This window comes from Mobula hypostoma, chromosome 6 (assembly GCF_963921235.1).
Source record: "Mobula hypostoma chromosome 6, sMobHyp1.1, whole genome shotgun sequence".
NCBI classification, from domain to species: Eukaryota; Metazoa; Chordata; class Chondrichthyes; order Myliobatiformes; family Myliobatidae; genus Mobula; species Mobula hypostoma.
In genome coordinates this window covers 110,580,717-110,652,805 of record NC_086102.1, presented here as the reverse complement: position 1 = coordinate 110,652,805, position 72,089 = coordinate 110,580,717, and the positions used below count along the sequence as shown (strand labels likewise).

Here is a 72,089-nt window from a genome sequence, read left to right as displayed (position 1 = left end):
GTTTTGGTTCTTGGTAGGGTCATCTCTGCCAAACAGTTCAAGGGATAGAAGCCAGACTAAGAGTGGTCCACCAGTCCTCCAGTTTCAGGGGTTCAGCTCAGGGCTAACAACCCTGACTGGCAAAAGGGAACAGCACTGAAAATTCCTTCTACATCTGAGTGCAACAGTATATATAAAAAGGACAAACAAAATTAAAGCATATGTATGGGAGAGGGAGGTGGTGGAGGGGATGTACCTCTGTAAATACCTCAATAACATCCAGGATATAGATAATTCCCACTTATACGTTCTTTGGCTCATCCTGAACAATGTGGATGTAGTTAAACCAGCCAGGGCTTATAGAAGAACACTCTTGTTTAAAGCTATGTAATTACAGCATGCCGGCTGGCGGCGCAGTGACATCAGCACCAGACTCCAGAGCGAAGATTCCTGAGTTCAAACCCAGTCGGGACGCTCCCGGGCACGCTTTCCATTCGTGTCGGGCTGAGTGTCGAGCTCGCAACTCGGCCTCGTAAAAAGCGCAACTGCGAGAAGGACGTGGGGGACCACTCACAGAATCTTTCCTCCAAGACAACCACTTGAAAAGGCAGAGTATGGCACACAGAAAAAAATTACTACATATGTCACCAAACACAACAATAAGTTTCTAGAGATGTACACTGGAGAGTATTCTAACCGGTTACATCACTTCCAGAAATGGAGAGGCTGCTCCACAGGATCAGAAAAAGCAGCAGAGAGTTGTCAACTCAGCCAGCCCCAACCCTCCTTTCTATTGAAGATGGCTTCCAAAGATGATGCCTCAAGAAGGTGGCATCCATCGTTAAGGATCCCCAACACCCAGGACATGACCGCTTCTCATTGCTACCATCAAGGAGGAGGTACGGGAACCTGAAGATGCACATTGAATGTTTTATGAACAGCTCCTTCTCCTCTTCTATCTGATTTCTAAACGGACAATGGACCCATAAGCACCACCTCACTATTGTGCCTTCTTTTTGCACAACTTATTTTTAAATGTATATTTCTTCTTATAACTTATAGTAACTTTTATGTCTTTGCACTGTCACAAAACAGTAAATTTCACAGCACGTGTCAGCGTTAATAAACCTGATACTGTTTCAAGATGTAATAAAAAGCACCACAGATAATATAACATAAAATAATACAAGAAAGCACACAAGAAATGCTAACTAAAATGCAACAATACTGTATACTTCAACTGTTACGGTGCAAAGTAACCAGAGGAAATAACTTCGCTCGACTTCACTTGCCCCATCACTGAATAGTTCCCACAAACTATGGACTCACTTTCAGGGCTCTTTATCTCACGTTCTGGATATTTATTGCTTATTTATTTATTATTACTTTTCTTCCTTTTTGTATTTGCACGGTTTGTTGTCTTTTGCACACTGGTTGTTCACCCTGTTGGTGTGATCTTTCATTGATTCTATTATGGTTATTGGATTTACTGAGTGTGCCCACAAGAAATGAATTTCAGGTTTGTATATGGTGACATTATGTACTTGGGTAATAAACTTACTTTGAACTTTGAACGTTGTTATAGCCGCTGCACTTCAATGGTCATCCTCAGCTTTAAATATGTTATTGATTACCACTGACGCTGATCAGAACTCACATTGGTGGCCGGCCAAAGAAACCACCCCCCCCCCCACCTGTACAGGTAATCAATTCTGCCCACAGTTGCTTTGCCCGTAAACACCACATAAAAATTGAGAAATTACTCACATACTGACACATTGATGCAAATGTTATCCTCTCAATCACACCATCTGTGCCCAAATAAACCCTTGCTTATCTGTTGATTTGCTGATTTCGTTCTTCACTGTCATCAGATTTCACAGATCTTTTGAGAAAGAAGATTTCTGAGATTATCTGAATTTAAAAGTTCTCAATGCTAGCGAACACTAATCCGTTGCTGTCGACATTCTGTACCCATTCCTTCCACAGAAATTCAGAGCAGAAAGCAAACAAGATAATTGTTCCATATTTTAAAAAAATGCCAGAAACACTCAGCAGGTCTGGTAGCAAATAGTTTGGGGTTGCAGGAGAGTCTCATTAAAGCCTACCAAATATTGAAAGGCCTAGATAAAGTGGATATGGAGAGATGTTTCTTATAGTGGGGGAGTCTACAACCAGAGGGCACAGCCTCAGAATAGAAAAATGTCCCTTTAGAACAGAGATGAAGAGGACTTCCTTTAGCTAGTGGGTGGCTCATCGGGTATATTTAAAGCCGGGGTTGATCAGTTCTTGATTTTAGTAAGAGTGTCACAAGTTACGGGGAGAAGGCTGAAGCATAGAACTGAGAGGGAAAATATTGGAGAGGATTCTTAGAGGCAGTATTTAGAAGTATTTGGGAAAACATAGCCTGATTAGGGATAGTCAGCATGGCTCTATGAGGGGCAGGTCATACCTCACAAGCATTGAATTTTTTTTTTGAGTATGTGACAAAGCACTTTGATGGAAGTAGAGCAGTGGATGTGGTGCATATGAATTTTAGTAAGGCAAGGTTCCCCATGGTAGGCTCATTCAGAAAGTCTGGGAAACTCACCTGCATTGATTCAAAATTAGCTTGTCCACAAGGGTGGTTGTAGATGGAGTGCATTCTGCCCGGAGGTTGGTGTCCAGTGGTGTTTCGCAGGGATGTGTTCTGAGACTCCTGCTGTTTGAGATTTTCATAAACAACTTGGGTGAGGAAGTGGAAGGGTGGAATTGAAGAGTGTAGAAGGCTGTAGGTTACAACAGGACATTGACAGGATGCAGAGCTGGGCTGAGATGTGGCAAATGGAGTTCAACCAGAAAAGTGTGAAGTGGTTCACTTTGGGAAGGTCAAACTGAAGGTAGAATACAGCATTAACAACATGATTCTTTCTCCCTGGAGGAACAAAGGGACGTTGGGATCTACATTTATCTATCCTTCAAAGGTTAAGAAGGCTTATGGCGCATTAGCCTTCATTAGTTGGGGGTGGGGGGGGGTGGTTGAGTACAAGAGCTGCGAGGTAATGTTGTTATAGACAATAGACAATAGACAATAGGTGCAGGAGTAGGCCATTCGGCCCTTCAAGCCAGCACCACCATTCACTGTGATCATGGCTGATCATCTACAATCAGTATCCAATTCCTGCCTTATCCCTATAACCATTGATTCCGCTATCTTTCAGAGCTCTATCCATTTCTTTTTTGAAAGCATCCAGAGACTTGGCCTCCACAGCCTTCTGGGGCAGAGCATTCCATATATCCACCACTCTCTGGGTGAAAAAGTTTTTCCTCAACTCCATTCTAAATGGCCTACCCCTAATTCTTAAACTGTGGCCTCTGGTTCTGGACTCACCCATCAGCGGGAACATGCTTCCTGCCTCCAGCGTGTCTAATCCCTTAATAATCTAAAATGTTTCAATAAGATCCCCTCTCAGCCTTCTAAATTCCAGAGTATACAAGCCCAGTCGCTCCAACCTTTCAACATATGACAGTCCCGCCATCCCGGGAATTAACCTTGTGAACCTACACTGCACTCCCTCAATAGCAAGAATGTCCTTCCTCAAATTTGGAGACTAAAACTGCACACAGTACTCCAGGTGTGGTCTCACCAGGACCCTGTACAGCTGCAGAAGGACCTCTTTGCTGTTATACTCAATTCCCCTTGTTATGAAGGCCAGCATGCCATTAGCTTTCTTCACTGCCTGTTGTACTTGCATGCTTACTTTCAGTGACTGATGTACAAGAACACCTAGATCTCGTTGTACTTCCCCTTTTCCTAACTTGACTCCATTTAGATAATAATCTGCCTTCCCATTCTTACCACCAAAGTAGATAACCTCACATTTATCCACATTACACTGCATCTGCCATGCATCTGCCCACTCACCCAGCCTGTCCAAGTCACCCTGCATTCTCATAACATCCTCTTCACATTTCACACTGCCACCCAGCTTTGTGTCATCGGCAAATTTGCTAATGTTACTTTTAATTCCTCATTTAAATCATTAATATATATTGTAAACAGCTGCGGTCCCAGCACTGAACCCTGCGGTACCCCACTGGTCACCGCCTGCCATTCCAAAAGGGACCCGTTAATCGTTACTCTTTGTTTTCTGTCAGCCAGCCAATTTTCAATCCATGTCAGTACTCTACCCCCAATACCATGTGCCCTAATTTTGCCCACTAATCTCCTATGTGGGACTTTATCAAAGACTTTCTGAAAGTCCAGGTACACTACATCCACTTGCTCTCCCTTGTCCATTTTCATAGTTACATCCTCAAAAAATTCCAGAAGATTAGTCAAGCACAATTTCCCCTTTGTAAATCTATGCTGACTCGGACCAATCCTGTTACTACTATCCAGATGTGTCGTAATTTCATCTTTTATACTTGACTTCAGCATCTTTCCCACCACCGATGTCAGGCTAATTCCCTGTTTTCTCTCTTCTTCCCTGCTTGAAGAGAGGGACAACATTACCCACCCTCCAATCCACAGGAACTGATCCTGAATCTATAGAATATTGGAAAATGATTACCAATGCGTCCACGATTTCTAAAGCCACCTCCTTAGGTACCATTAAGCTCTGATTAGACCACACTTGGAGTATCATGTTCTGTTCCTGTTGCCTCGTTATAGGAACGATGTGGAAGCTTTAGAGAGCAGAGTTACCAGAATGCTGCCTGGATTGGAGAACTTGTCTTACGAGGATAGGTTGAGCGAGCTGGGGATTTTCTAGTTTCAGTTCTGATTCTCCCACAAAACCTGGCTGGCTTTTCTGAATACTCAGTCATTACCGTAAGTTTTCTCATCTAATCCCACTTTCCATTCAACAACAGCCACAACCCCACCAAATTTTACAGCATAGTACCCACCCCCTCGCAACACCATGAGCCCTGGGTCAAATGAGGCATGTGACTGACCTCCCATGAGGAGATCCTACCAGTTTTTACCCTCAATGTCATGAGCATCAGTCACGGGATAGACCTTGCATCCTTGCAGATTATATTTAATTGCTGGCATGGACGTGATGGGCTGATAGGCCTGGTGTATGCCGTGCAGCTCTGTGGCTCTTTAAAACAATTGGAGTTGAACAGATGGAGAGCAAGAGATGTTCTGAACTGTTGGAACGACTTGGGTTCCCATCCACTTTCACCGTCCTGGATCAATACTGAAGATCAAGAAGTCGAGGCCTGAGTCTGCAAATCTCTGTGAGTCTGCTGGGGGAGTCAAAGGCCCAATGTCTGGGAATTACAAGACCACTGAAGGCTGGAGGCTGGAGAGGGCAGCCTATCCTGGGGTTAGAAGACAATGTATGTGCTTGAGTGGGTGGGAGCATAGGAGGGATGAATGGGGCTAGTTTTGCTATTGTTGTTTTGTTGTTTGTTGAGCATGCTATGTTGGCCCTTGCAGGCTGCCCCCAGCACATACTTAGATTGTGATGGTTGTTACCGCAAATGACACAGCTCATCATTAGTTTCAAAATAAATAAAGCTGAATCTGAATTTTAAATCCTGAATCTTGAATATTGAATCATAGACGCAGGAAAATATGTTGGTGTGTATTTCTGAGTGTTGATGAACATAAATGAGCTGTAATATACGCTAAATGGCCACTTTATTAGGTACACCTGTGCACCTGCTGATTAATACAAATATCAAATCAGCCAATCATGTGACAGCAACTAACTCAACGCATAACAACATGCCAAAAATGGTCAAAAGGTGCAGCTGTTGTTCAGACCAAGCATTGGAATGGGGAAAAAATATGTTTTAAGTGACTTTGACTGTGGAATGATTGTTGGTGCCAGACAGGGTGGATTGAGTAACTTAGAAACTGCAGATCTCCTAGGGTTTTCATGCACTACATTTTCCAGGAGTTTGCAGAGGATGGTGCGAGAAACAAAACGTACGTCCAGTGACTGACTGTTCTGTGGGCAAAAATGCCTTGTTTTTTTTAATATAATTTTTATCGAGTTTTCAAAGTAAATACAAGAGAAAATAATATCTACCCTCCCCCCTCCCCCTAACCCTTCCCCCCCCCGATATATACTCCTACCTAAAGAGAAAAGGGAAAAAAGAAAAAAAAGGAGAACCACCTGAATATTGGAAGGTTTGCACATGCTCCATGGGATTTAATATATATTTGTTACTTTCCCCAAGGAACCAAGATTTTTATCATCGGAGCTGTAAATTAGGGCTCCAAATATTCAAAAATGTTCCATATTTATTTCTTAAAATCTAAAACATTACTTAGCTTCTCAACTCTCATAGTTCCCTGGGGAATCTCTTTGAACTTCACCATGTTGCTATGTGTTTCCCTCCCAATGCCTTGTTAATGAGAGAGGTCAGAGTAGAATACCCAGACTAGTTCAAGTTGGCAGGAAGGTGGCAGTACACTCAAATAACCTTGTGTTACAACAGTGGTGTGCAGAGGAGCACCTGCGAATGCACAACAGGTTGGACATTGAAGTGGATGGGCTACAGCAGCAGATAGCCTCAAACATATTCTCGGTGGCCACGTTACTGGGGGTACTCATAAAGGCTCCACTGAGTGTAGAGTCACGGAGACAAACAGCACAGAAAAGACCCTTTGATCCAACTCATCCAAACTGACCACGGTGCCCACCAAACTAATCCCATTTGCCTGCTTCTGGCCCTTATCCTTCCAGAACCTCCTCATCCATGACTTATCCAAATATCTTTCAATATCCATGTACTTTTCCAAAGGAAGTTTTTAATGTAGTTTAATGTAATTGGGAACAAGAGATTCTAAATCTAGGAGAACACACACAAAATGACTGAGAAACTCAGCAGATGAGATAGAATCTATCAAGGGAAATAAACAGTTGGCATTTCTGGCCGAGACCCTTCATCAGGGCTCATGACTTCCTAATGAAGGGTCCCAGTCCAAAATGTCAACTGTTTGTTTCTCTCCACAGATTCCGCCTGACCTGCTGAGTTCCTCCAGTGTTTTGTGTGTGTGAGACTGTTGTTGCAGGATACCTCTGAGAGAATGGAAATCCTCTGGTGAACCAGAGCAGGAGGATATCTGCGCTGAAGGTAAAATAGGGCAGTGCTGAGAGTGGTATGAGTGAAGGACCACCTGCCACTTGCCCTCAGAATGTACATAGAACGTATAACGTAGAATGTAACAATAAAGTACAGGCCCTTCAGCCATCGATATTGTGCCAAACTTTTAACTTACTTTTTCTGGTGGCTGAGTCAAATCAGGAGAGAGAGAGAGAGAGAGAGAACTCACAAGTCCACGAGTGAGTTTTAACAAAGAAACTTTGGTGGGCTTTCAGCATTTTTCCAGCAGCGCAATCAAATAGCAATTCATTAGCAAGGGCAAATAAAAATAAGGAGGGACAGGTGGAGCACCCATTGTTGGAGTAGACCAGTGTTAGAGTGGGGAGACTTTGGTGAGATATGTATCTCGTAAGTTACTTCTTCTTCATTCTTCATCTGTTAGTGCATAGTTAGAGCAGTGAGAATACCTACAAAGGCTATGCTGTGATTTTTATTTGAGCTGTGGGAATTCTGGGAGACCTCCAGCCTCTCGGATAACCATATTTGCACCAGGTGCACCAAGCTGCACCCTCCTCAGAGAACATGTTAAGAAACTAGAGCTGCAGTTTGATGACCTTCAACTCATGCAGGAAACCGAGGAGGTGATAGATGGGAGCTACCAGGAGGTAGTCACCCCTCAGTTGCAGGTGACAGGTACTTTGATGACTGTCAGGAGAGGGAAAAGAAATAGGCAGCTAGTACAGAGTGCCCTTGTGGCCGTTCCCCTCAATAATAATTATACCATTTTGGGTACTGTTGGTGGGGGGAAACGATCTACTGGGGGAAGCTGCAGCAACCAGGTCACTGGCACTGAGTCTGGCACTGTGGCTCAGAAGGGAAAGGAGAGGGAGACGACTGCAGCAGTGATGGGAGACTCCATAGTTAGTGGAGTGGGTACGAAATTCTATGGCCACAATAGAGACAACCAGATGGCATGTTGGCTCCCAGCTGCTATGGTGAGAACCATTTCTGATTGGGTCTATAGCATTTCAAAGGGGCAGGGTGAGCAGCCAGAAGTCTTGGTACATATTGGCACCCAAGTCATAGGTAGGAAAAGGAGGAGGTTCTAAAGAAAGGAACTAGGTAGAAAGTTGAAAAGCAGGACCTCCAAGGTAGTAATCTCTGAATTGCTAGCACCAGTGAGGGTAAGAGTAGAATAATTTGGCAGATAAATGCATGGCTGAGAAACCAGTGCAGGGAGCAAGGCTTCAGATTTCTGGATCATTGGGATCTCTTCTGGGGAAGTTATGACCTGTACTAAAGGGATAGGTTACACCTGAACTCTAGGGGAACCAATATCCTTGCAGGCAGGTTAGCCTGAACTGTTGGGGAAGGTTTAAACTAATTTGGCAAGGGGATGGGAAACAGTGATGTGGCTGAGGATGGGGCAATTGGCATACAAACAAAGGCAATGTGTAGTGGGACTGTCAGGAAAGGCAGGTGGATGATAGGGCAAATTTGCAGTCAGAGGGATGAGTTGCACTATAACAAGGGGACAAAATCAAAAAAGGTAATGAATACACGACTGTAGATGTTATATTTGAACACACACAGTATACAAAATAAGGGAGATGATCTTGTAGCACAGTTAGAGATTGGCAGGTATGACATCATGGGCATCAATAAGTCATGGCTGAAAGATTATAGTTGGCAACTTAACTTCCAAGCAAATACATAGTATCAAAAGGATAAGCAGGTAAGCAGAAGAGGTGGAATAGCTCTGTTGGTAAAAAAGTAAATCAAATCCTTAGAAAGAAGTGACATAGAATTAGAAAATGTAGAATATTTGTGGGTAGGGATTAAAAGAGAGTTATATCCAGGCCTCTCAACAGTAGTCAGAATATGTGTTACAAATTACAATGGGAGATAGAAGAAAAAAATCTAAAGGGCAATGGTACAATAGTCATGAGAGATTTCAATAAGCAGATAGATTGGAAAAATCAGGTTGGTGCTAGATCCCAAAAAAGAGAGCTTGCAGAATGCCTATGAGATTTCTTTTTAGAGCAGCTTATGGCTGAGCCCATTAGGGTATTGACTATTCTGGATTGGGTGTTTTGTACTGAACCAAATTAAGATAAGGGAACTCTTAGGAAGCAATTACCCTAATATGATAGAATTCATCCTGCAGTTTGAAAGGGAGAAGCTAAAGGCATATGTTTCAGTAATACAGTGGAGGAAGGGAATTACAGAGATATAAGAGAGAAGCTGGCCAAGTTTGATTGAAAGGGGATACTAGCAGGGATGAGGACAGAGCAGCAATGGCTGGAATATCTGGAAGCAATTCAGAAGGCACAGGATAGATACATACAGAATAAGAAGTACTCCAAAGGGAGGTTGAGGCAACCATTCCTGACAAGGGAAGTCAAAGACAGCATAAAAGCAAAAGAGTAAAGCAAAATTAATGGGAAGTTATAAGGATTGGGAAGCTTTTAAAAACCAACAAAAGACAACTAAAAAGTCATAAGGAAGGAAAAGATTAAATATGAAGGTAAGCTAGCTAATAATATCAAAGAGGTTACCAAAAGGTTGTTCACATATATAAGGAGTAAGGGAGAGGCAAGCGTAGGTATTGGATCACTGGAAAATCACTCCCCACTTATCTCCCTCCTAGCACTTATCCTTGTAAGCCGAACTAGTGCCACATTGGTCCCTATATCTCCTCTCTCATTATCATTCAGGTCCTCAGATGATCCTTCCAGGTGAAGCAACACTTCACCTGTGAGTTTGTTGAGGTCATCATATCCGGTGTTCCCGGTGAAACCTCCTGTATATCGGTGAGACCGGACATAGATTAAGAGACCATTGCACCGAGTACCTACACTCCATCCATTAGAAAAAGCAGGATCTCCTAGTGGCCACCCATTTCCATTCAATTTCCCATTCCCTTTCAAACATGTCAGTCCATGGCCTCCTCTACTGTCGCGATGGGCCACACTGAGGTTGGAGGGGCAATGCCTTATATTCATTTTGGGTAGCCTCCAACCTGATGGCATGAATGCTGCTTTCTCAAACTTCTAGTAATTCTCCATTCCTGTTTCCTACGATCATGTTATCCCCTTACCTGCCCATCAGCACCCTCCAGTGTTCCTCCCCTTCCTTTTCTTCCATGGTCTTTGACCCTCTCCTATCAGACTCCCCCTTCTCTGGGGCTTTATCTCTTTCACGAATCAACTTCCCAGCTCTTTACTTCACCCAACCCCACTCCTGGTCTCACCTATCACCTACCACCTTGTACTTCTTCATCCCCTCCCCCTACCTTCTTACTCTGACCTCATCTTTTTCACCAGTCCTACTGAAGGGTCTTAGCCCGAGATGTCAGCTGTTTACTCTTTTCCATAGATACTGCCTGGCCTGCTGAGTGCCTCCAGCATTTTATGTGCATTGCTTGGAATTCCAACATCTGCAGATTATCTGGAGAGGTAGTAATGGGGGACAAGGAAATGGCAGATGAACTGAATAGGTATTTTGCATCAGACTTCACTGTGGAAGACACTAGTGGTATGACAGAATTTCAATAGTGTCAAGGACAGAAGTCAGTGCAATTGCTGTTACAAGGGAGAAGGTGCTTTGGAAGTTGAAAGCTCTGCAGGTATAGAAGCCACCTGGACCAGATGAACTACATCCCATGGTTCTGAAAGAGGTAGCTGAAGAGTTTGTGGGGTCATTAGTAATGATCATTCAAGAATCATTAGATTCTGACATGGTTCCGGACGTCTGGAAAATTGCAAATGTCACTCCATTCTTCAAGAAGAGAGAGAGGCAGAAGAAAGGAAATTATAGGTCAATTAGTCTGACCTCAGTAGTTGGGAAGATGTTGGAATCAATTGTTAAGGATGAGGCTTTCAGGCACATGGAGGCAAATGGCAAAATAGGCCAAAGTCAGCATGGTTTCCTTAAGGGAAAATCGTGCCTGACTTATCTATTGGAGTTCTTTAAGGAAATAACAAACAGGATAGACAAAGAAGAATTGATGGATGTTGTGTACTTGGATTTTCAGAAAGCCTTTGTCAAGGTGCCACACATAAGACTGCTTAGCAAGATAAGAGACCATGGTATTAAAGGAATAATGCTAGCATGGATGGAGCTTTGGCTGATTGGCAGGAGGCAAGGCGTGGGAATAAAGGGAGCCTTTTCTAATTAGCTGACAGTGATGGTGTTCCACAAGGATCAGTGTCGGGACCGTTTCTCTTCATGTTTTATGTCAATGTCCTGCATGGTAGAATTGATGCAGTTGTGGCCAGGTTTGCAGACAATACAAAGACAGGTGAAGGGGCAGGTAATGTTGACAAAACAGAGAGGCTGCAGAAAGACATAGACAGATTGGGAGAATGGGCAAAGAGTGGCAGATGGAATACAGTGTAGGGAATTGAATGGTCATACACTTTGGTGGAAAGAATAAAAGTGCAGGCTATTTTCTAAATGGGCAGAAAATTCAAAAATCAGAGGTGCAAAGGGACTTGGGAATTCCTTGCGAAGGATTTCCTAAAGGTTAACATGTAGGGTGAGTCAGTGGTGAGGAAGGCAAGTGTAATATTAGCATTCATTTCGAGAAGACTAAAGTCTAAAAACAAAGCTGTAATGCTGAGTCTTTATAAGGCATTGGTGAGGCTTCATTTGAGTATTGTGAGCAATTTTGGGTAGGCCCCACATCTAAGAAAGGACGTGCTGATATTGGAGAGGGTTCAAAGGAGGTTCACAAAAATTATTCCAAGAATGAAAGGCTTATCATATGAGAAGTGTTTTAAGACTCTATGTCTGTACTCGCTGGATTTTAGAAGAATGAGGGGGGATCTCATTGAGTTCGTGTGGCCAGTCTCCTCGATGCCGATAGGAGGACGTTTTCGAAATTCTATGATTTATATGATTATTAGTGTGCACTGCAGGTTATATTTGTCTCCTTCAGATTTCTGAGTTTTCTTTCCTGTTGCTGATAGGTGGGTGGGAGACATGTAACATTTTCTGCGAGGGTGTGGTTGGGGGTTTGGTGTTGTTGTTGGTGTTTTTCTGTGTGGGCAATCTGTTAGTTGTTGCGTGTGAGAGAGGTGCTGGGGGTTTGATGCCTTTGTTACAGTTCTTTTTTGTGAGGGAGGGGGTTAGGGGTTTGATGTTATTGTCACTATTTTTTTTGGTGAGGGAAGGGATTGGAAGAATGGTATTTTTGATATTCCAGATGGGCGAACTTTTAGTTTTTGTGTTGGGGAGAGGTTAGTGGGGTGGGGGGGTTAGGGGTGTGACATTCCAGCTACTGATTTCCATGTTTGCGATCTATTAGTATTTTTGTGTGAAGGATGGCCTGAGAGATTTGGTGTATGTGAGTTTTGTTTCTTTTTCTTTTTCGTTTTTGTGCAGGGGAGCAGGGTTGATGCTTTTTTTTTCAGTATTTCATGGCTATCTGGTAAAGACGACCATTAGAGTTGTATTATACATGCATACTTTGATAATAATATGAACCTTGCACCTTTTAAACCTTTAAAACCTATTGAATGTTGAAAAGCCTAGGTAGGGTAGATGTAGAGAAAATTTCCTATAGTGACCGTGTCTACGATCAGAGGGCACATCTTCACAATAGAGGTAGGTGTATTTTAGAATGGAGATGGAGAGGAATTTCTTTGGCCAGAGGGTGGTGAATCTGTGGAATTCTTTGACGCAGGTAGCTGTGGAGGCCATATCATTGGGTGTATTTAAGGCAGGGGTTGACAGATTCTTTATAAGATTCTTAAAATGTTTCAGGGAGCAGGCAGGAGAATGGGATTGAGAGGGAGATGGACCAGCCATAATCAAATGGCAGAGCAGACTCGATGGGCCAAATGGCCGAATTCTGTTCCTATGTCTCATGGTTTTATTCTAAGATCAAAATAACCTGTCCCTCTTACATAGCCCTCCACGTGCCTCTCTGAGAGTCTAAGAGTTTCTTGGATGGCCCTCATGTGTCTGCCTCTACCACAACTCCTGGCAGACTGTCCCATGCACCCACCACTCTCTATGTGGTAAAACTTACCTCTGACATTCCATTCACCCTAAAATTATGCCCTATCATATTAGCCATTTGCCCACTGGGAAAAAACCTCCGGCTATCCACTTGATCTATGTTGTATGTATGATGTGTGTTGCTCTTATTGACAATCGATGTGTTGTCCGTTCAGGAGTGTGGCTGCACAAATGTGCTGGAAATACTCAGCAGGGGAGGATACGTCTGTGGGAAGAGTAAAAGAGTTAATGTCTCAGGTGGCCTGATGTCCACAGGAAGCCTGAAGTCCTGGTCTGTGTGTGATAATGGGTGAGAAGGAGGAAAGGGGCTTAATAGATAGATGTTTATATAGAATAGTACAGCACAGTACAGGCCCTTCGGCCCACAATGTCATGCCGACCCTCAAATCCTGCCTCCCATATAACCCCCCACCTTAAATTCCTCCATATACCTGTTCTGCTATTTTTGTCTTGTTTGTTCTGAACTTGTTGCTGCTGCTGGTGTTCTTCTGACGAACATTGTAGGCATGCAGTGTTGGTGCCAAAATGTGAGCTGACACTTGTGGGCTGCCCCCAGCACATCTTTAGGTTGTGTTGGTTGTTGAGGCAAACGCTGCATTTCACCGTATGTTTCCAAGTACATCTAAATCTGAGATGGGAGATGTTAACTCTGTCACTATCCCCATACCCATTGCTTGAGCTGTTGAGTGTTTCCAGCATTTTCTCGTTTTATTTCAGATTTCCAACGTCTGCAGTTTTCTGATTTTCACTTCTGTGTAGCTGCCCTCCTTCGAACTGAATGATATGTAGCCCTGGATGTAACTGTGGGATCACCCTCTGCTCTGACCTGGATAATTTGATTTTGTGTTGTAAGGAAGACAGACGGAATAAGCAGGAGAGGTGAGGCCTGGCATGAATCAAAGCTGTTTTATTCCGCAGAAAGTCGGTGTATGTACAGAATAGTTGTCAAAGCAAATTCCATTACACACTCACACAAATTACACAATTCGCACAATTCTATTCACATCTCCAAACCAAAGCAGCTACACAGTCTTTGCTTTCTTGGTCAAATGTAATTACTTTTGGCATAAATTCACTTGCAGGAAATATCAGCGAGATATGTCACCATGTAGTTTTAGAATGAGATAATGGATGGGAGATGTTTAACTAGTTAGCCATTTAGAATGTGGATCAGTTCCTGGATCCAGATGGAATATACCCTTGGCTGTTAAAGCAGCAAGCCAGAAAATGTATTTATTTTTTTATTTGGAGAGACAGCACAATAACAGGTCCTTCCTGCCCAGTGACCTGGCAGCACCCACTTACACCCATGTGATCCATTACCGACGGACTAACTGAAGTCAGCCCACAGGTGAGAGTCCGTTTAGGAGAGTGGGCAAAGAAATGGCAGATGAGATACAATGTTGAGAAATGTACAGTTATACATTTTGGAAGAAATAATCAGGCAGATTATTATTTAGATGGGGAGAAAATTCAAAAATCAGAAGTGCAAAGGGACTTGGGGGTCCTCGTGCAGGACACCCTAAAGGTTAACCACCAGGTTGGATTGGCAGTAAGGAAAGCAAATGCTATGTTGGGGTTCATTTCAAGAGGAATAGTGTATAAGAGTAAGGAGGTGTTGATGAGGCTCTATGGGGCACTGGTGAGACCTCATTTGGAATACTGTCCAACTGTCCAGCTCTTGGCTCCATCCCTCCCCCTCCTGTCTTCTCCTATCATTTTGGATCTTGCCCTCCCCCTCCCACTTTCAAATCTCTTACTAGCTCTTCTTTCAGTTAGTCCTGACGAAGGGTCTCGGCCCGAAACGTCGACTGTACGTCTTCCTAGGGATGCTGCCTGGCCTGCTGTGTTCAGCAGCAACTTTTATGTGTGTTGCTTGAAATTCCAGCATCTGCAGATTTCCTTGTGTTTGGAATACTGTGTGCAGTTTTGGGCCCCCTATCTTAGAAGGGATGTACTGATGTTGGAGAGAATTCAGAGAAGATTTATGACAATGATTCCTGAAATGCAGGAGCTAACATATGAGGAGCATTTGTCGGCTCTTGGACTGTATTCATTAGAGTATAGAAGAATGAGAGGGGATCTCATAGAGACATTTTGAATGTTGAAAGGGTTGGACAGAGTAGATGTGGAAAGGCTGTTTCCCTTGGTGGGTGAGTCCAGGACAAAAGGCCACAGTCTTAGAATCAGAGGGTACCCATTTAAAACAGAGACGAGGAGAAATTTTTTTAGCCAGAGGGTCGTGGATTTATGGAATTCGTTGCCACATACAGCTGTGGAGGCCCGATCATTGAGGGTGTTTAAGGAGGAGATTGATAGGTATCTAATTAGTCAGGGTATCAAGGGATATGGTGAAAAAGCCGGAAATTGGAACTAGTTTAGCTCATGGTGGAGTGGTGGAGCAGACTCGATGGGCTGAATGGCCTACTTCTGCTCCTTTGTCTTGTGATCTTGTGACGTGTAACCATGGGCCAACATAGCATGCACACAACTTACTAACCCTAACTTACATACCTTTGAAATTTGGGAGGAAACCAGAGCACCTGGAGGAAACCCACACAGTCATGGGGAGAACGTACAAACTCCTTACAGGCTGTGCCGAGAATTGAACTCAGGTCACTACTCCACTACTCTGCTGCTCCAATGTGCTGGCACTGACTACGACTGGGTACAAGAGTGCTTCCAGCAGAGGGAATGACTACAAAAGATGTACCATTCTTTGGAAACGGAAGAGGGGATAAACTAAGGACACCTAGTTTAACTTTCATTGTGGGAAAATTGGTGGAATTAACTCCATGAGAAAATACCCTCTTTGACTGAGAAGGACAGAATTAATCAGGGACGGTTGATGGCGAGCAGGAATGTTTTTAGGTGTAAGAGATAATGATGGTCTGGTTACTTGAGCACTGAAATGGTGATCCAGAGGCGTGGAACTCCCTTAGCCAGTGGCTGGTGAATCTGTGGAATGCTGTGGTGGCCAAATCATTGGGTATATTTAAAGCAGAGGTTGATAGATTAGTAAGGACATCAGAGATTTGGGAATAAGGCAGGAGAATGGAAATGTAAGGGATAATAAGTCAGCCGTGATCAAATGATGGAGTAGACACGATAGGCCGAATGACCTGATTCTGCTTTTATGCTTATGGTCTGATGGCCTAATGGTTTGCATATAGATACTGTGAATGGAAGGACGTTGAGTGAAACCACAGCACTTTTGAGAGTATGTCCACAGAAGCTTGAAGACAGGAGGCAGGTTAATAAGGGGATAAAAGAACAAGTGGTGGTTTCCTTTCTGAACAGACACTTGGAGCAGATGAGCAAGGAGGTTACAATGGAACAGGACACAACATCATTGAGTCCACAGCGTGAAAAATGCCTATATTTCTGGTCACCAAATTAGGGGACTGGTGTAACTATACTGGAGAGGGTGCAGAGCTGATTTATGGGGTCAGAATCACATTCAGATTTTTCACATGTATATCAAAGCATCCAGGGAAATGTGTTGTTTGTGTAAACAACCAAGACAACCTAGGCAGTGAAAATGTGCAAGGATGTTGCCAGGACTTGAGGACCTTGGGAAAGGTTGAATAGGTTAGGACTTCATTTTCTAGAGGGTAGGAGAATGAGGGCAGATTTGATAGATTATGGGAGCAGCCCACAAGTGTCACCACACATTCCAGTGCCAACATAGCGTGCCCACAATGTTCAGCAGAACAAGAGCAACAGAACAATAGCAGAAAACCAAGCCCTCCTCCCACCCGCACAGAAGCAGGCAGCCAGCCCCAGGACAAGCCAGCTTTCAGCCACCAGAGGACTCACAGACTTGTAGGCATTGGCCTTCTAACTTCCCCCATGGACTTGCAGACTCGCAGACCCACGGCCATTGGGCCTCGGTCTCTCGACGCTGATTGACCTTCACACTTTGAACTTCATTATTAACCCTTGGACTTGCCACTTACAGGACCCCAAACTCCAGTCCTTGAACCACAGATTCACAGGTGATGGGACACAGAACTCTAGACTCGCCGTCTTGACAACCTAGTGGGTCCCCACCCTCATGCCTCCCGCCCATAAGGATCTCTGGGCTCACTGACTTGGGGTGGGCGCCATTATCTAAAGTGGTCCTCATCTGAACATGCTTGTTGGCCTGACATCCATCTGCATATGTCCTTCATTCACGTTGCTGCTGGTCTTTGAACATGAAGCACAGATATCTAACTGCCTCACATCCCTGTTCCTAAATCCGAACCTGACTCCAACTCTTTCTCCCCAAAACCATCTATAAGAATGGGGCAGCATGGTGACGTAATGGTTAGCACAGCACTCTACAGTACCACTGACCAGGGTTCAATTTCCACCGCTAACTGCAAGGAGTTAGTGTGTTTTCCCCATGGCCACTGATGCTCCGGTCCCACAGTTCAAAGAGGTATCATTTGGTAGATTAATTGATCATTGTAAAGTGTCCTGTGATTAGGCTAGGTTTATTGGGCAGCACGGCTCGAGGGGCCGAAGGGCCGATTCCATGCAGTCCCTCAATCAAATTTTTTAAAACCTATAAAAACAAGTGGGTCTGAGCTACGACGTCAGTGGAAACAGTCTTTCCCAGGGTTGGAAATTTGTTGCTGTGGGGATGAGTTGAACAAGTTGTGAATGTTTTGCATAAATCAGAAGAGGTTGTGGGAATATTAACTAATATTCCCAAAAATCTAGTACATAGACCATACCTGCACAAGCAGAGGCTCTTTGGCCCACAATGTTGAGCCGAACTTTTAACCTACTCCAATATCAATCTAATCCTTCCCTCCTATGTAGCCCTCGATTTTTCTATCATCCATGTGCCTATCTAAGAGTCTCTTAAATGCCCCTAATGTATCTGCGTCTCCCACCACCCCTGGCCATTCTCTGTATAAACGAAGTACCTCTGACATCCCCCTATACGCCCCTCCAGTCACCTTCAAATGATGCCCCCTGGTATTAGCCATTTCTGCCCTGAGAAAAAGTCTCTGGCTGTCTACTCAATTCATGCCCCTTATCATCTCTATTTAATTTATTGATTTATTTAGACATACAGTGCGAAACAGGCCCTTCTGGCCGTTCGAGTTGTGCAGCCCAGCAATCCTCTGACTTCACCCTAGCTGAATCACAGGACAATTTACACTGACAAGTCAACCAGTACATCTTTGCTATGTGGGAGGAAACCAGAGCACCTGGAGGAAAGCCACACACACACGTGGGAAGGAGCGTACGAACTTGCTTACAGAAGGTGCCGGAACTGAACTCCAAATTCTGACATCCTGAGCTGTAACAGCGTCACGCTGACTGCTACGCTACTGTGGTGCCCCCTGTCAAGTCACCTCTCATCATCCTTTGCTCCAGGAAAGAGTGCAGAGATGTACAGGGATGTTGTATCTCAGATATAGGAAGAGGGTGTTCAGGCTGGGTCTTTATTCCTTGCATTATGGAAGAATGAAGTGCGACCTTATAGAAATGTTTAAGATTATGGTAAATGGATGGCAACAGACCTGCCCCCCCCCCCACCCCTAAAACTATGGGAGTAAATTTAGGATGTGAGGAGAAAAATTTAAAAGAGACCTGATGGTCAACTTTTTCACCCAGGGAGTGGCGAGTGTGCAGAACGAGTTGTCACAGGAAGTGGTTGAGGCAGGTACAATAGTGTAATTGAAGAAGGTAGGTACAGAGAGAGGTGGGGCTTAGAGGAATATGGGCAAAACACAGGAAACTGGGACGGTACGGGCAGGATGGGTTGAAAGGCCTGTATCCATGCTGCATTTCCCTGTGACTCTACACGTTCTATTAATTCTGATTATTGTGGTTGGTTAGACTCCAGCTCCTTCAATCTTCAGCTAAAAGGCTCTTTTGTTAGAGCACCCCTTTCTTTCATTGATGAACAGTACATTTCCAATGCACTGATTGCTTGGACTGTATAACATGGAAGAAGTTCTGAACGATTCACTGTGGGAGTAACAGATTTTAATTTCACAATTCAGGTCAATGACTTTTCATTGGTGTCACTCTCCACAGATCCTACCTGGCCTGTCAAGAGCTCCAAGCAAGTTCTGGTTTTATTTCAGTTGCCAAGCATTTGCAGTTATGGCTGTTTGCATTTGCTCAAAAGTATGTTCCTCCATTTTAATGAAGTTATCTGTAAGTAACTAGAAGTGACTTTCCACAGATGATTTTAACCAATTTTTTTTAACAGTTGGAGCAGTCCTTTATCATGTTTCCAATTTCACGCTGAAAGATGGCAGAATCTCACACACTGCATCTAAATGGTGGTTGAAGTTGCCTGAGAGACTGACAGCTTAGCCGATCTCTCAAACTCAAGAGATACATCAGTGTGTTTCATGAGTCCTTTATCAGCCAGGAGCCTGAGCAGGTTTGCCCGGAATTTCACCCCGATGAAGGCGTATAATATTGGGTTCACGCAGCTGTGCAGAAACCCCAAACACTGGGTGACAAACAGAGCTCGGTTGATGTGGTTGCGCCCAGCACAAGAGGTGCTGGTGACCTTCATCCTCACCAGAGTGTCGATAAACACAGTGATATTGCAGGGCAGCCAACAGACGAGGAAAGCGAGCACAACGGCGATAATGACCTTCAAGGCTTTCTCTTTCCGGAATCCCTTCGTACGACACAGTCTGTGGATGGTGATGCTGTAGCAGAAGACCATGACACACAGTGGGATGAGAAACCCAATGACATGGCGACAGGTTTTGGTGGCTATTTTCCATTTCTTATCATATTCACCATCATGATCTTCATTACAGATGAATTTGTCGGAAATAGTATCCAATAATTGGCTCCTGTAGAGGATGGGTAAAGACAGGAGAACAGCCAGCACCCACACAACAGCACAGACCAGTTTGATCAGGAATGGCCACTTCTCCCTGTGGAACTGGGCAGAGTGGACGATGGCGAGGTAACGTTCAACACTGATACAGGCCAGAAACAGGATGCCACTGTAAAAGTTCACCTCCTGGACCATGCTGACAACCTTACACATGGCATCGCCAAACACCCACCCAGACATGGCATCCACTGCCCAGAAGGGCAGAGAGATGGCAAAGAGTAGGTCAGCCATGGCCAGGTGGAGCAGGTAGATGTCTGTGGATGATGTAGAGCGCCAATTGTGAAGAATGACGATCATCACCACCAGGTTCCCCATCACGGCAAGGAAACACACCAGGCTGTAGACAACAGCAACTGGCAGGGTTGGATATATCTCTGGTTCACAAGCAAGTGTTTCAGGATCAACTATAAATGGAATTTCAGAAGTAGTGGGAGTGGTTGTATACCCTTCTGAAAGAGAGGGAATTGTGGTAGCAGAAGACATTCTCTGAAACAAGAAGAAAGTATTCAATTAAGATTAAGGCATTTTCCTGAACAGTTCTACTATTACTACTGATAGTAATAACAATCAAATGATAAACATCATTCACCAAAATCTTGCTTTAAAATACAAACTCATAAAAGTAACCATGACTTACTATAAATGAAAGGCTAATCCAGTTTTAGAGTCAGAATACCACAAATTACAACCGATCCGTTATTACAGATAGGACAATCCATAATAACCATCTGGATGTAATATTATAGGGTAAACAAGCAAGAACAACTTATTTAATAGATGTAGCTATTCCAAACACACATAACGTACTGAAATCAATAAGTGAAAAATGCCAGAAATATGCTGAATTAAGAGGAAATTGAAAGACTATGGAATATGAACAGGGTACACATTATCCCAATAGTAATATCAACAGCTGGTATCATCCCAAAGGCACTACACAATAGCATTAAAAAATCAGGGCTACACAGCAATATCTATTAATTCTTCAGAAAGCCACTAGAATAGTCAGAAAGTTCGTAGCAATTGACATATGAGCGGTACTTGACTATGCCTGTACCTCAGGTTTTACCAGCTTCAGCCGAGAATAAATGTTTTTATAATAATAATAATAATAATAATATTAATAAACTGACCCACTAAAACAGTGTAGAGCAGAAGGGTATGCATGAAATTGTCATTCAAGGTAAACACATTGATAATGCCTATATATTATGAAGTCATAGAAAATTGAGACTGCCAAAAGCATAAAGCATAAAATTCAAAGTAAATTTATTATCAAAGTACATATATATTACCATATACTTTATACTTTATACAACCCTGAGATTCATTTTCTTGCAGGCATACTCACTAAATCCATAATAATCATAATAGAATCAATGAAAGACCGTACCAATTTGGGTGTTTAGCCAGTGTGCAAAAGACACAAACTGCAAATACAAAAAAAAACGTAATAATGAATAAGTAAGCAATAAATATTGAGAACATGAAACGAAGAGTCATTGAAAGTGACTCCATCAGTTGTGGGAACATTTCAATGATGGGGCAAGTGAAAAGGAGTGAAGTTATCCCCACTGGTTTGAGAGCCTCACGGTTAAGGTGTAATTGATATTCCTGAATCTGGTGGTGTGAGTCCTGAGGCTCCTGTACCTTCTTTCTGATGGCAGCAGCAAGAAGAGAGCATATCCCGTGTGGTGAGGGTCCCTGGTGATGGATGCTGCTTTCCTGTGACAGTTTCATGTCGATGTACCCAATAGTGGAGAGGGCATGATGGGCTGGGCCATATCCACTATGTTTTGTAGGATTTTTTTGTTCAAGGGCATTCGTGTTTCTATACTATCCCAAGATGCAACCAGTCAATATACTCTCCACTACACATGTAGAGAAGTTTGTCAAAGTTTTAGATGTCTTATTGAATCTTCACGAACTCCTAAGGAAGTACAGGCACTGCTGTGCTTTCTTCATTATTGCCCTTACATGCTGGCCCAGGACAGGTCCTCCAAAATAATAACACTGAGGAATATAAAGTTGCTGACCTCCTCCACCTCTGATCCTCCAATGAAGACTGGCTAATGGACCTCTGGTTTCCTCCTCCTGAAGTTGATAATTAGCTTCTTAGTTTTACTGACATTGAGTAAGAGGGTGTTGTTATGGAACCACAATATCCTTTCATGCAAGTAGATGCACAACAATTACCAGATTAATGTAGAGTGATAATAAAAGATAACTTAATCCCCACAGGGATGTTAAACTAAACAAAACTCGAAGTAGCACAAGAGCTAGAAAGAAACCAACCCATAGACCACGACAATGCTATACAAGAAAATAATGAAAATGCCACCTCTGAAACACGGTTGAAAATAGATTTACTTGAACATCTCCTCCACAACCTGAGTAGCAACACAGATGTAGAGCCTACACAGAATGGTGATTATAAAGCTGAGCTTACAGACAAAGTTATCCCAACATTTAACATCACACTAACAGATGACATGGGCACTGACCCAACAAAAGACCCTACATATCAAAACAAAACAAATTTCCAAAAATTCTTAATACCTTCAACAATATTATATTACCACAATATTTAGGAAAACTTGAAACATTTGAAGAACTACACACAATAACATACTGTGCATCATTAACAATGCAGTACAATGGCTCCAAAGTAGAAGCAGTCATTAATAAAATCCCAAAGCTAGGCACTGAAATGAGAACACTGATATAGCAGAAGAGACTAAGAAACAAAATTGAAAACTTAAGAGCAGAAATAGACTGCCTAAATGGATAACATGAGTAAGAAAATTCAGAGAAATGCTAAGGAAATGCAAAGGAAATATAAGGTCTGCACAAGATACAGTTGATCTAACAGAAGCATTGTAGAATTTATAGATACACTAAAACAAAAGCCTGGTGCATATAAAGCCAAACAAAATAGATACATGAACTGTGCAGATGGAGAAATCAGAATTATCAGTTCAGGAACAACGAAAAAGGTTTATACGGGGTATTGAAACTAAATTTGATGCTTCAAAATGTCACCAACCCTAACACAGGATTACCAACAAACACGAGATGATGAACTTTTGGCCTAATAATTTTTCAAATATCTCGGAGGATTTTTTGACAGAAGTTAAAACATAGCTCTTACCTAAAGGAGAAATCACAAATGATTCATCAAAATACCATCCTTTTATTTGTTTACAAACTATATGTAAAATAGTAAAACATCGTGCATCTCACAACTAACCGCCACTTACTTAAATAAGCACAATATACCTACAGAAGAACAGAAGGATGCCATAACTGTATGAAAGGATGTGAAGAATGACTAATAATAGATTCCATAATTCTGAATGAAGCCTGCAGGAAAAGCAGAAATCTTTCATGTTATATCGACTACCAAAATATATTTGATTCTGCCCCACGCTCATGGTTAGTAAAAGTTCTTAATATATATAAACAACATCCAAAACATGTGAAATTCCTACAACATCTGATGAAGCAATGGTGTACTATAAACACCCTATTAATTAACAACCATCATTATCAAAATAAACTGAGGCATTTTCCAGGGCAACTCTCTAAGCCTACTATGTTTTCGTCTAGCTTTAAACCCACACTCTAATTTACTGAATTAGACAAAAATTGGGTATCAAATCAGAAACAATGAAACAAGCTATACCTTAACACACCTTCTATACATGGACAATTTGAAATGATACCGTCCTTCATCAATAAAGCTAAAGCAATTAATTCAAGTAGTAAAACTATTTTCTGAAGATAGAAACATGAACTTTGGACTGGATAAATGCAGAACATTAAACATAAAGAAAGGTGCAATAGAGCTAGTAGAATACAAACAAGAGCAGCAGGAGACAATACAATTGATGGACGAATATGAAACATACAAGTATCTGGGATATCAACAAGAAAAGAAAATTGATCACAGTGCGATAAAGAGAAAACTTCTGACAGAACTTACTTCAAGGCTTAAGAAAATCTGCCAAAATGAGCTCAATATTAAAAATGTAACCAAAGCAATAAACATTTCCATTATACACATAAGAACATATTCTTTTGGTATAATATCTTGGTCCAAAACTGATCTAGTATGAAGAAAAGTAAGAGCTGAAATGACAAATTTTAGGAAACACTAGATGCACTTGAATACATTTAGATTAGCACTACCTAGGATGGGAGGAGGAAGAGGAATAACGAAACCAGCATGGATAAATTCTCTCAACACAACTCTGAATCAATTCTATGACCTACAGACTCATGAACGTGCCCTGATGGCATGAACATTGACTTCTCTAACTTCCGCTAATGCCCCACCTCCCCCTCGTACCCCATCCGTTATTTATTTATATACACACATTCTTTTTCTCTCTCTCCTTTTTCTCCCTCTGTCCCTCTGACTATACCCCTTTGCCCATCCTCTGGGTTTCCCCTGCCCCCTTGTCTTTCTCCCTGGGCCTCCTGTCCCATGATCCTCTCATATCCCTTTTGCCAATCACCTGTCCAGCTCTTGACTCCATCCCTCCCCCTCCTGTCTTCTCCTATCATTTTGGATCTCCCCCTCCCCCTCCCACTTTCAAATCTCTTATTAGCTCTTCTTTCAGTTAGTCCTGACGAAGGGTCTCGGCCCGAAACGTCGACTGTACCTCTTCCTCGAGATGTTGCCTGGCCTGCTGCGTTCACCAGCAACTTTGATGTGTGTTGCTTGAATTTCCAGCATCTGCAGAATTCCTCGTGTTTGTGTTTTTAGACTCATTTTCAAGTACTTTTACAACTCAGTATTATTTTTTATTTGTACAATTTGTCTTTGCCTTTCATACTGGCTGTTTGTTTAGATAAATTATTTTCATAAATTCCATTGTATTTTTCTGTAAATGCCTGCATGAAAATGAATATCAAGGTAATATATTGCAACATATATATATAGTTTGGTAGTTAAGTATACTTTGAATATAAAAAATAGATATTCTACAGATGCTGGATATCCAGAGTAAAACATCCAAAATGCTGGAGGAACTCAGCAGGTCAGGAAGTACCTATGGAAATGATCCACTGCAAAGTCTTCTTCAGGGATGCCTATCCTGAAGAAGTTAGAATCTTTTCTTTGACATGAGCTCTGTGTGACCCTCTCTCTGTGATCTCTGCTTCCCTCTGATTCTTTGACCATGTGTCCTCCCAGACTCATTCCTCCTTTCCCCTTCTCCAGTTTTCATTCTGGCTGCGTCTCCCTTCCATTCCAGTCTGGGCTCGACACGCTGACTGTTTATACCCTACCATAGATGCTGTCTGACCTGTGTGTGTTACTTTGAACACTGAATTTTGATCAATATAAGCATTCCCAGAACACACACTATTTGTGTCAGAGTCAGTCTCAAACCCCACGTGCCAGTCTGTCCACATTGCATTCCCCATGACACAGTGAACACAAAAGGAACATGGTTCCTGAGCTCCCCTATTAATCTGAGCTCCATCGTCAGCCACTGATTACACAAATCTTTCATTATGGTGCACTGGTAGGGATAATAATGGTGAGGACCTTAACTTGGTGACACAGCAAGAAAAGCAGAGAAAGCACTAGAAGTTGGAAATATGAAACCCCAAGGACGCGGCCTACAAGATGAGCGTGCCTTCAGGGTCCTGAGGTTCCGTGGCCCTGTGGATGGACTGATTCTAAGCTGGTGCTGCTGACTGAAGCACTGCAGGAGGGAACAGACCGTTGGAAACAGCGGATCAGCTGCCAGAGGTTCTGTACCCGAAGAATCGCGCTCTCTCTCTCACACACACACGCGGTAGATTGCTGCTGATTCTCCGGGTGGAGAACTCTGAACAAAAATCAGCACGACAGACTCTCTTAACACCATAAATCAGCGAGTTGTTTTGTCATGTCTCCCCTCTCGTTGTGAAAGGGGTCACCCCATTTTCCCTTATTAGGGAGAGAGAGAGAGAGCCTCTGGCATGTCAAATTGTCAGGTGAGCAATTGTTTTTTGTTGTACTGCAAATCATGGTCTTTATTGAGGGTTTTGCTATTGCTTGTTTGGTGGGTAGAGGGTACTGATGCTTTTTTCCAGAAATTGGTGGGGGTGGAGCGGGAGTTTGTGTGGGAGAATTTGTGTGGGAGAGGGAGAAGGGGGCTTTGTGTGGGGGGGGGGAGAAGGGGGTGGAGCGGGGTCATTGCTTTGCTGCTGTATGAGGGCAAAAGGGGGCTTTGTGTGGGAGGGGGAGAAGGGGGCTTTGTGTGGAGGGGAGAAGGGGGGCTTTGTGTGGGAGGGGGAGAAGGGGGGCTTTGTGTGGGAGGGGGAGAAGGGTGGCTTTGTGTGGGAGGGGAGAAGGGGGGCTTTGTGTGGGGGGGGAGGAGGGGGTGCTTTGTGTGGGAGGGGAGAAGGGGGCTTTGTGTGGGGGAGGAGAAGGGGGGCTTTGTGTGGGAGGAGAAGGGGGCTTTGTGTGAGAGGGGAGAAGGGGGGCTTTGTGTGAGAGGGGAGAAGAGGGGCTTTGTGTGGGAGGGGTAGAAGAGGGTGCTTTGTGTGGGAGGGGTAGAAGAGGGTGCTTTGTGTGGGGGAGAAGGGGGCTTTGTGTGGGAGGGGGAGAAGGGGGGCTTTGTGAGAAGGGGGGCTTTGTGTGGGGGGAGGAGGGGGTACTTTGTGTGGGAGGGGAGAAGGGGGCTTTGTGTGGGGGAGGAGAAGGGGGGCTTTGTGTGGGAGGAGAAGGGGGCTTTGTGTGGGAGGGGAGAAGGGGGATTTGTGTGGGAGGGGAGAAGGGGGGCTTTGTGTGGGAGGGGAGAAGAGGGGCTTTGTGTGGGAGGGGAGAAGAGTGTGCTTTGTGTGGGGGGAGAAGGGGGCTTTGTGTGGGGGGAGAAGGGGGCTTTGTGTGGGAGGGGAGAAGGGGGTTTTGTGTGGGGGAGAAGGGGGTCTTTGTATGGGAGGGGAGAAGGGGAGCTTTGTCTGGAGGAGAAGGGGGGCTTTGTGTGGGAGGGGGAGAAGGGGGTGCTTTGTGTGGGGGAGAAGGGGGGCATTGTGTGGGGGGAGAAGGGAGCTTTGTGTGGGAGAGGGAGAAGGGGGACTTTGTGTGGGAGGGGAAGGAGGGGGCTTTGTGTGGGAGGGGAGAAGGGGGCTTTGTGTGGGAGGGGAGAAGGGGGCTTTGTGTGGGAGGGGGAGGAGGGGGACTTTGTGTGGGAGAGGGAGGAGGGGGCTTTGTGTGGGAGGGGAGAAGGGGGCTTTGTGTGGGTGGGGAAAAGGGAGGCTTTTTGTGGGGGGAGAAGGGGGCTTTGTGTGTGTGGGGGGAGAAGGGGGGCTTTGTGTGGGAGGGGGAGGGGGGCTTTGTGTGTGTGGGGGAGAAGGGGGGCTTTGTATGGGGGAGAAGGATGCTTTGTGTGGGGGGAGAAGGGGATCTTTGTATGGAAGGGGAGAAGGGGGGCTTGTGTGGGGGAGAAGGGGGGATTTGTGTGGGGGAGAAGGGGGACTTTGTGTGGGGGAGAAGGCGGGCTTTGTGTTGGAGGGAGAGAAGGGTGGCTTTGGGGTTTTAACATTTTTACTGTCACTCATTCTTTAGGACACTCTTCTGTTTTCACGGATCTCTGCATAGAACAAGAATTTCAGGACGTATAGTGCATACATTTCTCTGACATTAAATGGAAATATTGATCTATTGAACTATTGAAATAAATACAGAATCAGAATCAGGTTTAAATCAACAGCATATGTCATGAAATTTGTTAACTTTACGGTAGCAGTACAATGGAATACATTATAAACAAATATTGAGAGAAAAAACTGAATTACAGTGAGCATATATAAGTATATATTGTCTATTAAATAGTTAAGTTAAAATAAGTACTGCAAAAGAAATTAGTGAGGTAGTGTTCATGTGTTCAATGTCCATTTAGAAATCAGATGGCGGGGGGAGGAAGGAGTTCCAGAATTGCTGAGTGTGTGCCTTCAGGCTCCTGTAGCTCCTTTCCGATGATAATAATGAGAAGAGGGCATGACCTGGGTGACGGGGTCCTTAATGATGGCCACCGCCTTCCTAAGGCACCACTCCTTGAAGATATCTTGGATACTACGGAGGCGGTACCCATGATGGAGCTGATTAATTTTACAAGTTTCTGCAACTCTAGACAGCTCTCTCTCCCGTCCCTTCATTACACATCTCCAGATCGCCTGTCCATCACTTCAAACAGTTCAGGGTTCAAAGGGGGAGCCGCTCTAGACAATACCCAGACTGATGGCTCCTTCATTAACATCTCCAAATGCTGCTTCATTGTTCCTTATCTCTCTCTCCCCTGAGGACAGGTGGCAGACCAACTGCTGATGCCACTGTTGCTAGCCCAGGCCAGCAAACATCTTAATTTATGTGTATTCTCGTCACAAAGGACATACTTGCTATTGAGGGAGTGCAGCGTAGGTTCACAAGGTTAATTCCCGGGATGGCGGGACTGTCATATGTCGAAAGATTGGAGCGACTGGGCTTGTATACTCTGGAATTTAGAAGGCTGAGAGGGGATCTTATTGAAACATATAAGATTATTAAGGGATTGGACACGCTGCAGGCAGGAAGCATGTTCCCGCTGATGGGTGAGTCCAGAACCAGAGGCCACAGTTTAAGAATTAGGGGTAGGCCATTTAGTACGGAGTTGAGGAAAAACTTTATCACCCAGAGAGTGGTGGATATATGGAATGCTCTGCCCCAGAAGGCTGTGGAGGCCAAGTCTCTGGATGTTTTCAAGAAAGAGATGGATAGAGCTCTTAAAGATAGTGGAATCAAAGGTTATGGGGATAAGGCAGGAACTGGATACTGATTGTGGATGATCAGCCATGATCACAGTGAATGGCGGTGCTGGCTCAAAGGGCCGAATGGCCTACTCCTGCACCTATTGTCTATTGTCTATTTATAGCTGCATCAATATGTTGCATCCAAGTTAGGTCCTCGTTATAGGAAGGATGAGCAAGCTTTGGAGAGTGTGCAGAGGAGATTTACTAGGAGAGCATGTCTTATGAGGGCAGAGTGAACAAGCAAGGGCTTTTCTCTATGGAGCAAAGGAGGATGAAAGGTGACTTGATACAGATGTACAAGATGAGAAGAGGCATAGATTGAGTGACAAAACAGAAACACAAGAGATTCTGCAGATGCTAAAAATGGTCTTGACCCGAAACATCAACTGTTTATTCCACCCCATAGATGCTGCCTGACCTGGTGAGTTTCTCCAGCACTTTTATGTGTGTTACTATAGATAGGGTGGACAGCCAGAGACTTTGTCCCAGGGCGTAAATAACATAATATGAGAGGCCAGATTTTTAAGAAGATTGGAAGAAAGTATAGGGGAGATGTCAAAGGGTAGGTTTTTTTCTACAGAGAGTGGTGGGGGTGTGAAAACCCCTGCCAGGCATGGTGGTGGAGGCAGATACTGTACACTTTGGACATTTAAGAAGCTCTGAGATAGGCAGGGGGTTGAAAGAAAAATGGAGGGCTACGCAGGAGGGAAGGATTAGATTGATTTTAGAGTAGATTAAAGGGGTAGCACAACATTGTGGGCCAAATGGCCTGTACTGTTCGATGCTCTATACAGATTTTTATATCTTTCAACTGTATTGCTACTACAAAACAATAGATTTCAAGTCATATAAGTCAATGATAATAATTCTAATACAGATTTTGAAAGTGATCCTGAGGTCACTACATCAGCATTTTCAAGGACCCCTCCCACCCCACAGTCTCTTTGACCTTCTACCATCAGGCAGGAGGTACCACAGTACAAGGACAAAGCTTCTTCCCCAGGCTGTGAGACTTCTGAACACCCTGTACTCATTATCAATGACTCTGCCAGTAGAGGTAATGCCATTCTATATCTAACTAGCTTTATTTGTCACACGTACATTGAAACATACAGTGAGATGCTTCGTTTGCCTCAATGACTAATACAGTTTGAAGATGTGCTTGGAGCAGCCCACAAGAGTTATCATGCTTCAGGTACTATTACATCATGGCCACAATTCACTAATTCTAACCCGTTTGTAGTTTTGGAATGTGGGAAGAAATTGGAAACTCAGACGACCTCAGGGAGAATGAAACTCCTTAGCAGAGGGAATTGAACCCCAGTCTTAGAGCAGGTGCTGCAAAGCATTACACTAATTACCATGCTGCAAAAAACTCCAACCAAGTTGGTGCAACTTATCCTCCAGTTAATCTAGAACCTATTTATCATTGTATTTGTGAAACCTTTTGTAAACCAGTGATTCTATCTACTCACACACCAACAACAGTTAGTAGCTAGAAGTCAACAAGGTAGTGAAGATGTCAGAAACTGTTAAAGTGTCACAGGGCAGTGGCTGGGAACGGACCCAAGTGCAAGACACAGACACTGAAGGACTAGGGACAGGACTAGGATACAGGGTGAGAGCAAGGACATAGACACGAAAACCAGGAACCCGGAACAGGACTGGACAAGAGAGCTAGGAACCTGGGCTTGGACTCCGAGCCAGAGACTGGACAAGGACCCAGTACCTGGGTCTTGCCTCTGGCTCGGACCCCAGAACTAGGCAAGGACGAGGCTTGGCAGGGAGGCAGGGCGAAGCTGGAGTCCTCAGGCTTGAGGCTAGAGGCGAGGCTTGGCAGGAGGAAGGAGGCTGGAGTCATCAGGCTAGAAACTAGAGACTTGAGGCGAGGCTTGGCAGGAGGCAAGAGGCTGGAGTCTTCAGGCTAGAGGCTAGAGGCTAGAGACTTGGCTTGGCAGGAGGCAGGAGGCTGGAGTCTTCAGGCTTGAGGCTAGAGGCTAGAGACTTGAGGCGAGGCTTGGCAGGAGGCAGGAGGCTGGAGTCTTCAGGCTAGAGGCCAGGCAGGAGGCTGGAGCCTTCAGGCTTGAGGCTCAGCAGGAGGCTGGAGTCTTCAGGCTTGAGGCTCGGCAGGAGGCTGGAGTCTTCAGGCTTGAGGCTCGGCAGGAGGCTGGAGTCTTCAGGCTTGAGGCTCGGCAGGAGGCTGGAGTCTTCAGGCTTGAGGCTCGGCAGGAGGCTGGAGTCTTCAGGCTTGAGGCTCGGCAGGAGGCTGGAGTCTTCAGGCTTGAGGCTCGGCAGGAGGCTGGAGTCTTCAGGCTTGAGGCTCGGCAGGAGGCTGGAGTCTTCAGGCTTGAGGCTCGGCAGGAGGATGGAGTCTTCAGGCTAGAGGCCAGGCAGGAGGCTGGAGTCTTCAGGCTTGAGGCTCGGCAGGAGGATGGAGTCTTCAGGCTAGAGGCCAGGCAGGAGGCTGGAGTCTTCAGGCTTGAGGCTCGGCAGGAGGCTGGAGCCTTCAGGCTTGAGGCTCGGCAGGAGGCTGGAGTCTTCAGGCTTGAGGCTCGGCAGGAGGATGGAGTCTTCAGGCTTGAGGCTCGGCAGGAGGCTGGAGTCTTCAGGCTTGAGGCTCGGCAGGCTCCTCCTGAGCAGGGCGTGGTTCACCTGGGGAGGGCACGGTACTCCTGGGCAAGGCGCAGATAACCACCCAACGGAGGCATGGGACAGGAAGGGACAGAACCAACCACAGGTAACAGCAAGGCGGCCTGGCTTACCCGACTGAGGCAAGGGACAGGAGGGACAGAACCAACCGCAGGTAATGGCAAGATGCCCTGGCTTACCTGGGCAGAGGCAAGGAACAGGAAAGAGCTAGGTACAAGGTGGCTCCAGGACAAGACTGCAGGCAAGACAAGGCGAGAGTTACCAGCAAGACAAGGCTTCAGGAAATGCAAGGCGAGATGAGATCTTCAGATGAGGTGAGAGTTACCGGTAAGACAAGGCAGGGCTACTGGCAAAGGAAGGCGAGACTAGAACTTCAGGCCAGGCGAGAGTTACCGGCAAGACAAGGCAGGGCTTCAGGCGAGGAAACAGAAGGCAGAGGAAGGGATACAAGGAGTAAGGACAAGAACAATCCAGCAGCCACACCCTGGTCTCTGGAGGTATTTATGCAGCCAGCCCCAACAAGCATCAGCTGACTCAATTAGCTCAACAAGAACAGAAACAGGGTAGACAGGAAAACCTGGAGCAAGGGTCGATGGACCGGAAGGTGAACCGGAATACGGACTTCACGGTCTGGACCATGACATAAAGCATAAAATAATTCACATATCAGTTCTAAGATGTACCTTCCTCACTGGGATTTCTCAGCCACACTCCAAACAACAAGACCACGCCACCAATCGTGTTCACCGTATCTGACGAGGAACAATGACCAATCAAGTGAAAACAGTGAACATTCAAGTGAAAAGAGCAGGAAGGTGTTTTGCAATGCATATGAAGGTAAACAAAGCCCACATTTACATCATCAACTCTGCCGAGGCTTTGACAGGCTGAAGTATTGGGGGAAGAGAGATAAATTCTTGAGGAATTGTGACAGGGAGACCCAGTATGGAGCATGCAGCAGCTGAGAAGGGGGTGGGAGTAGGGAACGTGGTGGGGTCTGTGAGTGCAGACCTGGCTGACTGGGTGCTCAGAGAAGATCCCTTGAGCCTGAAACACAGATCCGATATCAAATGGGTGAGACGCCTTTGTCAAACCTACACAGTTCCTCAGTACAGTCAGTGAGCTGCCTGGTGAGCAGATTATTCTGACTATGGAGGAAACTAAAACAAGGCATTTTCATTAGATGAGGAAATTTGAGGGCAATAATCTTCTAATTTCCACAATTTCTGGTGGAGACTGAAAAAAACTATCCAAGTGTTCATTCTAGGAAGAAAGAGGATGTCAGAGTACAGTCGGTGAAGTCCGTATTCTGGTTCACGGTCCGTTCCGTGGACTCAGGACTCCAGGTCTTCCAGCTGCCCTCGCTTGGGTGAGTTAATCATAGGCACCTGATTCCTATCTTGGGGCTTGGAATGTAAGTAGCCTTGGGGTTGAGTATGGGCTTCTCGTTTGTCTTGTCAGTCCCCCTTGGGGTAACCTGCTGATGGAAGGCTTGTGAAACCATTTGTGATCTCTAAGCCTGGTTGGAAGACCACTGCTTCATGAAGCCTTGTTGCCACTTGTTGGAGTAGTCTTTGTGGTATGGATTCGGTTGTTTCCCGGGCCAGCTGATTGGCTGCAAGCCACTCTAGCTAGGTAGGGATCCGGTTGTTTCCATAGCCAGCTGAGGTTGCTGGCTAAACTGGGACTTGGAGCTACCCCAAAGCAGAGATGGAACTGTCTGTCATTCTTTGGTGTTTGTCTCTTCTTGTCCTTGCCTCCATTGGGTAAGCCAGGCTGTTTTGCTGTTGCCCTGTGGGGGGTCATGCTTTGTCTTGTCTTGTCCTCGCCTCTGTGGGGTAAGTCAGGCCATTCTGTTGTTGCTCTGTGGGGAACCATGTCTTGTCTCGTCTCGTCCTTGCCTCCATGGGGTAAGTCTGGCAGTTCTGCCATTACCCAGCAGGTGGACTTGTTCCACCTTGGTGTAGAGAAGTTGAGTCCTGGCTTGTCTAAGTATAAGTCCCGGCTCTATGTCTATGTACTGTCCTGTCTCATGTTGGTGTCGTGTTAATGATGAATCCCGGCTTTTCGAAGGACAAGTCCCAGCTCTGTGTTGATGTTCAGTTCCCAGTCGGTCTCTCAGCTCCAGCCTCCGAGTTGTCAGCCTCCACATTTCAAGACAAAGATCAAGCAGCCAAGCTCCAAGAACCCAAACCTCGAAGATCCCAAGCCAAGCTCCAAGAACCCAAACCTCGAAGATTCCAAGCAAAGCTCCAAGAACCCTAGCCTCGAGAATCCCAAGCCAAGCTCCAAGAACGCAAGCCTAAAGTCCCCAGCCGGCGGCCAAGCTCAGGACCCAAGTCCCCAGCCGGCAGCCAAGCTCAGGACCCAAGTCCCCAGCCTGCGGCCAAGCTCAAGACCCAAGTCCCCAGCCTGCAGCCATGTCATGTCCTTGCCTGGTTCTGGGTTCCGAGCCGAAGGCAAGACCCAGGTTCTGGGCCCTTGTCCATTCTCAGGCTTGGAGTCCGAGCCTTGTCTTGTCTACAAGCTCAGGCCTCTAGACCCCAGCCACGTCCTGTCCTGAGGCCATGTCACGTCCTTGCCTGGTTCTGGGGTCCGAGCCTGTGGCAAGACCCAGTTTCTGGGTTCTTGTCCAGTCTCGGGCTCGGAGTCGAAGCCTTGCCCCCTAGTCCATGGTTTCTAGTCCTGGTCCCGCTTTCCCTAGCCCAAGTCTGCGTTCTTGTCCCTGCTCCTAGTCTGAATCCTGTCACATCCCTACTCTAGTCAAGTCCTGTTCCTTGTACTTCAGTGTCTGTGTCTTGCATTTTGGTCCGTTCCCAACACCTCCACTATGACAGAACGAACCAGCCAACCATAGACCCAGCGACACAGATACTGGAGATGAACTCTCGCCATCCAGGATTCCCTGGTGTCGAAACCTACCCCCCCCCCCCACCCCCAACCTGCCTGAGTCGTCCTTAGTCCTGGAGAGCCCCTTCAGTCGCCCGGAGGCTCCCGTAGAAGTGCGGGGGGGGGGCGCGGGTACTGTCATGGTCCGGTCCGTGAAGTCCGCATTCCAGATCACGGTCCAGTCCATGGACTGAGGACTCCAGGTCTTCCAGCTGTCCCTCATTTGGGTGAGTTAATCATAGGCACCTGATTCCCATCTTGGGCTTGGAATATATGCAGCCTTGGGGTTGTGTGGGCTGCTGGTTTGTCTTGTCAGTCCCCCTTGAAGTAACCTGCTGATGGAAGGCTAGTGAAACCATTTGTGATCTCTAGGCCTAGTTGGAGGACCACTGCTTCGTGGAGCCTTGTTGCCACTCATTGGAGTAGTCTTTGTAGTATGGATTCAGCTGTTTCCATAGCCAGCTGAGGTTGATGGCTGAACTGAGACTCAGAGCTACCCCGAAGCAGAGATGGAACTGTCTGTCGTTCTTTGGTGTTTGCCTCTTCTTGTCCTTGCCTCCGTGGGGTAAGTCAGGCAGTTTTTCTGTTGCCCTGCGGGGAGATCTGCCTCATCTTGTCCTCGCCTCCGTGGGGTAAATCAGGTCATTCTGCCATTGCCCTGCAGGGGGTGATGTCTTGTCTTGTCTTGTCCTCGCCTCCGTGGGGTGAGTCAGGCCATTTTGCCGTTGCCCTGTGGAGGACATGTCTTGTCTTGTCTTTGCCTCTGTTGGGTAAGTCTGGCCATTCTGCCATTACCCAGCAGGTGGACCTGTTCCACCTTGGTGTGGAGAGGTTGAGTCCCGGCTTGTCTAAGTATAAGTCTGGCTCTATGTCTATGTACTGTCCTGTCTCATGTTGGTGTTGTGTTAACGATGAATCTCGGCTTTTCGAAGGACAAGTCCTGGCTCTATGTTGATGTTCAGTTCCCAGTCGGTCTCTCAGCTCCAGCCTCCGAGTTATCTGCCTCCTCTGAGTTATCTGCCTCCGCATTACAAGATGAAGATCCTGCAGCCAAGTTCCAAGAACCCAAGCCTCGAGGATCCTAAGTCAACTCCAAGAACCCAAGCCTCGAGGATCCCAAGCCAAGCTCCAAGAACCCAAGCCTCGAGGATCCAAGCTCCAAGAACCCAGCCTCGAGGATCCAAGTTCCAAGAACCCAAGCCTCGAGGATCCTAAGTCAACTCCAAGAACCCAAGCCTCGAGGATCCCAAGCGAAGCTCCAAGAACCCAAGCCTCGAGGATCCAAGCTCCAAGAACCCAAGCCTCAAGGATCCAAGCTCCAAGTACCCTAGCCTCGAGGATCCCAAGCCAAGCTCCGAGTACCCTAGCCTGGAGGATCCCAAGCCAAGCTCCAAGTACCCTGGCCTTGTGGATCCCAAGCCAAGCTCCAAGAACCCCAGCCTCAAGGATCTCAAGCCAAGCTCCAAGAACCCAAGCCTGAAGTCCCTAGCCTCCAAGCTCAAGACCCAAGACCCCAGCCTGCAGCCAAGCTCAAGACCCAAGACCCCAGCCTGCAGCCATGTCATGTCCTTGCTTGGTTCTGAGGTCCGAGCCTGAGGCAAGACCCAGGTTCCGGGTCCTTGTCCAGTCTCAGGCTAGGAGTCCAAGCCTTGTCTTGTCTCCAAGCTCAGGCCTCTAGACCCCAGCCACATCCTGTCCTGAAGCCATGTCATGTCCTTGCCTGGTTCTGGGGTCCGAGCCCCTGGCAAGACCCAGGTTCTGGGTCCTTAGTCCAGTCTCAGGCTTGGAGTCGAAGCCTTGCCTCCTAGTCCATAGTTTCTAGTCCTGGTCCCGCTTTCCCTAGCCCAAATCTGCATTCTTGTGCCTGCTCCTGGTCTGAATCCTGTCACGTCCCTACTCTAGTCAAGTCCTGTTCCTTGTACTTCATTGTCTGTGTCTTGCATTTGGGTCCGTTCCCAATGCCCCACTGTGACAGAGGAGGCTTTGGAGAGCACGTACAGGAGATTTACATGGAACATATAATGAATATTACAGTCAATGTTGTGATTACCTTCAGTCCTACATAACCCCCCAATTTCTATCAACCGTGTGGCTATCTAAGAGTATCTTAAATTCCCCTTGTTTATCTGCCACGATTCTGCCTGGATCAGAAGGCATGTCTTAGGAAGATAGGTTGATCGCACCAGAGCTTTTCTCTTGGAGCAAAGGAGGATAAGAGGTGACTTGATAGAGTTGTACAAGATGATAGGAGGCATAGATCGAGTGGACAACCAGAGACTTTTCCAGGGTCAGAAATGGCACATATCAGGGGACATAATTTTAAAATGATTTCAGGCAAGTATAGGGGTGAGCTTGAGATAGATTCTATAAGCAGAGAGTGGAAAGTGCATGGATTGTTCTGTCAGGGTGGTAGAGGCAGATACATTCAGGGTACTTCAAAAACTCTTAGGCACATGAATGAAAGAAAAAAAATAAGGTTCGATGTGGGAGGGAAGGATTATATTGATCTTGGAGTAGGTTAAAAGGTCTGTACGACATTGTGGGCTGAAAAGCGTGTATTGTACTGTAGTGTGCTGTCCTGTTCTATGTTGTATGATTTGTGTTAGGCATTCACTTTACACATAAAGAAACATCTCTTTCTGTTGTGAAACAATTGCATTACGTAAGGAGGACATAACTAACCATAAGAAACTCACAAAAAGCTCAATCTAGTACCTGATTACTCAACACTTAAAACTTCCCTGTGGTTTTGCAACATTATGTGTAGCTAGTAATAGATTTTCAAATCACCAGCTTATTGTTCAAGATCATCTGTCCACCAGACAGAATTCAATACATTTACAAATTAAATATTGCAAGAAATGGGAATAGGGTTAGTCCCTGGTAGCCTTCACACTTCATTGCTATTCTACCAATAACACTGGACAACAAAGATATTGCATCCTTAATATCTTTAGGTATATCTTATGAATTTCGGGCTACTGATCATGAAAATCACCATGAAATTTCCCTATCACATATCATTTTAAAAATAAACTTATGTTTATTATTTCAATTCATAATTCAAGTCAATTAAAATGGTGTCTATAATGTAATCTGGAAAGTTTCCTATCTTGTTCAGACGTGCTTAAGTGTGCTTAGGTAGCATGGCTGCTGCATGGCAAGACAGGTTTTCATAATAAATATTGGGTTCAGGACTGTAAGGATGGAATTTGCTATCACCAAGCACAAAAATTTCTATGAAGGATTTTGATATTTAAGACAGATGCTTCCCAGAATAACTGATGCCAAGATTAAGGAAAGCATTTTTGTTGGTCCACAAATCAATCAGGTCATCAATGACAGGCAATTTGAAGAATTTCTAGTGGGACCGGAGAAAATCACATGGAAGGCATTCAAGGAAGTTGTTGAAATTTTTCTTGGCATCCACAGAGCACCAAGCTACGTACAGCTGGTTGAAAGCATGCTTCAAGCATATAAAACCATGAAATGCAACATGTCACTAAAGATTCATTTTCTGCATTCCCATTTAGACTACTTCCCTACAAATCTTGATGCTGTTAGTGTAAAGTTTCACTAGGTCATGGAGAAAAGATACCAGGGCAACTGGAATCCATCAATGCTGGCGAATTATTGTTGGACACTTAAGCAAAAAGCCTCAGACACCGAGTACAAATGAAAATTATTAACAAAATATTTTTAACTTAGCTGAACTATTGCAAAGCATCGGTGCCATTATGCAATTAAACACATTATATTTAATAAAAGTTAATTTGTTGTTTCTCCAAATTCCTACATGATATAAATAGTCTGAAATTATATTTGTGTTCATCTTCAAGCAGTGTATCATAAACAAAAAAAAATACTGAGGAAGCAACACTTTTGAAAAAATCTGTTGTCCAGTGTAACCTACGCTGGTCCAACCACATTGACGTCATGGCCAACAAAGCTCACCAGGGCCTCTACTTCCTCAGGAGGCTAAAGAAACTTGGCATGATAGAAAATGCTATGTGGAAGGGAGGGACTAGATTGATCTTAGAGTAGGTTAAAAGTTCAGGACAACATTTTTGGCCAAAGAGCCTAGATTATGCTGTACTCTTCTACGTGTTTGCAGTGACTAACCAATCCAATCAGGAGATGATCTAAGCTATTCAATAAGATCATGGTTGATCTGATTGTAAGTTCATGTCTACTTCCAGTAGACCTTAACCTCTTGATTATGTATCTATCTGTGTCTTAAAGCTATCTAAAGAAGAGTTCCAAAGGCACACAGCCCTCTGAGGTGAAACTTTTGTTTCTTCTCTGTATGAATCGGGTGACCCCTCATGTTTAAGCAGCGATCCCTGGGTCCAAATTCTCCCACAGGAGGAAACAATCCTATCAGGAGTCCTCAGTAGTTCCTATTGTCCATTCAAACCACAACAGGTACAAGACTATTCTCCCCAGCCTGTCCACAGTGAACAAACACCAGTCCAAGAACTAAGCACCTGGCATCCACAGGGTGATTGAAAGTGGGTACGAGTAACAGGACACCAGAGGGTCATGATGCACAGCTGCTTTTCAGACTGAAAATAGCGAATAACAGAGTTGCCCAGTGATCGACATTGGGGTCTTTGTTTCTTTGGCCTATGTCAGTGACCTAGATTTAAGGATGCAAGCCAAATTTCTACATTTTCAGCTGATCCTTAGGTTGTTATTACTGCGGATTGCGGATACTAACAGACCCACGCCAGGACCAGCAGACTCAAAAACAATTACTTCCCCCAAATCGTCAGGCTGATCAAAACCTCCATCTGTTAACATAACCCAGATCCACATTGACCAAAGTCTATAAGACATAGGAGCAGAATCAGGCCACTCAGCCCATCGAGTCTGCTTTGACATTCCATCACGACTGATTTATTTTCCCCCTCAGTGCTATTTTATGCTGCTGTGAGGCACCATTGTGGCATAGCGGTTAGGGAAATGCTATCACAGCTTGGGATGTTGGAGTTCAGAGCTTAATTCCGATCGCATCTGTAGTGAGTGTCTGTACATCCTCCCTTTGGACTGCCCAGGTTTTCCATGGGCTCTCCAGTTTCCTCCCACAGTCTAAAGGTTTAGCAGGTCACAGCATATTGTCCCATGGTTGGGTTAGGGTCAGTCAGGGTTCCTGTGGATTGCTGGAGCAGCACGGTTCGAAGGGCCGGGAGGGCCTACACCGCAATGTATTGCTAAATAAAATAAAAATTCTCCCGCCTCCTGCCCATAACCTTTGATAGCCTTGCTAATCAGGAACCTGTGAAACTCCATCGTAAATATACCCAATGACTTGGCCTCCACAGCCGTCCGTGGAAATATAATTCCACAGACTGACCACACTCTGGCTAATGAAATTCCTCCTCAATTCCGTTCCAAATAGATGTCCTTCTATTGTGAGGCCATGCCCTCTGGTTTTAGATTCTCTCACTATATTCTCTCCACATCCACTCTATTGAGGTCTTTCAAAATTTGATAGGTTTCATTGCAATCTCCCTCATTTGTCTAAACTCCAGTGAATACAGGCTCAGAGCCATCAAACTCTCCTCCTGCCACTTCTTTTTGCAGCCCCTCTGCACACTTCATCCCCCAATGCACTATCACTTTACTTGTGCATTGTGTTTTATAGGATTGGTTATATATTTAAATTTATGGTGCTCTTTATGAAATGCTTGGGTGAATTTATGGTTGAGTGAACTCGGCCTTTTTTCCTTGGAGCGACAGAGGATGAGAGGTGACCTGATAGAGGTGTATAAGATGATGAAAGACATTGATCATGTGGATAGTCAGAAGCTTTTTCCCAGGGCTGGATGAGAGGGCCCAGTTTTAAGGTGCTTGGAGGAGATGTCAGGGGTAAGATTTTTACGCATAGAGCGGTGAGTGCATGGAATGGGCTGCTGGTGACGGTGGTGCAGGCAGATAAATAGGGTCTTTTAAGAGACTGCTGGATAGGTACATGGAGCTCAGAAAAATAGAGGGCTGTGGGTAACCCTAGGTAATTTCTAAGGTAAGAACATGTTCAGCACAGCTTTATGGGCCAAAGGGCCTGTATTGTGCTATAGGTTTTCTACGTTTCTATTTTCAATGTTTCTATGTTTTTTGAAGCTTGGTGTGTTTTTTCCTACCACACCGGACTTAGAGTAACAATCACTTTTTTGCCTTTATACTCATGTACTGAAGAATGGAAATAAACAATCTTGAATGGCCGCAGGGTGTGGAGAAGACAGTAAGGTGGACAGCTGCATGGCAGATGCAGTTTAATGTGGAGAAATGAGCTGGGAGGAATGAGGATAAAGGATGCTGTTCTGTAAAAGATTCAGGAACAGAGGGACCTGGGGTTTGGGTGCACACATTGTTGGAAGTGGAGGATGAGTTGGGGAAGCGTTTCATAAAGCGCACACATCTCTAGGCTTTACCAGCAGAGGAAACAGAGTACTACAGCCATAAAGTTACATTGAATCTCAGAAACTCAGCTGGAGTCATTATCATCATTATCATCATGTGCTGTGTTGTATGGTGTATGCGATCCATGATCATTCTTGGCAGATTTTCCACAGAAGTGGTTTGTTATTGCCTTCTTCTAGGCAGAGTCTTTACAATTCGGGTGCCCCTTATCTAAGAAAGGATGTGCTGGCATCGGAGAGAGTCCAGAGGAAGTTCACAAGAATAATCCCAGGAATTAAAGGGTTAATGTATGAGGAGTGTTTGTTGGTTCTAGTTCTGAGCTCACTAGAGTTTAGAAGAATGAGGGGGCTGATTTCACTGAATATAGAAAAGCCAAAATAACGTAGACACAGAGAGGATGTTTCCTATAGTGACAAGCTCTCGAACGAGAGGGTGCAGCCACAGAATGGAAGGATATTCCTTTCAAACAGCATTATGGAAGAATTTCTTTTGCCAGAGGGTGGTGAATCTGTGGAATTCATTGCCACAAACAGCTGTGGATGCAAAAGCCATTGGGTATAGTTTAAGCAAAGGTTAGTAAGTTCTTGGTTAGTAAGGACATCAAAAAGGTTAGGGGTAGAAGGCAGGAGAATAGGGCTTAGTGGGAAAATAAATCAGCCATGATGGAATGGCAGATTGAATTAGGCCATTCGATGGGCTGAATGGCCTAATTATGCTCTTACGTCTTATAATCTGTCGGTCTTGTTCCATGTTCTAATCTGTGACTGAAAGGATAGCCGAGGCAGCTTCTACTGTGGCCCCGCAGAGGGAATTGCAGGTTCAGAATCAGAATCAGGTTTAGTATCACTGACATATGTTGTGAAATTTGTTGTTTTGTGGCAGCAGGAAATACAATGCATACAAAAATCTATGCTGTCAATTACTATGAGAAACATACACATAGTGGCCACTTTATTAGTTCCCTCCTGTACCTATTAGTGTGGTCACTGCATGTATGTCAATGATCTCCTGCCGCTGTAGCCCATACGCTTCAAGGCTCGATGCGCTGTGCATTCAGAGATGCTCTTCTGCACACCACTGTCGTAACATGTGGTCATTTGAGTTACTTTTGCCTTCCTGTCAGCTTGAACCAGTCTGGCCATTCTCCTCTGACCTTTTTCATTAACCTGCCATTTTCACCTACAGAACTTCCCCTCGCAGGATTTTTTTTTTTTTATTTTGCTTTTTACACCACTCTCTGTGAATTCTAGACACTGTTGTGCACGGCAATTCTAGGAGATCAGCAGTTTCTGAGATACTCGAACCACCCTGTCTGGCACCATCACTCCAAGGTCAAAGTCACTTCGATCACATTTCCCTTGCATTCTGATATTTGGTCAGAACAAGAATTGAACCTCTTGACCATGTTTATGCAATGAGATGCTCCCACGTGATTGGTTGATTAGATACTATATTAACAAGCAGGAGTACCTAATGAAGTGACCACTGAGAGTCTCTAAAAAGATTAAATAAGTAGTTCAAAAAGAGAGTACAATTGGTAAAGTCACTGAGAAAGGGGCAGGGGAAGAAATGGAAAGTTGCCCTGCCATAGTATTAGCATCTACTCATTGGATTCAATGGCCTCCACAAGTGGTGTAAACCTTAGTTCGATTAGTTTAATAAACTATCTCAGCCTTACTAATACCATATATTATATAACCTCTGAAAGTTAACTCCATAAAATCTTGTTTAACATATGTCTCTTCAATTTTTTAGAATCAGAATCAATTTTTATATCACTGGCATACTGGATGTTGTGTAAATTGTTGTTTTGTGGCAACAGTACAGTGCAATGCATCAAAAAAACATAAAGAACAATAAAAAGTACACATATAAAAATAAGTAGTGTTAAGAGAGAGTAAGGTAGAGTATTCATGAACTGGTTCATTATCCACTCAGCAATCTGATGGCAGAGGGGAAGAAGCTGTCCTTAAAATGTTGAGTGCTGGGGCGGCTGGTGGGGCAATGACATCAGCACTGGACCCGGGAGCGGAGGTTCCTGGGTTCAAAACCAGTCGGGTCCACTCCCGAGAACGCTTTCTATCCGTGCTAGGTTGAGTGTCGAGGTCGCAACTCAACCTTGTAAAATAAAGGGAAAAATACTGCGAAAATGCCTGTGTGAGGATTGGCACGCCACACGGTCTCTCTCCCTCTCGCTCTGCGCCTTGTAAAAGCCATGAAAAAGACATCATCACGGGCGCACACACGCACGCGTATGCACAGGCAGACGCGCACACACAGACTCGCACGCACGCAGGCACATGCCAAAAAAAAAGTGTTGAGTGTCTTCAAGTTCCTGTCGCTGATGGTAGCAATAAGAAGAAGACATGACCTTGCTGTCGGCAGACCTTCATGATGAATGCTTTTTAAGGCATCACCTTTTGAAGATGTCCTCGATGCAGGGGAGGATAATGGAGCTGGCTAGTTTTCAATCTTCTGCAGTTATTTCTGATGCTGTGCAGTGGCTCCTCCTTACCAGATTATGAGGCAACCAGTTAGAATGAGCTCCAAGGTATGTCTATAGAAACTTGCCAGCGTTTTTACTGGCACACCAAATCTCCTCAATCTCCTAATGCTGAGGTGAACTGTTTCACATTTTCTCCATCCTGCAGCTCTCTGCTTGCTCACTTGAACCTGTCTATGCTGCCACAACTCCTTCTGCTATTTCCTTTCCTTGTACTTTATCATAAATTTCTCAGCAGCCATAGCTTCAGCAAACCCTCCTCACCTCCAAGCGGCAGCTTGTCTCAAACGGGGATCTGTTCACAATGACACTGTTAATTAGATTAGGAACATAACAGGAAAACAATCCCTTATCAGTTTGCAGCACATCCTGCCCAAAGAGGTTGATCCAGTAACACAGGCAATAAATAAAAATCAACAAGCAATTGTGGCCAAGTGCAAGGATAGAACATAGAATATACAACATACAATGCTACAGCACAGTGCAAATTCTTCAGCCCACAATACTGTATCAATATTTAACTTACACCACAATTAATTGAAACATTCCCTCCCACATAATCCTCCATTGTTAGAGTCATAGAATTATAGAAAAGTACAGCACAGAAACAGGCCCTTCGGCCCATCAAGTCCATGCAGAAACCATGAAAACTGCCTACTCTCATCTACCTGCACTGGGACCACAACCCTTCATATCCCTACCATTCATGTACGTACCCAAACTTTGTCTAAGCATTGAAATTGAGCACACATGCACCACTTGCACTGGCATCTCTCTCCACTCTCTCATGATCCTCAGAATGAAGAAATTTCCCCTTGTGTTCCCCTTAAACTTTTCACCTTTCACCCTTACCCCATGACCTCTAGTTGCAGTCCCACACAACCTCAGTGGAAAAAGCTTGCTTGCATTTACCCTATCTATTCCCCTCATAATTTTGTATACCTCCATCAAATCTCCTCTCAATCTTCTACATTCTATGGAATAAAGTCCAAATTCAATCTGTCCTTATAACTCTGGCCCTCCAGATCCGGCAACATTCTTGAAAATTTTCTTTGCACTCTTTCAACCTTATTTACATCTTTCCTATAATTAGATGACCAACTGCACACAGTATTCCAAATTAGGCCTTACCAATGTCTTAATCAACTTCAACATAACATCCTAAATCCTGAACTCAATACTTTGATTTATGAAGGCCAATGTACTAAAACCTTTCTTTATGACCTTATCTACCTGTGACACCACTTCCCTTTGTTCTACCACACTCCTTAGTGCCCTACCATTCATTGTGTTAGACCTACCCTGGTTGATCCTACTGAAGTGTAGTGTCTGCATTAAATTCCACCTGTCATTTTCAGCCCATTTTCCAGCTGATCCAGATCCCTCTACACGCCATGATGGCCTTCTTCACTGTCCATTACACCCCCAATCTTGGTGTCACCTGCAAATATACTGATCTAGTTAACCACTCTGTCATCCAGATCACTGATATAGATGACAAACAACAACGCACCCAGCACTGATCCCTGCGGTACACCACAGGCCTCCAGTAAGAGAGGCAACCATCTACTACCACTGTCTGGCTTCTCCCACGAAGCCAACGTCTAATCCAATTTACTACCTCAACCTGAATGCCGAGTGACTGACCCCCCCCGACCAGCCTCCAATCCGGGACCTCGTCAAATGCCTTGCCAAAATCCATGTAGACAACATCCATTGCCTTGCCTTCATCCATTTTCCTGGTAACTTTCTTGAAAAACTGCATAAGATTGGTTAGACATGACTGACCACGCACAAAGCCATGCTGACTATTTCTTTTTCCTTTTTCAATTTTTTTTATTGAGTTTCAAATTGATAAACATAACAATGATTATACAAAGAGATCGGGATTACGTTAATAACAGTTAACGTGTACAGACACAGACTCCGAGTAACATATTTAATTTAAACCTCCCAGTCTCTTAATAACTGAACATGAAAAAGATTCAAAAAAAAGTTTTTCCCCCCCCCCCACTGAAAAAAGCAAAACAAAATTAAACAAAACAAAACAAAACAAAGACTGGGCTGCCGTATTTCATCGGTTAAGATCATTATTTGTCATTAACTCCACTCCTCTATCCACAAACATAAAGTTATTAAAAAGGATTCGGAAGAGGTCAACTTACGTCATATGAAAATGTTGAATAAATGGCCTCCAAGTTTCTTCAAATTTAACCGAAGGATCAGTGGTACCACTCCTAATTTTTTCCAAATTTAAATATGTTATAGTTTGGGGAAACCATTGAAATGTAGTAGGGGATTAGAATCTTTCAATTTAAATAAAATAGATCTTCTGGCTATTAATGTAACAAATGCAATCGAACGACAAGCTGAAGGGGATAAATGACTAAAATCTATCACATCAAACTGAAATTACAGAATTTTTTTAAGGTTTAGACCCCTATCAGAAGAGTTTAATAGCAATTGTTTATGATTTAATTACGGAAATACGTTTAGGTATGTCTGATAAAATTAAGAATGAATGGGAAAGAGAACTTCAGGTATCTTTACCCATAGAGAAATGGGAGAAAATTCTCCAACTAGTTAACACTTCTTCAGTGTGTGCTAGACACGCTTTGATACTATTTAAGGTGGTTCATAGGGCCTGTATGTCTAAGGATAAGCTAGCTCGTTTTTATGGTCATATAAATCCTGTCTGTGACAGATGTAATTCTGAGGTAGATTCCTTGACATGTATGTTCTGGTCTTGCCCTCTTTTGGAAAAATATTGGAAAGGCATTTTTGATATTATTTCAGTAGTTTTGCATATTGATTTACAACTTCATCCTATTACTGCAATTTTTGGATTACCATGCTGACTATTTCTAATCAGTCCCTATCCGTCCAAATACTTGTATATCAGGTCCCTTAGAATACATTTCAATGTCTTTTCCATTACAGCCTGTAATTTCTTGGTTTATGCTTTGGGCCTTTCTTCAGCAGCCGAACAACACTGGCTATCCTCCAATCCTCTTGTATCTCACCTATCCCTAAGGATGATTTGAATATCTCTGCTAGGGCCCCAGCAATTTCTGCATGCCTCCCTTAGGGTCCACGGGAACTGCTTGTCAGGCCCTGGGGATCTATTCACCCTGATTTGTCTCATGACAGCAGACTCCTCCTCTCTGTAACCTGTACAGTGTCCATGAACGATGCCACTTTGCTTCACTTCTATCAACTCTGTGTCCGTCTCTTGAGCAAATACAGATGTAAAAAAAGTTATTTATGATCTCACCCACCTCTGCACGGGGATTACCATTCGGATCTTCCTGAGGACCAATTTTATCCTTTGCAATCCTTTTACTTTGAACATATCTGAAGAACCCTTTTGGATTCTCCATCACCTTGTCTGGTAGGGCAACCTCTTGCCTTCTTTTAGCTTCCTGATTTCTTTCTTAAGTGTTCCCTTGCATTTCTTATACTCTATAAGTACCTCATTTGTTCCTACCTGCCTATACTGGCTATGTAGTTCCTTTTTTTCGTTAACCGGGTCCTCAATATCTCTCGAAAACCAAGGTTCCTTACACTTGCATTCTTTACCTTTTATTCTGACAGGCACATACACGCTTTTTACTCTGTAATTTTCACTTTTGATGGCCTCACACTTCACAAACTTCTTTCCCTTGCCCTGTCTCATTCCCTAATAGCAGATCAAGAATCGCGTTCTCTCGTTAGGACTTCTACGTACTGATTAAGGAAACTTTTCTGAACACATTTGACAAACTCTATCCCATCCAGTCCTTTTCACAGTATGGGAATCCCAGCCAATATGTGGAAAGTTAAAGTCACCTACAATAACAACCTTATGTTTCTTACAACAGGCTGCGATCTCTCCACAAATTTGTTCCTCTAAATCCCTCCGACTGTTGAGTGGTCTGTAATGTAGACCAATTAATGTTGTCATAAGCTTCTTATTACTCATTTCCCCCAATAATGTCTCTCTAGACGAGTTCTCCAGCCTGTCCTCAGTGACATTTAATCCCTTCCGCTCTGTCACATCTAAAACAATGGAACTCCAGAATTCTAGTCCTGTCCCTCCTGCAACCAAGTCTCACTGATGGCTACAATATCATAATTCCAGCTTGGGTGTAACTACCTCTCTGTATGCCCAGTCTATCGCGCCCTCCGACTCCCGAATGATCTGGAGTTAATCCATGCCCTGAACTCATCTGCCTTTCCTACAATACTTCTTGCATTGAAATATACACAACTCAGGACATTAGTCATACCATGCGCAACCTTTTGATTCCTGACTTTGCTTGGGGTCCTCCACAATCTCACCACAAACTGTTCTAGCACTGTGGTTCCCTTCCCCCAGCAACTCTAGTTTAAACCCCACCATGTAGCACTAGCAAACCTTCCTGCGAGGATATTAGTCTCCTTCCAGTTCAGGTACAAATTGTCTCGTCTGTACAGGTCCCATCTTCGCTGTAAAGGAACCTGATGATCCAAAAATTTTCTGCCGTCCCTCCTACACCAACTCCTTAGCCACATGTTAAACTGTCTAATCTTCCTATTTCTGGCCTCACTAGCACGTGTCCCAGGAAGGAATCCTGAGCTCGTGACCTTGGATGCCCAGCCCTTTAACCTAGCACCTAACTTACCAAACTGCCTTTACAGAATCTCACCACTCATCCTCCCCATGTTATTGGTACCCACGTGGACCACGCCTTCTGGCTTTTCACCCTCCCGCTTAAGAATGCTGAGGACTCGATCTGAGATGCCCTGGTCCCTGGCAACCAGGAGGCAAAATACCATCTGGGAATCTTGTTGTCGACCGCAGAACCTCCTTTCTGTTCCCCTAACTAACGAATACCCTATCACCACAACTCACTTCTTCCCTCTTCTCCCTCTTGCCTTCTGAGTCACAGGGACTGACTCAGTGCAGAGATCTGACCGGTGGGACTTTCCTCTACTTGGTCATCCATTCCCCACTCCACCCCCACCGTCCCCACTTCCCCTCCAGAGCATCCAATGTGAAACACCTGTTGTTGAGGGGGTTGGCCACAGGGGTACATGGGCTGGCGGATTTACCCCTTTCCCCATCCTGCCTGTCATCCAGTCTCCTGTGTCCTGAACCTTGGGTGTAACTACCTCTCTGTATGCCCTGTCTATCGCTCCCTCCGCTTCTCGAATGATCTGGAGTTCATCCAGCTTCAGCTTCTAAGAAACCGCGTTAAGGGGTTCGCAGGAGCAATCAGGGACACTGGAGACCTCCCTGCCCATCCACATACCTCAAGAGGATCCTGCCTGGCATTTCTACTATTTCTAACTGAGCAACAAAAAAGAAGGACAAAACAATAAATTGTGAGGAGAAAAAGAATTCGACCTACAGCTTTTGTTTTGCTTTCTCTTGCTCAAGCTTTTTCAATCTTTCTTTCATCTATGTGCCTAAGAGTTGCTTAGGTGCCCCAAGTAGTATCTGCCTCTACCACCACCATGCACCCACCACTCTCTGTGCAAAAAACATCTCCCCTAAACTTTCCTCTAATCATCTCCAAATTATGTCCCTTTCTATGAGTCTTTTCCGCCCTGGGAAACTCTACTAACTCCGCTGTACTTTTGCCTCAGATCATCTTATACATTTTAAGATTCTCATCTCATAAATAAAAATTACAACCCTATCAGGTTGTTTCTCATCCTCCTTTGCTCCAACAAGAAAAGCCCTAGCTCGCTCAATCTATCCTCATAAAACATGCTCTCTAATCCAGGCAGCATCCTGGTAAATCTCCTCTACACCAGCTCTAAAGCTTCCACATCCTTCCTACAATGAGGCGACCAGAAGTGAGCACGATATTCCAAGTGTGGTCTAACCAGAATTTTGCAGATCTGCAGCATTAATTTGTGACTCTTAAGTTCTAATGAATGGCAATGCATCATATGCCTCGATAAACAACAGGAGAATCCTAAGATTCGGATTCTGATTCATGTATTTATCACAGGTGGAGTGAAGCATACAGTGAAATGTGTCTGCCAACACACACAAAATGCTGGAGGAACTCAGCAGGTCCCACAGCATCTATAGACATTATTAAACAGTCGATGTTTCGGGGTACGATCCTTCATCAAGACTAGAAAGGAAAGGAGATGATACCAGAATAAAAAGGTGGGGAAGGGAAAGGATGGCAAGCTAGAAGGTGATAGGTGAAGCCAGGTGAGTGGGAATGGTAAAAGGCTGGAGAATTTATCTGATATGAGAGGAGATTTGATCATGGGAGAAAGGGAAGAAGGAGAGGCACAGGGGCAGGTGATAGGCAGGTGAAGGGAAGAGGTAAGAGGCCAGAGTGGGGAATAGAAGGGGAGGGAAGGAGGAGGGGAAAAGAAAAAGAAGAAATAACAACAAAATACTGGAAGGAGAAATCGAAGTTCATTCCATCATGTTGGAAGCTACCTAAAGGGAATACAAGGTGTTGCTTCTCCATCCTGAGAGTGACCTCATCGTGGCAGAAGAGGAGGTCATTTCAGAACGGAACGGGGATAGGAATTAAAATAGTTGGCTGCTCGGAAATTTGGCTTTTTGTGGATGAAGTGGAAGTGCTCGACAAAGCAGCCCTCCAATTTACGTTCGGTCTCGCGTATGTAGGTGCACCTATCTGGTGCATTGGGGGCACCGGATACAATGCGCGACCCCAACAGAGTTTTGGCTCTACTGGAGAGACCATTTGGGGCTCTGAATGGAGGTGAACAAAGAGGAGAATGGGTAGGTGTGGCACTTCTGTCGCTTGCAGGGATATGTTCCAGGAGGGAGATCGGTGGAGAGGGACAAATGGACAAGGAGGGAGTGGAAACTGGATGTTGAAAGGGAGGTAAAGATGTGTTTGGTGGTAATATCCCATGGAAATTGCAGAGGATGTTGTCTTGGATGCAGAGGCCCATGGAATGGTAAGTGAGGACAACAGGAACTCTATCCCTGTTAAGGAAGCAGGTAGATGGTGTGAGCATGGATGTCCAGGAAATGGAGGAGATGCAGGTGAGGCCAGCATCAATGGTGGAGGAAGGCAAACCCTGTTCTTTCAAGAAGGAGGACCTGGAAAGGAAAGCTTTATCCTGGGAAGAGATGAAGCAAGATGAAGGAATTGAGAAAAGGGAATGGCATTTTCACAGGAGACAGCTGGGAAGAGGTATAGTCAAGATAGCTGTGGGAATCATTAGATTTATAAAACATGTTGGTAAACAGAAGGAAACATCTATCATCAAAGATCCCCACCATCCGGGCCGTTCCATCTATTCACAGTTACCATTGGGTGGGATGTTTGGGGCTTCCAAGGGGGGTAGCAATTCTGGTGAAGGGGCCTGCAGTGTCTATTCTGGGGCAGCTCACTCACCTCTGGAGCCCACCAGACATTCAGCTCTCACCTTTGGCTCCAAGTAGATGTTTGCATGCTGCAGCAGCCACTCCCTGGTATAGAGCTTCATCAGACAGGCTAAAGCAGCTGAGGATAACCAATGGGCATCATATCCTAGTGAGAGAGGGACACACCAGTCCTTGCACATGAAGTCAGCTCCAGCCGACTGGGCTGACGAGATCTGCCCTGAGATGCAACAGTCAGGAAGACAGTTCCATGGAGCGTGAAGGGCATGACGTGGCACAGAAGTCAATGTCTAACACTGCAACCAAGGAAGACAGGAGCTGTGACGACTACGCATACCACTGGACCCAGGGCTCCGTGGTCATTGTCCCAGTGCAACAGCTTTTCCAGTTTCAAATCCCTCCTGCACAGGTTTCCTGTCATTTTCAGACATGACAGACAACCATCATCGGGCAGGAGGGAGAGAAGCCTAACCTCTCACACCACCAGGTTCAGGAACAGCTACTTCCCTTCAACATACAGTTCTTGAACCAACTGGCACAGCCCTAAGCAACACTGTGACCACTTTGCACTAAACTGAACTTTAGGTTTTTTTTTTGTTCCAGTTCTTTCCTGTAAAAACCGTGTTCGTTTATGTTTAGTTGATGTTTTCCTTGTGAATGTTGCATGTATGATTCCAATGCGCCTGTGATGTTGCGGCAAGTAAGTTTTTCACTGCATCTGTGCATAGATGATGTACTTCTGCCTATGACAATAAACTCAACTTTGACTTTAACGGTCAGAATCTTTTCCCTAAGGTATAAGTGTCAAAAAGTAAAGGGCTTGGACTTTAAGGGGAGAAGGCGGAAAAGTCTAAATGAGATGTTTATGGCAATTTTTTTTTACACACCGTGGTGAGTACCCGGAATATGCTGCCTGAAGTGGTGATGGAGGCAGATACCATAGAGGCATTTAAAGGTTCTTGAACAGGTATGTGAACGTGCAGAGAATGGAGGGATACGGACATTCTGTAGGCAGAAGGGATTAGTTTAGCTAGGTACTATTTTTACACAGAGAGTGGTGGGTGCCTTGAGTAGCTGCCAGAGGTGGTGGTAGAGGCAGATATGATAGAGACTGTTAGACAGACTCATGAATCTGCAGGGAACAGAGAGAAATGAATCATGTGCAGGCAGATGAGATTCAGTCTAACTCTGCTTGATGTTTGGTTCAATCATTGTGGGCCAAAAGACCCACGCCTGTGCTCCACTGCTCTATGACATATAGATTGTACTTCAAAAATCAAGAAAGAATGACCGGAGACCTGGTTAACTGTATAAACACAAAGTGAAATTGTTAAATTAACGTTGAACCTGGATAAAACAACAGAGAATCAATGCAATGACATAAAAGGACAAATGTCTAAGCCCTACAATATTCGCAGTAGCCTGCACTGTTAACCTTGTTCCTCTCATCAGCTGCTCAGTCACTCCAAGAACGGGATCAGTCCCCGTCCATCTGCCAATGCTTACTTATTAGCCCGAACACTTTCATCATAAGCAACGTACACGCTGGTTGAAATAAGCCCAGAATCAGAGGCAGATGAAACAGATCTCCTGTACTTCGATACAAGAGTTTGCTTAACAATGCCTGCCTTAGCCAAGATTTTGACCAGGTTCCTCCGGAATTTCACCCCAATGAAGGCGTACAAGATTGGGTTCACGCAGCAGTGCAGAAATCCCAGACACAGAGATGCAGACAGAGCCCGATTGATGTGATTGCGCCTGTCACAAGTCTCGGCGATGAGCTTGCTCCTCATCAGAGTGTCAACAAACACGGTGATATTGTGGGGCAGCCAACAAATGAGGAAGGCGACGACCACAGCGATAATGACCTTCATGGCTTTCTGCTTCTGCAAACATTTCATTTGATACAGTTTCAGGAGCGTGACACTGTAGCAGAAGATCATGATTCCCAGAGGGATGAGAAACCCAATAATATGTCGCAAAATCCTGGTAGTCTTTTTCCAGATTACGGCTGATTCACCATCAAGCATCTCGTAACACAAGATTCTTTCAAAGTAGATGAACTTGCCCTTGTAGAGGATGGGTAAAGACAGGAGAACAGCCAGCACCCACACAATAGCACAGACCAGTTTGATCAGGAATGGCCGCTTCTGCCTGTGGGACTGGGTAGAGTGGACGATGGCGAGGTAACGGTCAACACTGATGCAGGCCAGAAACAGGATGCCACTGTAAAAGTTCACCTCCTGGAGCATGCTGACAACCTTACACATGGCATCGCCAAACACCCACCCAGACATGGCATCCACTGCCCAGAAGGGTAGAGTGACGGCAAAGAGCAGGTCAGCCGTGGCCAGGTGGAGCAGGTAGATGTCTGTGGACGAGATCACACTTCGGTTGTAAAGAATGACGATCATCACCACCAGGTTCCCCAACACGGCGAGGAAACACACCAGGCTGTAGACAACAGTAAGTGCAATATTGATTGAAGCTCTCACCACGGGTGTGCAGGGAGATACATCCGGATCTAAATAGTACACATATGAATAATTTTCAAAATAATTGCCGAAGTCGATGTCATCAACTTGAAAACTCTGTCCGACCATTTTCCTGTAGGGAGTCAGAGTATATAATGAGAATGGTCAGATATTGCAGTATTCCAACTAACTAATTCAAGATTCAAGATTGTTTAATGTCATTTCCAGTACACAAGTGTAAATGAGAATGAAAAAAAATTGCTACTCCAGATCCAAAGTAGCACAAAAAAATGCAATAAGATCAAGAACCCAATCATAAAAAACACAATAAATATCAATACTGTACATAAGATAGCTTGTATACATAGATTGATTGTACTGTCTGTCCATAAAATGACACTAGGCACAGGGGTGTCTGTAGATAAGGTGACTGACAGGAAATTATATAGTGTTCGTTGGGGGTGTGGAGGGTGGGTTAGTGGGTGATGGTGTGGATCAGCCTTACTGCTTGGGGAAAGTAACTGTTTTTAAGTCTGGTGGTCCTGGCATGGGTGCTACATAGCCTCCTCCCTGATGGGAGTGGAACAAACAGTCCATGGGCAGGGTGGGTGGGTTCCTTCATGATGTTGCTGGCCCTTTTCTGGAATTTTTATGTATATACTTTTAGTTCTTTTACATCTTCTATTTATTCCAGATCTGCCTTTGTTACTGTTGGAGCCTGTTATCTACGTTATTGTATTTTTGAGCCGATCAGGCTATCTGGAGCTTTACTGTCTCCAAGAAGGTTCTTCGAGGCTATAAGGAAAGTGTGCACCAGGGAGGCCAGGAAGCTAAGAGATAGGAGATCGACTCCGTCTCTCACCAACCTTGCTGATTAAAGTACCAAGGAAGATTGAAGTCATCGAGGTGGGTACGGAGGGTGAGAGAGAGTGTTCAGCACCATCTATCAGTCTCTCACTTGCTACCGGCAGAGCAGGGTGTCTGCACGTGGCAGCCTCCCTCTCCCTCTCACTCACTGCTCTTGAGGGAAGGCCCTCGCATACACGTGATGTCGCTCTCTCCCTCGAGGATGGTGCTGGAGCAAGGTTTAATCGCTGCGGTTTGTAGATTCAGGTTTATGATGGCTACTAGTTCAGGTCACTCCTTTTTTTCCCTGTTACTTTTGGGTGATTTTTGAAATTGAGGCAGATAATACAGATAATGATTACTGAGTTGAACTGTACTGAAATATGCCTTTTGATTTTGTATTTTCACTCTTTTTTTTAGCTGTTTACACAATTTTTTTTTGCGTGTGGGAAGAGTTGATGTTTTTCTTTGAGCGAGTTGGTTCCATGGTTCTCTGTTTCGAGGCTGTCTGTGGAGAAGAGAAATCTCAGGGTTGAATGCTGCATATGTACTTTGAATCTTTGAATATGTCCTTGACGGAGGGTAGCCTGGTGCCAGTGATGCACTGGGCAGTTTTGACTACCCGTTGTAGAGCCTTCCTGTCCACAAATAAGGGCAGCTGCCCTGCATTCTCCACATTGACGTGTTTTGTGATAATTATCGGATGTCTTGAGAGCAATGGGCCTTACACAAACCTCAAGTCCTTCGAACCCCACTCTCGCAGAATCCACATGGGATCCAGGGAAGCTTGTCCGCATGGACTCTAAATTGGCTTGTCCACAGGTTGCAATGGGTGGTAGCAGATGGAAGTATTCTACATGGAGGTAGCCAGTGATGTTCTCGAGGGATCCATTCTGGGAAAGTATTTAATTGGGGTGGGGGGGGGAATTATGATGCTATTAGGCAGGAACTTAGGAACATAAATTGGGAACAGATCTACTTAGGGAAATGCACAATGGAAATGTGGGCATTGGTTAGGGAGAACTTGCATGGGTTTTGGATAACTTTATCCTATTAAGGCAGGGAAAGGATGGTAGGGTGAAGGAGCCACAGTTGACAAGAGAAGTGGAACACTTAGTCAAAAGGGAAAAAGAAGCTCACTTAAGGTTTAGGAAGACAGGGCTCTAGGGAATTACAAGATAGCTAGGAATATACTTAGGAGAGCAAGAAGGAGGCATGAAAATACCTAGGTGAAAAGGACTAAAGGAAACCCCAAAGCATTCTACATACATATGAAGATCATGAGGATAACCAGAGTGAGAAGGACTTTGACGATTATGAGAACAGTGTAAAACAGGTTGATATGTTTGAACGTGTTGACATTGAGAAAGAGGATGCGCTGGAACGTCTAAAAAACATTTGGATAGATCAGTCCGTGGTGCCAGATGGGCTATAACCCAGGTTACTACGGGAAGTGAGGGAAGAGATTGCTGCACCCTTGACAACAACCTGAGCATCCACACTGGCCATAGGAGCAGTACCAGATGACTGGAGAGTGGGAAATGTTATTTCTCATTCAAGAAAGGGAGTAGGGATAACACTGGGAATTATAGACCAGTGAGTCTTAGGCAAATTTTTAGAGAGGATCCTTAGAGGTGGGATTTATGAGTATTTGGAGAAACATAGTCTGATTAGGGATAGTCAGCATGGCTTTGTGAGAGCCAGGCCATACCATGTGAGCCTGATTGAATTCTTTGAGGATGTGACTAAGTGCATTGTTGAAGGTAGAACAGTGGATGAGTGTGTATACAGATTTTAGTAAGGTATTTGATAAGGTTCCCCGTGATAGTCTCACTCAGAAAGTCAGGAGACATGAGATCCAGGGAAACTTGGCTGTGTGGATACAGAACTGGCTTGCCCATAGAAACCAGAGAGTAGTTGTAAATAAAGCAAATTCTACTTGGAGCTTGGTGTCCAGTGGTGTTTCACAAGGATTGGTTCTGGGACCCCTGCTCTTTGTTATTTTTATACGTGACGAGGGTGGGTTAGTAAGTCTGCAGATGACACAAAGTTTGGTGGAGTTGTGGATAGTGAATAAGAGTGGTGCAGGTTGCAACAGGACATTGACAGGATGAAGAGCTGGGGTGTGCTATGGCAGATCGAGTACAATCCAGAAAAGTGTGAAGTGATTCACTTTGGAAGGTTGAACTTGAAGACAGAGTGCAGGGTTCTTAGCAGTGTGAAGGAACAGAAGGATCTTGAGGTCCACATCCATAATTCCTTCACAGTTTCCATGCAAGTGTGCAGGGTTATTAAGAAGGCATATGGTGTATTAGCCTTCATTAGTAGGGGGATTGAGTTGAAGAGCCACAAGGTTCTTGTTGCAGCTCTACGAAGCCCTGGTTAGACCACACATAGAATATTGTGTTCACGTCTGGTTGCTTTATTATAGGAAGGATGTGGAAGCTTTAGAGATGGTGCAGAGGAGATTTACCAGGATGCTGCTTACATTAGAGAGCAAGTTTTATGAGGATAGGTTGAGTGAGCTAAGGTTTTTCTCTTTGGACCATAGGACGAAAGGTGACTTAATAGAGGTGTATAAGATGATAAGAGTCATAGATAAAGCGGACAGCCAGAGATGTCCTCCAGGGTGGAGGTTGTATAATTATATTGTGATTGGAAGGAAGAATATGAGGGATGTCAGGGATAAGGTCTTTATACAGAGAGTGGTGGATGCATGGAACATGCTTCCAGAGGTGGTGTAAAGGACAGTTAAGAGACTCTTAGATAGGTACATGGATGAAAGGAAAATTAAAGACTATGTGGGAGGAAAGGGTTAGATTGATCTCAGAGTAGGTTAAAAGGCCAGCACAGCATTGTGGGCCGAAGAGCTGGTACTATACTCTAGTGTTCTATGTTCTAAGATGCTGGAGGAACTCAGCAAGTCAGGCAGCATCTATGGAGGTGAATAAACAGTCGACTTGGGACTCTGGTGAGTTGCTGTTGATGGCCTATGTCCCAGTAGAGGTGATAGGCTTAAGAAGTATATTTTAAGTATTGCACTGTACTGCTGCAGCAAAACAACAAATTTAGAAACATAGAAACATAGAAAACCTACAGCACAATACAGGCCCTTCAGCTCACAAAGCTGTGCCAAACATGTCCCTATCTTAGAACTACCTAGGCTTACCCATAGCCCTCTATTTTTTTTAAGCTCCATGTACCTATCCAGGAGTCACTTAAAAGACCCTATCGTTTCCACCTCCACCGCCACCACGGCAGCCCATTCCACGCACTCACCACTCTCTGCGTAAAAAACTTACCTCTGACATTTCCTCTGTACCTACTTCCAAGCACCTTAAAACTATGCCCTCTCGTGCTAGCCATTTCAGCCCTGGGAAGAAAAAACCTCTGATTATCCACATCATCAATGCCTGTCATTATCATGTACACCTCTGTCAGGTCACCTCTCATCCTCCGTCGCTCCAAGGAGAAAAAGCCAAGTTCACTCAACCTAACCTTGTAAATCTCCTCTGCGCCCTCTATAGTTTACACATCCTTCCTGTAGTGAGGTGACCAGAACTGAGCACAGTGGGGTCTGACCAGGGTCCTATTTAGCTGCAACATTACCTCTCGGCTCTTAAACTCAATCCCACGGTTGATGAAGGCCAATGCACCGTACGCTTTCTTAACACTGAGTCAACCTGTGCAGCAGCTTTGAGTGTCCTATGGACTCGGACCCCAAGATCCCTCTGATCCTCCACACTGCCAAGAGTCTTACCTTTAATACTATATTCTACCATCATATTTGACTTACCAAAATGAACCACCTCAGTGGTTCAGTGACACTTGTCAGTGATAATAAGTCTAATTCTGATTCTGATTCATTTGTTCATTTGGTCACCTGGGGGTTTCCAGCATCTTCTCTGTTTATAGCGGTTTATAAAATTCTGAGGATGATAGAAAGGGGAGGTGATTATAATCCTTCTCCCACGGTGGGGGGGAGGTGCTTGAAACTAGGGGGCAAAGGTTTAAAGTGAGTGGAGAAAGATTTAAAGTTTCCTGGAAAGCAAGCCCCCCATAACAACGGTGATAGGAATATGGAAGGAGCTGCCGGAGGAAGTGATAGAGGTCAGTACAATTACAACATTTAAAAATTACGTGGACCAGTTCATGGATGGGAAAGGTTTGGAAGGATACGGACCAAATTTAGGCAAAAGAGATTAGTTGGGAAAGACATCTTGATTAGCATGGAGAAGTTGGGCTGAAATGGCAGTTTTCCTGCTGTATAACTCATGTACAAATCAGAATCAAGTTTAACATCACTGGCCTATGTCATGAAATTTGTTGTGTTGTTGGTGATAGTACATTGTAATACATAATAATAAATAAGTGCAAATTAAATAAGAATGGACATAGATAATAATTCAAAAGGAGAGAAAAGAGAACAAAAAGAAAAAATAATGAGGTAGTGTTCACGGCTTCGTTACCCATTCAGAAATCTGATGGTGGAGGAGAGGGAGCTGATCCTAAAATGTTGAGTGTGTGTCTTCAGGCTCCTGTACCTCTTCCTTGATGGTGACAATGGGAAGAGGGTATGTCCTGGGTGATGGGGTCCTTAATGATGGATGCTGCCTTTTGGAGGGATTGCCCCTTGTCTCCAGTGCTGGCGAGGCCAGTGCCCATGATGGAGCTGGCTGTGTTTGCAATACTCCACAGCTTTTTTCCAATCCTGTGCAGATCTATCACAGATTGTGCTTTCTGTATCAATTCAGGATCAAGTGACAGCTTTAGTTTCCATTTATATTTATGTGCTGTAGTGTGGTTGGTTTGTTGGTCAGGGTGTGAAAAGCAACAAAAACCACATTCAATAACTATAAACAATAAAGAATTAAGGAAAAATAAAGTTAGAAAGTATGGATATGGAATAAAGTGTGTGTAGTAACTTCTACTTTGAAAAAGGCACACTAGACAACTTCATGCCCAAAGAAAAAACTTTATCTCGAACTTCAAAACCGTTATGTATATACAGAGGCTTTTACAACCCGTATGGCATGGCGGGCACACTATACACAAAACACACCGGAAGTAAAAGAACGGAAGTAAAGCCCCCCATTATAAGGCGGGAGGAGAGAGAGCAGCGCGCCGCGCGTGAGCAGCCCTCCAGTGAAAATGATATCGTATCCGTTAAATAGGGGCCGTGGACAATTCTGATTTGATGGAGACAGACGTGAAAGCACAGATGAACATCTGGAGAAATTTCTGAAACGCCAGTTCATTGCCGCTGTTACTGTGCGATCGAGAAATCTTCCGGAGGGAAGGCCTCAAAATCCCCAGCTTTGCCTGCTGCTGGCAACCGAGGTTGAGGTCGAATCGTTCGGATAGAGATGGCGCTCGGTACTCGGTGTCGGAGGCTGATCGGAGGCTCGAAGTTTTCGGACGACTCAGAGTAGGACTGTGGTCGGGTGTGGCAGGGAGAGTTTTCTTCCTTCTCCTGTCTGCGTGAGATGTGGGACATTTGAGAGACTTTGAACTTTTTACTGTGCTCATGGACCGTTCTTCATCGAGTTATGGTATTGTTGCACTGTTGTAACTATATGTTATAATTATGTGGTTTTGTTAGTTTTTTCTGTCTTGGTCTGTCCTGTGTTTCTGTGATATCAGACCGGAGGAAATATTGTATCATTTCTTAATGCATGCATTACTAAATGACAATAAAAGAGGACTGCCTGTCTTCATAATCTAAAAAAATTATCTAATTAGTATTAACTTAGTTTTAATAATGCTCACATTACAACACTTCTCCCCCTTTAAAATCCAGCATCCCCAAATGTAAAAAACTAGGAAATAAAAACAGTGGTGTTATTAACTTGCGTACCCCTGAAAACTTATACTAGTATCTCAGCAACCGCTTATCAATACAAAACATCTGGAAAATGTGACAGATTCAACATTCAATCTAACAACAACAAAAAATAACTGTCTCATCAAAGATTCAGTCTGTCAGTAGGTTTACGAGTGCGCTGTGATCTGCGCACTACCCCCGGTGACCCAGCAGGCACTGCTGGATGGTGTTTTGGGTGGGTCTGGTGTTGGAGGCATGAGAGGGGTCTGTGTGTCTACGTGAGAATGTCCATCCTCCTCAGGGGACTCCGACCCTCTGCCAGTGTCTCTCCCTCTGGCAAAGTCACTGGTGGACATGCTTCCACCGTAGTCTGTCTCACAAATGGAATCTCCATGGAACTGTCTGCCTCTGAGCCTGTATCATGTCGCAGGCGCACATGGTCCTGATGTCTGCGGAAAACACGCCCATCAGTCAGCTTAACAACATAGGAGACGGGACCACTCTGCTTAAGAATAACCCCAGGCAGCCATTGCTGATTGTTTCTCACATAGACGTTGTCATCCGCATGTTGATCATGTCCCTCCTTCTGCTTTTCCTGCTTTCTCTTCACTTTAGCCTTCATGTCCGGGCACAGCAGGTCCAATCTTGACTTGGGCCTGCACCCCATCAGCATCTCTGCTGGAGTGCGGGCAGTTGTAGTCTGTGGTGTGAGGTGGTATTTAAACAGGAGATGTGAAAGCTGAATGCTAAGAGAGTCCCCTGTCATCCACTTCAGGCCTTCCTTCACTGTCTGAGCAGCCGCTCAGCCAAACCATTTGAGACTGGGTGGAAAGCGGCCGTCCGAATGTGATGAATGCCATTCTGCTGCATGAACTCACTGAACAGTTCACTGGTGAACGTCGGGCCGTTATCAGTGATCAGAGTGTCAGGGAACCCGTGGACCGCAAACACTTGCCTGAGTTTGTCTATGGTTGAGGGGGGCTGGGATGTTGCTCATGATGTGAGCTTCGATCCATTTAGAATGCGCAACTACCATTACAAGAAACATCTGCCCCATAAAAGGGCCAGCAAAGTCCAAATGTAGCCTAGACCAGGGGTGGTCTGGCCACTCCCATGGGTGCAAAGGAGCTGGCGGTGGCATATTCTGATTAGTCTGACATTGTGTGCACGATTTTACCTTGTTCTCCAGATCCTGATCCATTCTTGGCTACCAAACGTAGGATCTTGTAAGGCTTTTCATTCAAGACACACCTGGGTGGTGGGGGGGGAGGGGAGGGAACATCCCTTCCCTCCCCTCCCCTCCTTCCCTCCCTCACTCCTGGGTGAGTCTCATGAATTTCCTCCACAATCTGTGAATGGCCAGGGGGAGGCACGATGACCCTCACCCCTCAGAAAATGCAGCCATCCTGCAGACTGAGTTCTGTCTTGCGATTGGCATAAGGCCTCAGTCCCTCTCCTTCCATTACTCTGGGCCAACCTCGTAAAAGAAAAGTCTTGACTTGGGACAGGACCAGGTCCCTCTCTGTCCATTGCCTGATTTGGGTCGCCTTTACAGGTGTCTCTGACAGTCTTTCCAATGAAAACTCAGACTCTGGAGGCACATATGTAGTAACAGGTGTCTCAGGTAAAGGTAGTCGACTCAGTGCATCAGCATTTGCATTATTCCCACCCGCTCTGTAGACTATAGTGTACCCGGTAGGCTGACAATGTAAGAGCCCAACACTGTATCCTGGCTGAGGCTAGCGTTGGGATGCATCTGGTCTCACTGAACAAGCTTATCGGTGGTTTATGGTCCGTATAACTTGCACATGCGCATCCATAAAGGTACTGATGAAAGTGTTTGACTGCAAAAACAACGGCCAGACCTTCTTTGTCTAGCTGTGAACATCCCTTCTCAGCAGCTGTCAGGGTACGTGAAGCAAAACCAATAGGCTTTTCTGAACGGTCCTCCATTACATGTGAGAGAACTGCCCCGACTCCATAGGGTGAGGCATCACATGCCAGGGTGATCTCCTTGTCTGGGTCATAGTGAACAAGCAGCTTCGCTGAGTGGAGAAGTTCTTTCACTTGCTTGAAAGCTTTCTCCTGCTCTTCACCATCATGAAGCAGCTTATACAGTGGGGTCAAAACCCTTGAGAGGTCAGGATGAAACTTGCCATAATAATTCACCATGCCCAAAAATGGTCTGAGTTCCATGACGGTCTTAGGGCTTGGGGCTTCCTTAATAGCTCTCATGTTGTCCTCCACAGGGCAAAGCCCCTCAGCTGTGATCTTGTGTCCCAGGCAAAGTGTCCAGTGTTCTTTGGAAAATGGCAGGGCTGGATGCCACTCCAAATACCAGGCGATTGTACTTGAATAATCCCTTGTGTGTATTAATTGTGACACACTCCTTTGAATCCTCATCGAGCAGCAGCTGTTGGTAGGCATGGCTCGTGTCCAGCTTTGTGAACAGCTTACCCCCTGACAGGGTCGCAAACAGGTCATCCACCCGTGGCAATGGGTACTCCTCCAGCCTAGAGACCTGATTCACCGTAAACTTATAATCCCCACATATCCTCACCGTTTTGTCTGCCTTCAAAACTGGAACAATGGGAGCCGCCCACCTTGAAAACTGGACGGGCTCAATAATGACCAGCCTCTGTAAACGTTCCAGCTCCTCCTCGACTTTGCCTTTCATGGCACAGGGCACCGACCTGGGCTTAAAAAACGTGGTGTAGCCTCAGGGTCAATGTGGAGTTTCACTGTCACTCCCTTCAGTGTTCCCAGCTCGTCCCTGAAAACGTCACTGTACCGCTGCAGAATGTCCTCCATCGTGTGTGCATACTTAATTTCATGCCAGTTTAGCCGGATTTTGCGAAGCCAATCATGACCCAAAATACCGGGCCTCCTGCCCTTAGCTATCACTAACCTGGCTTCAGCCTTCTGACCCCCGGCTGAAATGTCCACATATAACACCCCTAAATGAGGGATGGGCTGCCCCGTATAGGTCCTAAGTTTGAGCTTTAACGGTCTAATGGGAGGCAGATTGGACCCCCATGTCCTCCCGTAGGTTTCCTCACTAATGACCAATGCAGTAGCCCCTGAATCAATCTCAAACTTAATGTCCTTTCCCCTGACAGTGACTGTGGCATATTATGGTTCAGGTGGTTCCTCATCTGTTTCCACTGCAAACATGTTGTAGACACACGCTGCCTCTTCGTCTGCTTCTTCTAGCTGGTGTGTGGCTGCCTGAGCCTGTTGTGCTTTCCCCTGCCCAGGCTTAATCTTACCCTTTCAACTTCTGCAATTTTTAGCTAAATGTTCCTTTTTGCTAGAAGCATGGCAGACAGTGTCCGAACTTGCAATCATTTGCATAGTGCGTCCCTCCACACCGGAAACATTCCACCGGCTTTGCCTGTTTACCAGTCTCCCTCCTGAATTGGTGCACTGCCACCGACTGCGACCACCCATGTCCTTTCTGGATATCCTTGACATTATTAGCAGCCATCTCCATGCCTTGGGCAATCTCTAAGGCTTTCTTGAAAGTCAGCGGTGGGGTTTCCCCTAACAGGCGGCATTGTATGCCGTCATTATTAATGCCGCATACCAGCCTCTCACAGAACATGTCTTCCAGCACCGCTCCGAAATGACAGTGTTCCGACAGCTGCCGAAGCTCGGCCACAAAGTTGGCCGCAGACTGACCTGGCTTCCTGAAACAGCTGTGAAACTTACACGGTTGGACTATCACAGAAGGTTTCGGATTGTAGTGGTTTCCCACGAGCTTGACCAGTTCGTCATATGGAATGTCCCCCGGTTTCTTTCCTTATTAGCTTGTAAGTCTTTGCCCCACACACACTCAGGAGAATAGAGCACTTCTTAGCCTCCTCAGTAATTCCATTAGCACAGAATAAGTGTCCCAACCTTTCCTCACACTCCGGTCAGTCCTCGTTTCCTTCCAGAAATTCCCCGATAGTTCCAAACATAGCCATCTGAAACGCAAAGCTCCCATTCGAAAAACGTGCCGATACGTTCGCAAAACCAGTTCACCTCGTCGCCAAAATTATGTAGTAACTTCTACATTGAAAACAGCGGACTTGACAACTTCATGCCCAAGAAATAACTATCTCGAACTTCAAAACCGTTATGTATATACAGATGCTTTCACAACCCGTACAGCATGGCAGGCACACTATACACAAAACACACTGGAAATAAAAGAACGGAAGCAAAACCCCCCAATTATCCTAATTAGTATTAATAATGCTCACATTACAACAGTGTGCACAAATATCAGCATGTTTTTACAATGTAATCAGATTTATAATAAGTGATTTAAAGTGTCTACAGTGCAATTTATAAGCTGGCATGAAGTTTTTGTGTTAATAGGCCTAATAAGCTTTCCAGAAGGGAGATTTAGGAAGAGGCAGTTTGTTAGGTGCATAGCGTCTGCAACAATATCTTTTCCTGCCTGCTTCTATGTCCTTAACACATACATAATCTGCAGTCATGGTAATATACAGAGGGGTGGGTTTTTAGCTGAAATGATTGATCAGATTAACTGCATGGGGGAAGAAACCTCTGATAAGGTGTGAAGTTTATGTTCTGTACTAGCAATACACACACAATGAGTAATAAAGGTTAAGGTCAAATAATTAAATTGCTGAAAAGAACTACCAACATACCTCCACTAAAGCTGTTTCACCTTCTCCGTCTGTCTGAGTGAATTTGATTTCTTGGTTGGTCCGTGCTGCCCACAGGGTTGAAAACCCAGTGACTGCAATGATAAATGTTTAAATGGCAGTGCTGGAGACCTACCCACTATGTGGGGTGTTGCAGAAAATGTCTGGAAATTTTGTAAAAGTGGGAAACATGTTGCAATATGTGAGGTAATTTGAAGAGATGTTATGCACAACATCTGCCAGGCCTCTCTCGTGATCTCTGAGCTGTGACAACGTGCATCTCAATCTGGGAGTCACATCTGGCCACAAGTGTCACAATTACAGCCACAATCTCATCCACTTTGTGCAGGAACACTTGGCCGGCAGCCACTGAGTGTTCTCCCAGCAGGACTTTTAAATCAAATGACTTTTCTCACTTGTCAATCTTGTGAAATATTCTTTCACTTGGGAGTCTTGTGAAATACTCTGCAAACACATTTAAGCACAGTGTTACAGCTGCTGGAGTGCAGGAGATGGCCCAGTGAGGCCAATTCAGGCCATGGTCAGATTCCTTTGCAGCCTCAAACCTGGCCTAGAAGTGACATGGACTGCTCAAGGATTAATACTTTAAGGAAAGATCTCTCTCTCTCGCTCTCTCTTTCTCTCTCCCTCTCTCCCTCTCTCTCTCTTTCTCCCTCTCTCTCTCTGTCTCTCTTTCTTTCTCCCTCTCTCCCTCTCTCTCTCTTTCTCTCCCTCTCTCTGTCTCTCTCTCTCTCTCTCTCTCTCTCTATGGGCACTATGGGTACAATGAGGGATCTCCAGGAACAGTAAGCCCCCCAGGGAATTGAGGGTTTTAAAGACAGCAGTAGCCATATTTTAAGTTGAATTTTTTAACAGTCTGGTAAATCAATGGTGTTTTGCATTTTGTGAAATTTTGAGAATAAGTTTTTGTAATTTTGTAAAAAACAAGTGTGCATGTCCCTCTCTACCCCTTGACTGCATCAGTAGGCATCTCCAAGGATTAGCAGAAATTCCCTCCAACCTTAAGCCAGGACCTTAGCCCCAAGTTCCTCCCCGTCATTGTCAACTGTCCGAATTTGAGCTGGTAATTTGTAATCTTAGAGTCATAGAGATAGACTGAAGGGCACATCACACCTCGTTTGATCATCATAGATCTGATAGAGGTTTATAAGATTAAAGTTCAAAGTAAATTTAATGTCAAAGTACATATATGTCTCCATATACAACCATGAGGTTCATTTTCTTGTGGGTGTACTCATTAAATCCAACAAACACAACAGAATCAATGAAAGGCCACACCCAACAGGGTGAACAACCAGAGTGCGAAAGACAACAAACCGTGCAAATACAAAAGGAAAGGAGAAAAAGAAATAATATTAATAAATAAGCAATAAATATTAAGAATATGAGATGAAAAGTATTTGAAAGAGAGTCCATAGGTTGTGGGAACATTTGAATGATGGGGCAAGTGAAGTTATTCCCTTTGGTTCAAAATCCTCATGGTTGAAGGGTAATAACTGTTACTGAAACTGGTGGTGTGAGTCCTGAGTCTCCTGTACCACCTTCTTGATGGCAGTAACAAAAAGAGAGCATGTCCTGGGTGGTGGGGGACCCTGATGATCGATGCTACTTTCCTGTGACAACGCTCCATGTAGATGTGTTCAATGGTGGGGAGGGCTTTATCTGTCATGGAGTGAGCTGTATTCACTACCTTTTGTAGGATTTTCTGTGCAAGGGCTTTGGTGTTTCCATCCCAGGCTGCGATGCATCCAGTCAATATAGTCCCCACTACACATCTATAGAAGTTTTTCAAAGTTTTAGATATCGTGCCAACCCTTTGGCAACTCCTAAGGAAGTAGAGACTTGCTTTATAATGGCACTTATATGCTGGCTCCAGGACAGATCCACCAAAATAATAACACCAAGAAATTTAAAGTTGCTGACTCTCTCCACATCTGACCCTCCAATGAGGACTGGCTCATGGATCTCTGGTTTCCTATTCCTCTGCTCCTGGATCTTGCTGACATTGACTAGGAGGTTGTTGTTATGGCATCACTCAGGCAGATTTTCAATCTTTCTCCAATATGCTGATTCATCACTAACTTTTTGAATTGGCCAAAAACAGTGGTAGCTTGAATAGAGCATTGGAACTGTGCTTAGCCACACAGTCGTAAGTGTAAAAAGAGTAGAGCAGGGGGAGAGCACGCAGTTCTGTGGTGCACCTGTGCTGAAGGAGATTGTGGAGGAGGTGTTTTTTGACAGTCCGACTAACCGGGCTTATTCTACAAGTGAGGAAATCGAGGATCCAATTGCACAAGGAGATACTGAGATCAAGGTCTTGAAGCTTATTGATTGGTTTTCCGAGGATGATGGTATTGAATGCAGAACTGCAGTCGATAAAGAGCATCCTGATGTTTGCATTTTTAGTATCCAGATGTTCCAGGGTTGAGTGAAGAGCCAATGAGGTGGCATCTGCTGTGGATCTGTTGCTTCGGTAAAAAACTGAAGCAGATTCAAGTCGCTTCTCAGGCAGGATTTGATATGTTTCATCACCAACATCTCAAAGCACTTCATCACGGTGGATTTAAGTACGACTGAGCGATAGTCATTGAGGCAGATTACACACTATTCTTAGGCACCAGTGGCACACACTCATCGATGGCCATTTCAATAAAGTGCATTCATTCAGATCCACGACCCAAAACAGTCCCATAGCTGCTCCTCTGCCTTCTCGACCACCTCTTTTTGTCCTAAGCTCTGGTCCTTTGCTAGATAGTTTCACGGATAGATTAGACAGGCAGTATCCTGCTCCCAGGGTTGAAATATCTAATACCTGAGGGCACGCATTTAAGGTGAGAGGGGTAAATTCAAAGGAGATGTGAGGGGCAAGTTTTTACGCAGAGTGGTGGGTACTGGGTGGTGCTAAAGGCAGATACATCAGGAAATTTAAGAGACATTTAGATAAGCATATTAACGTGAGGAAATGGAAGTTTATGGACATTGTGTGGGCATTAGGGATTAAGTTAGTTGGCCATTTGATTACTAATTTGTTTGGTTCAGCACAGCATTGTGGAGTAGATTCAAGATTCGAGACTGTTCAATGTAATATCCAGTAAACAAGAGGAAAAGAGAATGAAATAATTATTACTCTGGATCCATCAGCACAAAAAAAAATACAAAAAGACAAAACACAATAGTAATAATGAAAACCACAGTAAGTACAAATACATACGATAGCTTATATACGTAGATCAATTCTGTGTACAGAAGATGACATTAGACTGTCCATAAGGTGACTGACAGGAAATAATAAAATAGCGGTGGAGTTAGTGGGTGGAGGTGTTGATCAGTGTTACTGCCTGAGGAAAATAACTCACCCAGTTAAGCAGTGATGTATTTACAGCAAAGTGTAGAAATTTGTTCAACGGGGTCTGTGGGTCAATAGTGTTGAATGCTGAAATGAAATCTAGAATCAGCATTCTAACATAAGTGTCCTTGTTTTCTAGGTGTGTCAGGGCCAGGTGAATGATTGTGGCTGACAACAGCCTGGAGGAATGAAACATTGGAGATGTCCATAAAGATCAATGAGCTGGTGTGCACACTCCCTTTAAAAGTTTTTCATTGCCTACAATTAATAATTCACGGAACTGGCAATGGGCCTTTCTTAATTTCCTCTGTAAAATCGAGCTTGCATGCAGCACTTGTGCCGGCAGCTCGCTCCACACTCTCACCACCCTCTGATGAAGAAGTTTCCCCTCATCTACCCCTTAAACTGTACACCTTTCACCCTTAACCCATGACTTCGTGTTGCAGTTCCATACAACCTCAGTGCCAAAAGCCTGCTTGCATTTACCCGATCTATACCCCTCATAATTTTGTATACCTCTATCAAATCTCGCCTCAGTCTTCTATGTTCCAAGGAATAAAGTCCTAACCTATTCAATCTTTCCTTATAACTCAGGTCCTCCAGTTCTGGCAACATCCTTGTAAATTTTCTCTGTACTCTTTCAATCTTATTTATATTTTTCCTGTAGATAGGTGACCAAAGCTGCACATAATACTGCAAATTAGGCCTTATATAACTTCTCATCTCCTGTACTCAGTACTTTGATCTGTGAAGGCCAATGTGGCAAAAGCTTTCTTAACAACCCTATCTACCTGTTGTAGTGTTCTTTATATGTACCATGGGTTACTAAGAACAAACCATATTCTGGAAGAATTAAAACTGGAACTTTTATTTACAACAGCAAACAGCAACCACGTTTTCACCATACAGTTTCTGGATCATTCTGTCATTTCTGCGCATGCTCTGGCTCTGTCCAATCACGTTCTTACACGTGACAAGTGATATCACCACACCCGTGACAGCACTTGCACTAAAATTATGGACCTGTTTTCTTAGATCCCTAACATTCACTGTGTAAGTCCTACCCTGGTTGGTCCTACCAAAGTGCAAAAACCTCACACTTGTCTGCATTAAATTCCATCTGCCACTTTTCAGCCCATTTTTCCAGCTGGTCCAGATCCTGCTGCAAGCTCTGATAGCCTTCCTCACTGTATACTATAGCCCCCAGTCTCAGTGTCATCCTCAAATTTGCTGATCCAGTTAGCCACATTAATATCCGGGTCATTGATATAGATGACAAACAACAATGGACCCAGCAGTGATCCCAGTGGCACTCCACTAGTCACAGGCCTTCAGTCAGAGAGGCAACCCTTGACTACCTCTCTCTGGCTTTTCCCACAAATCAAATGTCGAATCCAATTTACTACCTCATCCTGAATGCCAAGCAACTGGATCTTCTTGATCATCCTCCCTTTTGGGACCTTGTCAAGTACCTTGCTAAAGTCCATGTCGACAACATCCACTGCCTTGTCTTCATCACATTTCATCCTCAAAAACCTCTAAAAGATTGGTTAGACACAACTCACCATGCACAAAGCCATGCTGACTATTCCTAATCAGTCACCCAAATACACACATATCCAGTCCCTTAGAATGCCTTCCAATTATTTTCCCATTACTGATGTCAGGCTCATTGGCCTATAATTTGCTAGTTCATTTTTAACATCTTTCTTGAACAGTGGAACAACATTAGCTATCTTCCAGTGCTCCAGTATCTCACCTGTCGCTAAGGATGATTTAAGTATCTCTGCTAGGGCTCCAGCAATTTCTGCACTTGCCTCCCAGAGGACCAATTTTGCCCCTTCCAATTCTTTTGCTCTTAATGTATCTGTACAACCCCTTAGGATTTTCCTTCACTTTGTCTGCTAGGGCAACCTCATTCCTTCTTTTAGTCCTCCTGATATCTTTCTTAAATGTTCTGTTGCATTTTTTATACTCCATAAGCTCCTAGTTTGTTCCTACCTGCCTATACCTAAAATGCACCTCCTTCTTTTTCTTAACCATGGTCTCAATATCTCTTGAAAACTAAGATTCCCTAAACCTGTTATCTTTCCCTTTTATTTTGACAGGTGCATACAAGCTTTGGGCTCTCAGGATTGCACATTTGAAGGCCTCCCACTTAACCAAGTGCACCTTTGCCAAAAAATGGTCTCTCCCACTTGTCAGACCCTATCTGATACCATCAAAACTGGCCTTTCTCCATTTTAGAATCTAAACCTGAGGACCAGACCTATTATTTTGTATACTTACTTTGAAACTAATGACATTGTGGTCATTGGATGCAAAGTGTTCCCCTGCACAAACTTTTGTCGCCTGCCCTGTCTCATTCCCTGATAGAAGATCTAGTATCACACACTCTCTCATTGGGACTGCTACATACTGATTAAGGAAACTTTCCTGAACACATTTGACAAACTCTATCCCATCCAGCCTTTTTAGAGTATGGGAGTCCCAGTCAATATGTGGAAAGTTAAAATCACCTGCTATCACAACCTTATGTTTCTTGCAATGGTCTGTGATCCCTCTACAAATTCATTCCTCTAAATCCCACAGACTGTTAGGTGGTCTATAATATAGCCCCATTAACATGGTTATACCATTCTTATTCCTCAGTTCCAACCGTCATCATGCAAGTCTGTCCTGACTGACCACTGCTGTGACATTTTCCCTGACTAGTAATGCCACCCTCCTCCTTTAATCTCTCCTGCTCTGTCACATCTAAAAAAGTGGAACCCTAGAATATTGAGCTGCCATCCCTGCCCCTCCTGCAACCAAGTCTCACCAATGGCTATATTATCATAATTCCATGTGTTGATCCATGCCCTGAGCTCATCTGTCTTTCCACGACACTATCTGTTCCAGCACTCTGGTTCCCATCCCCTGCAACTCTAGTTTAAACCTGCGCAGCACCAACAGATCTTCCCACTAGGATATAGTTCCCCCTCCCACCCAGTTCAGGTGCGAACTGTCTCTTCTGTACAGGTCCCACCTTCCCTGGAAAAGAAACCAATGATCCAAAAATCTGATGCACTCTGTCCTGCACCAACTCCTTAGACACGTGTCCAACTGCATAATCTTCCTATTTCTGGCCTCACTGGCATGTAGCATGGGCCGCATTCCCCTGAGAGGACAACCCTGGAGGTCCTGCCTTTAACTTAGCACCTAACTCCATGAACTCACTTTGCAGAACCTCGTCACCCACCCTTCCTATTCACTGGTACCTACATGGACCATGACATCTGGCGGTTCACCCTCCAACTCAAGAATGCTGAGGACTCGATCCAAGATATCACCCGGGAGACAACTTGCCATCCGGGAATCTTGTTCTCATCCACAGAACCTTCTTTCTGCTCCCCTATCACCACAGCTCGCCCCCTTCACCCCCCTTCCCTGTGAGTCACAGAGCCAGGCTCAGAGACCAGATTGCTGTGACCTTACTCTGCTGGATCATTGGCTGCATTAAAAATATCTCCCTCAATGCCCCGGCTCATTCAGATACCTGTCCAGACGCCTTGTCCATGTTGTGACTGTTCTTGCCTCCACCACCTCCTCTAGCAGCTCATTCCAGAGACCAATTACACTGTGTGTAAAAAAAATTTACCACATCGAAACTTACTTAAACTTCTTCATGCTCACCTTAAACCTATAGCCTCTTGTTAACACAAGGAAATCTGCAGATGCTGGAATTTCAAGCAACACACACAAAAGTTGCTGGTGAATGCAGCAGGCCAGGCAGCATCTCTAGGAAGAGGTACAGTCGACATTTCGGGCCGAGACCCTTCATCAGGACTAACTGAAAGAAGAGTTAGTAAGAGATTTGAAAGTGGGAGGGGGGAGGGGGAGATCCAAAATGATAGGAGAAGACAGGAGGGGGAGGAATGGAGCCAAGAGCTGGACAGGTGATTGGCAAAAGGGATATGAGAGGATCATGGGACAGGAGGTCCAGGGAGAAAGAAAGTGGGGGGGAGCCCAGAGGATGGGCAAGGGGTATAGTCAGAGGGACAGAGGGATAAGGAGAGAGAGAAAAAGAAAGTGTGTATATAAATAAATAACAGATGGGGTATGAGGGGGAGGTGGGGCATTAGCGGAAGTTAGAGAAGTCAATGTTCATGCCATCAGTTTGGAGGCTACCCAGACGGAATATAAGGTGTTGTTCCTCCAACCTGAGTGTGGCTTCATCTTGACAGTAGAGGAGGCCGTGGCTAGACATATCAGAATGGGAATGGGATATGGAATTAAAATGTGTGGCCACTGGGAGATCCTGCTTTCTCTGGCGTACAGTAGAGGAGGCCGTGGATAGACATATCAGAATGATGAAGCCACACCTAGGCTGGAGGAACAACACCTTATATTCC

General features: G+C 44.8%; 2 protein-coding genes across 2 annotated transcripts; both read right to left on the bottom strand.

The window, feature by feature from the left end:
- Positions 1 to 19,339: 19,339 nt before the first annotated feature.
- Positions 19,340 to 52,130, bottom strand: LOC134348298 (C-X-C chemokine receptor type 2-like). Its single transcript, XM_063051455.1, has 2 exons — positions 52,033 to 52,130; positions 19,340 to 20,410 (listed from the first exon to the last, which is right to left on the bottom strand). The coding sequence occupies exon 2, from the start codon at positions 20,405 to 20,407 to the stop codon at positions 19,340 to 19,342; it is 1,068 nt and encodes a 355-aa protein (XP_062907525.1). The 5' UTR covers positions 20,408 to 20,410; positions 52,033 to 52,130.
- Positions 45,103 to 64,458, bottom strand: LOC134348297 (C-X-C chemokine receptor type 2-like). Its single transcript, XM_063051454.1, has 2 exons — positions 64,332 to 64,458; positions 45,103 to 53,133 (listed from the first exon to the last, which is right to left on the bottom strand). Exon 2 carries the CDS (start codon positions 53,127 to 53,129, stop codon positions 52,029 to 52,031), a length of 1,101 nt encoding a protein of 366 aa, XP_062907524.1. The 5' UTR covers positions 53,130 to 53,133; positions 64,332 to 64,458; the 3' UTR covers positions 45,103 to 52,028.
- Between the last annotated feature and the right edge of the window lie 7,631 nt (positions 64,459 to 72,089).

Bases quoted from the DNA above. Each gene is read 5' to 3' on its own strand.
- LOC134348298 (XM_063051455.1), bottom strand. From the start codon at position 20,407: ATGTCTTCTGCTACCACAATTCCCTCTCTTTCAGAAGGGTATACAACC.
- LOC134348297 (XM_063051454.1), bottom strand. From the start codon at position 53,129: ATGGTCGGACAGAGTTTTCAAGTTGATGACATCGACTTCGGCAATTAT.